This window comes from Mytilus californianus, unplaced genomic scaffold, assembly GCF_021869535.1.
Source record: "Mytilus californianus isolate M0D057914Y unplaced genomic scaffold, xbMytCali1.0.p SCAF_4, whole genome shotgun sequence".
Lineage (NCBI taxonomy): Eukaryota > Metazoa > Mollusca > Bivalvia > Mytilida > Mytilidae > Mytilus > Mytilus californianus.
This window is the reverse complement of record NW_026262690.1, coordinates 53,317,826-53,389,914: the sequence shown is the minus strand read 5'-3', so window position 1 is coordinate 53,389,914 and position 72,089 is coordinate 53,317,826. Positions and strand designations below refer to the sequence as shown.

The following is a 72,089-nucleotide window of genomic DNA, read 5'->3' as shown; positions in this document are numbered from 1 at the left end:
GGCGCCAATGTTGAATGTATGAAAAATCTAGAGAGAATCATTTCCCGCCAAATTTTCAATGGCCAATATCTCGAAAAGAAGCACTTGAACCCTTCATTTTTTTCAACTTTTTTCTTTCATTATTTATATACTATCAATTTATAACAGTTTTTCAATAAGCTTGTTATTTGGAAACAGAGTAGCGAACATCCTTAACTTTGAGTTGAAGTCATTTGACGGCTTTGAACTTTAAAGTCTGAACAACCAGTGTGCTAAATTTCAGTGTAATATGATGCTTATTTTTGAGTTCAAAAGGATGTTGAAAATCTGAAGTAAATTCTATTTCTTTTAAGATGTTGTGTTTCTTTTTTTTGGGAGAGTATATTTAATAAATGTTAGAAACAATTATCGTTGATTAAAGTAATTAAGATTTGTGGAATTTTGATTTTTCAAAACTTGAAAATTAGAAATTAAACAAAAGTTTACTAAATAATACATATCACAAGTATCATTTGTTATAATTTTTAAAATGAATATACAAGATTTCGCTTTGAAAAATTAAACTTTGCCTGCCTTTCCTAAAATGCAATTTGAAACTAAATATAATTTAGAAAAATAAGGTTAAATTCCTTGAAAGTTTGGATCATAATCGTTATTTTAGAATTAATTATAGTTTTTACGTGCGCGTGTAAATTAAATTCTCACATTATTCTTTACGTGTTTTAGGGAACGGAAGAACTACTCAAAAGAGATATAAAATTTATAAAATCACATGGTGTTGCTTTTTCCGCAAAACTTGTGAGAGGAGCTTATATGGATAAGGAAAGAATGCTCGCAAGAAAGCACGAATATCCCTGTCCAATAAATAACTGCTATGAAGACACGTCAGATACTTACCACAAGTCTCTTGAAATTCTATTTGACGAAACAAGGAGGAATACAAACAAATTTAAGACTGTAGTTGCCTCACATAATGAGAGTACTGTGCTCCATGCAGCAGATAGGTAATGTATTACTACAATCGTTCAACTCGTTCTATAATTTATGAATCTGATAAATTGATGAAATGATAACCACCTTCTCTTCCTCTTTTCCTCGATTGTGACATTACTGAATGAGATTTATCAACAAATAAAAACTTGCATGCGCAATACGAATGATGCAAAATGTGAGGCAAAAACTTTTCCGGAGCACCCGAGATCACCCCGGGGTTCGTAATAGTTAGGTTTTAGTTTTTATCTAGTGTCTTGTGGACTTGTTCGTCGTTTTTCGTTTTTTATTTTACATGGTATTGTCAGTATTTCTTCGACTAAGGAGTTTTGAATGTCCTCTTAGTTTTTAAATTGAACTCTGTACATTTACATGATTATTAACATACCTTATTTTCTACATAAGGAAATGCCTGTACCAAGTCAGGAATATGACAGTTGTTTTCCATTCGTTTGATGTGTTTGAGCTTTTGGTTTTGCCACTTCATAAGGGAATTCCGGTTTGAATTTTCCTTGGAGCTCGTTTTTTTTGTTATTCTAATTTTTACATTACAAAACACCTGACATAATAATCAATTATACAACAAGCAAACAAAATGTCTTTTAATTTTTTTAAAATTTTTAACAGCTTGTTGTCATTTTGATTTTGAGTTCGAACAGAAGAAAGACAACTTAGGAGCATCAACAGAAAATTTTTATTCAAATGGTTTGTTTTTAATCGAATACGATTTTAATGGATTGTTTACCTACATTAAAGGATAACTTGCATAATAAATGATAACCAAACCTCGTAATCTCATAATTTTTTTAATGTAACAATATTATACAAAGTGACATTTAAATCTCAATAGCAAATGTACACCATGAAAAGTAACAAAATAATGTTAGGTCGTGAGTTTATAATGTCATGAACTTTATAATAAGGTTTCTGAACACCTGCAGCCGATTGTACGAACGTGTCATTAGTCTAATGAGTCATTAAGTCTTCATTAGCCTAATGCATCATAAAGGCTTAATGAAGACTTAATGTCCCATTAGGCTAATGCCACTTTCGTACAACCGGCTGCTGACTTGGATTTTAAAGTCTTTTTGCGTATTTCGGGTACAACAAGCGGAGCAACAACTGCTTACCCATCTTGAACACCAAAGTTCCTCCCTGGTTTTTGCTTTGGTTCGTGTTGCTCAATCTTCAGTTTTCTTTGTAATATTTTGTTACTGTTGTTCGTCTTTTCGTCGTCCACGGAATATAACTTGTTTTACAGTGTTGTTGTCTTCCTTTCAACAGATATAATATACTCGATCGTGTTCATTAATAAGCCGTAGCATAGTCAGGTATAAATGGAAACGGATGCTCTCTACTACTTAGTATAAAAAATAGGCAAAAGGCCCGTTTAGTGTGAATATGGCGGGACTATTTTGATGCTGCAGTAAATGCAAGCCGTATAAGTGTAACAAACAAACGCCACTGAGAAGCTTGTCGATAAAATGATAAAATGCACAAAAAAACTCATTATATATATATTAGGATTTAAATTTTGTACGCCAGACGTGCGTTTCGTCTACAAAAGACTCATCAGTGACGCTCGAGTAGAAAATCCTTAGTATTTCGAAAAATTCAGACTTGTTGAATACGAAAAGTGCTTCGTCGATTGCGGTGTCTCATACATTTCATAATGTTTTTTTTTTTGTTATTCGCAGCTGGTTCTTGAATACAACACTACTTTGTTGGCTCTGTCACTCAACTTTTGTAGATACAATGAGCAATTGAAATAACAATGGTGTCATAAATTAAAGTTATTAACTGTTTTACAGTATTTAAATTAACTAATGAAGACATGTCTATCATATGTTCTGTTATTGATTTCGTAATAAAAAGATCGATAGAAATTTAAAAAAGCTCAGAAAAATCATATCCATGAAGTATCAAAAAAGATTCAGCTGAACTTACTGGTAATTATTTCAGGATGAAAGAATTCGACATTGACAAACAAGATGGATCAGTTGTATTTGGACAGGTTGATGGAATGGGTGATCAAGTTTCGTATGCTCTAGGTATCTCATTTATGTTTTGCCGATAGTTAACACTAATCAGAAACTTAATTTTATTTTATATTAATCATTTCGAGTTTGTTTTCCTATATTAACGTTCATCCAGAACACTCGGAATTAATTTTTTGATAGCTGAAGATGAGTAAATCTGTTTAATGATCATGTAGTTAAAAAATTTCAAAGTCTCTAAACAGTCAGATCATTTTCCCGCTCACAGCAAATAAAAAAGTGATATTGCTTATTGTAGTAATACAGACATTATAGAGGTAATTTCTTTTTTTCTTCGTTTTTGTTTAGAGTTCAATCATCTTTGTACATTTTGTTAGTTTAAAGTGGAGAATCGAGTACTAAAACATAGGTAAATGTGCTTTTCTCACTTATCAGTGGTGTATTTAGTTCGTTTGTCCTTTTATCAATTCGCTGTTGACGACATATCCGCAGTATACGCTGTTAGAAAAGGTGTTGTAGTTTTACATTTTTACATTGTATTGCCATGTTAGGCTTAAGTTTAGAATATGTTTAAGGAAGAGGGAAGATATTTAAAAAAACAATAAATAAAGATGACTTAGCTTGCATTGGAGAAAAGTGAGGCTTTATTTTATAAAACTGGTAAATTAATGTTAAAATAAGAAGATGTGATATGATTGCCAATGAGACAACTCTCCACTAGAGAGCAAATGACGTAGATGTTAACAACTATAGGTCACCGTGCGCTTCAACAATGAGAAAAAACCCATACCGCATAGTATGCTATAAAATGCCCCGAAATGACAAATGTAAAACAATTTAAACGAGAAAACTAACGGCCTGATTTATGTACAAAACAAAAAAACGAAAACCAAATATGATATACAGTAACAAACGACAACCACTGAATTACAGGCTCCTGATACGGGAAAAGCACATTCAGATTGTGACGGGGTTAATCATGTTTGTTGACGCCAAACCCTCCCCTAACCTGGGACAATGATGTAACAGTACAACATAAAAACAAACCATAATCATCATTTAAAAGGGCTCACTCATCAGACTGATACAAAGCACAAAAGCACAAAAGACCACAAAGTACAAATCTGCGAGTACACGCAGTTACTGAAAATTAGTTTGAAGCCATACAAATACCGTACAAATTGAGATATGCTTTTCCGTTCGTAATAAGTTTTCTACAGGTACAGCAAAACGTCAAAACCAAATATGTGTATTTATGAAAGGATTTAGTAAAGGTTTTAAGTAGTTTCTTGTAACGAAATCCTCGACTTAGTTATTTACCAGTAATACATAGATTACGTTCATTGAAATCCAAAACGTCACTACAGACACAGGGAAAGTGAACGAGTTGGGATATATAAACACATTAAGATGGTAGCAAAGGAACATCCCCGACCATCGTCCCTCTTGTCGTAAATTTTTGTGTAGAGTTTCACGTGTAAAACTGAAATATCTAGATCAAGGAAACTTTAGGACAGTTATTGTTGTTTATATATGATTTATTTAAAGGAAGTTCCTTTGAGTAAATATCGGCAGTATATATGTAGGACTCGGAGGTGCGATGGGGACGCTAAAGTGCGATGGTCTGCGCCGGATTTCGATGGTCTGCACCGGATTTCGATCGTCTTTTCGCTGATGTGCGATGGTTTATATGAGGCGTGCAGCTAGTTTAAATTCTACAAATGTACAATTATTATGAGAATTATATTTTTTAATTGGTTAGTATATAATTTGCATTCATTATTGCCCATAAAACGTTAATGGCATTTCGGTATCGATAATATGTATGTATATAGTTGAAAAAGATTGGTAACTTATTTTGTTTCGTTCTGCGGTTCAAACAACTACAACGATTTTCAGTCATTTAATTTAGTACTGGTTTAATGGAAAATACACTTTGTATGTAGCAACTATAATTATATAGTGGTAAGTTCATGAACAACTGTATGAACGTTGTTTTAATTTTGCCCAAGCCTTATTAAAAAGTAGACTACAACGTTACAGTTTTGACTGGAAATGCAATAAATATTTATCATGACTGTTTTAAATTAAACGGGTTATAATGTCGATGATAAACTTTTGAAAAAAAACCGAAAGGCTGCATCAAACAATTTTAAACAAATTTACTTCTTTATCCACATGTGTACATGAAAAATATTAAAACTAAATTTTACGTAACTTAAAGCACTTCGGTGTAGCTATCAACAAGATAGCGTCACAATGTCACCATCGCACTTCAGCGTGATCAAAAACACACTTCACCTTCAAATCATTGCATTGCACTTCAGTACAATCGCGGTTCAGAGTCCTACATATATAGACGGTTCAGAGTCCTACATATATAGAGAATTCTTGATTATTCAAAGAAACAATATCATCAAGATAACGATTAGTGTTGTTTATTACATCAATTAAATGGAAATAAGACGAGTCTTTACTTAGTTTGGTTATAAACGGTTATTCATAACAGTACAGGACATAATTTGCTATTAAAGAGGCACAATGGGTGCCCATATGAATACCTACAACCTGTCGATAAACTTTATTGCCGAAACGTACATAAATGTTCTCAACGAGAAAATTTACAGCTTTTATCATTTCATCACACCGCCGGTAAGTATATCTAGGGCTACATGCATTTAAATGATAATAAATTGCAACTACAAATTATTTTACAAAAGTTAATTTAGCAAATCAGCTATGCTAACAAATCATCTTATTTAAGTTCTTTTCTTTGTATTGTCTTTATGGTAATACTAAGATAGTGGCCTTAAGTTTCATTCGAGATTATCATTATGTTCGTGTATTTAGCATGAAAGAAGAAATTTCTTTGTCGTATGCTTCAGCCAGAGACATATATACACATATATGTCTCTGCTTCAGCGGAATTTAATTTTCTTGTTAACGTGTTCATTTAATTGATATTATTTGTGCATTATTCATGAAAAGGTTTGGAAAAGGCATTTGATAAATATAAAGTGGAGGTTTATTCAATGTAAATCTAATTTTGAATTTTTAAATATTGTTATATTAATACGATAGTTAGAAGTTGTTATCATTTGTCAAATCAAACTACATATGTAATGTCATTTAAAAAAATATAAATATTCATACTACAATGTATTACTAATATTTGGTGTTGTATACTTTTAAAAAATATTATATTTATTTATTTTTGACGCTTTGTAAGAATGATCGTTGACTTTTCAAGCAACCTACAACTGTTGATAAGATTGTAATAGTAGGGCGAGTAGTTATGTCACTCTCTTATGTAGTATACTTTGCTTATTTATAGGACGAGCTGGATACTTGGTTTACAAGTCAGTGCCATATGGAAGCATTGAAGACACTCTACCATATCTACTCAGACGGTTGTTAGAGAATAGATCGGTACTGAACGGTGTCCGGAGAGAACGAGAACTTTTAAGATCTGCACTGAAACACAGACTTAAACAAAAATGTTTTCCTGACTGACAATTAAATACTACCGTCTAGATAGTCCTTGGAAACGGTTTACTAACATTATAACTAAGTAACGTGCTGATCATTTCTATCCCTTATCTCATTATGATAATCATTGTATTATTGGATATCTCTAATGTATGCTTCCCAAAACGTCATGAATTCCTTTCAAATGACAACTACAAAATGGGTTTTGTGTAAATTTTATTCTATGCGTGACAAAGATGAAAGACGAATCATTAGCATTGTACTTTTTTAACTTTAAAGTTTCAGTGATAATCTTTATGTAACCACAAATTGGGAGTTGTAAAATAAATCCCAAAGTACTTTGAAAATTTAATGCATTATGGCGAAAACCCAACATTTTTAGTAGTCATCATATAGGAAAAAAAGTCTTGTGTTAGCTATGATTTTTTGTGATGTAAGTCAGTGTTGTTGATTATCACGTTTACAACTTCCTCAATCGGAACAACGTTTTGAAATGAACCAATATCTAGTGATTTACATGTGCAATGTAAAATTAATTGAGATCAAACAAAATACCTGAAAAGTGTTCGCTCTCAAGATTAAATAGAATAATATAAGATTTCTGCGCTATTATTAGTGCAGTAAAAATGTGTGAACAGATCTGTAGAGTGCGATACATATTCTACAACCGAGCATATTTAGCAGTACGGAAAAAATGGTAAAAATAACAAGACAGTCAAGTCTACCTATACAATCTTCATTTGAAGCGCAATTAGGGCGAACATTACGAAGTGACCCTTAAGCTTCTGCAATGTTTTTTTTTCTTAAAACAATATTCGTCAGTAGTCGTGCTATAATAACCTAAATATGCATATCAGCCATTATAATTATATTTAACTTAATGTAAAACAAATATTTCATTATCAGAAAAATGGGATAAGACTTGTCGTCATGTATATTTACAGTGTTATTTATATCATGTTTTTGATTTATATAAATAACTATATTTTGATTTAAACAGTACTAAAATAATCACATGCTTTGTAGAGCAATCTTTTATCAAAGTTTGTTTAAACCCAAATTAAAGATACTGATGCAACTACTTGTAAATTCAAAGTTTCATCCTTATATCTTCGTTCATATATTTGTTTTAGTCATAAAAATGTTACCATTATACAATTATTTTTTTTTTTTACTGTTTGTGCTTTCACAAATCATTATGAACACGAAAAGGTTATGTACCTCTGTTGTAGCACTTTTCTTGTACATACATATAAAATAAAAACTGATATTACTTAGATTTTTCCGTTGACACAATCTCTTTCCTGGAACTTAAGTTTGTAATGTATTCCATATCTGGTAAAGACGTTTTAAACAACGGCGCTACAATTTCTGGGGTAATGTCTTTTAAACACACCTTACTAACAGAAAGTTCTTGTCTACGCTTAGAATGTGGACTTTGCAATCTTAACATGCCTTTCAAATCAATTTTATTGCGTTCGGCAATAGCTTCAATAGCTTCCAAGTCTGTATGTGCTTGTTCTAACTCGGGGGGAATTATGGTAGGATCAGTTCGCCTCAACCCACTAGTTAAATCAACATGCAATAAACTCGGTTTAATGATGGGAGGAAGTTTCCTTGGAATCGAATGGGGAACAAGTTGTAATCGTCTATCTTGAATAGGTCTCGATGGAAACGGTTTTGGTCGAAATGTTATTACTGTCTGTTTCATTTTGTTCATTGTAGGATGTCGCCGATCTGAACGACGACCTTTCAAGTGTCGCTCTCGCTCAACAGAAACCATGAGAACATGTTCGTCTTTGTTCTGAATGCTTTGCCTCAAATTTTGTACTTTTGATAAGTATTCTTGTTGTTTTCGACTAACTTCCTGATACTGTTCTAACCACTCTGGCTTTTTGGTCCTCATTTTCTGAAAGAAAAATAAAACCGAAAATGATATGAATATAGATTTCAAAACACTATCTAATTGTCACAGAAGTTAGTGTGTAAAAGAAGGTGTCATAACCGATAATGCGTCGTCGTCTTATCAGCTCTGTATGCACATTTATCATGAAAAATATGTTTTAGTTTGAGATGAAATTTAAGTCTTTCAATTGGTTAGGTAAATAAATTGGTTAGTAAAATTACTTAAAGCAATCAAAAATATTATTGATACCCATTCGACCTTACTTCCTAAATAGAAAAAAATTAAAAAATGATTCTCTTCAGAAGCAAAAAAACTAATTTTGATTATTCACTTCACAAAACAAAACAAGAAAATCCTAAAGGAAAAGTTTCCCAGACTGAACAAAAAGAAAACAGTATTCCATAGGACTTACCCTTGTAAAAGATATATGGTGTACACCTGTTTATGTAGTGCTATTTGTGCAACAACAAATTCTTTATTGAATATAAATGCCGAGAATTACCTTGTTTAAACGAGTCTAATTTTACATTATTATGTACGCCGTATTTATGAATTTTAATGATAGGTATTGATGTTTTCTACAATTTCAGAATGGTAAATAATTACCGAGTTCATTTATAATTTCTATGTTAGGCTGTTATTTTTCTTTTGTTAATAACCAGTAAACAGATAAATAATTAAAGAAATTGTATGGTTAATTGTCAAACAAGCAAAATACCAAATTGCGTTTATACACATAATTTTAAGCGATCCCCAATGACGAACCACCGCAATTACTACTGGATTTGATAGGTTTTGTAAAAGTTTTCAGCTTCTATAATATAATGCGGTTATGTACTTTCATTAATATTCAATATATAAACAACTAGTCCAGTTGAGATTTATTCTGGATAACTGGTTTTGCATTTTCTCTTCTATTTGTTTCCTTTCGCTACTTATGCATTGTTTTTCTTCAAACGACGTTTGTTGCGTTTTAATAATTTCCCTTCCTCACTTATCTGATGTTTAACGTCTGTCCTCATATTTGATCCGTCAGTATAGATTTCTTGCTATACGAAGTCTTGATATTGTGACATTATTTTTCAGTTTTTATTTACACTTTAAAAATTGACAAAATAAAACGGAATTATGACACGAGTATTTATATAAACTAGGACAAACCTTGGGTTTTTATAATAAAGGGTATGTAATTTCAATTTCTTTATTATCAAGTCTATTATGATACTTATAAAATATTCAGTGAGGTATCTAATATCAAAATAATTTAAATGTTAAAAACCGGTTATAAATGAACTTATTGCTTGCAGCGAAATTTAAAATAATACTGCGTTATCATTTACGGTGAATGATTTGTATAAATATATTGCTTTGGTACAGTTTTGATCCAAAAACTGCTTGTTTGTTCTATAATCAATGAAACTTTTTAAAAAAAAGAGAAAGAAATGACCTATTGCAGAGACACTTGAACTTTTCCAAGCATTTATAGACGATTGTTTACACAAAGTTTTATATTTCATTTCTCTTTTAAATATAACTCTTTAACATTTCTTATTTTCATATACTTATCATTTTTTTTAATCAAAACAAACTTTGTTTGATAAATAAACGTTCCTCGAAATGTGTAACTGTATCTAATATATAATTCCCAATTCCTTATTTTCTTAATTAAAATTTTGTTTTACATATTAAAAGATTACTTGTACAAAGGCCTACTTAATTTTTCAATTATTTCTTTTTTTATATAAAATGAAGTACTGTATAATGATTATGAAGTACACTTGCTTTAAAGTGCTGTGTCAATATTGGTTACATCGAAGGTCAAGTTTATATGTAAGCTGAAAATTAAGTGCTTTCATAAAATATCTTTAATAATGTTTATATTATATTTTTAAGCTTGCAAATAACACAAAGTTATTATTAGCCTGGCATCCTGGTCCAACCTCCTCTTCGCTTCAGTAAGTCGAGCTGTGAGACTGGATCACAGGCTAAGTTCCTTGTATTAGAAATAACTGTCTTATCTTATCGGTAAACATTTGTGCGGAAATTCTAGCAAATTACACTTGAAACTGATTGTTTGCGATAAGCATTGAATTTGCATGCAGAACCTGTCCGATCTTTGAAAAAAGGTTTCAAAGTTCCATCTTTATAATAAAGGGTATAAAAGTCTCCTGTAGTTTTCAGAAGATAATAAAAATGTAACCAAAAGTTTACTCAGGTCAGAACTCGAAGAATTTACAAAAATATCAGGTCTATGTGTAATCCTTCTCGTCATCGATTGATGTTTACTGATGGAATTTAAATTATGTATTTAATCAATGACCCTTTTTAATTTGAAAAAAAAAAAAAAAAGTAATACAATTGAAAGATAGTTAGGTGAGCTTGTTCTTGGAATGTAAGCATTCCTGTCCTAAGTCAGGAATCTGATGTTCAGTAGTTGTCGTTTGTTGATGTGGTTCATGAGTGTTTCTCGTTTCTCGTTTTTTATTTAGATAAGACCGTTGGTTTTCCCGTTTGAATGGTTTTACACTAGTAATTTTTGGGCCCTTTATAGCTTGCTGTTCGGTGTGAGCCAAGGCTCCGTGTTGAAGACCGTACTTTGACCTATAATAGTTTACTTTTTTAAATTTTGGCTTGGATGGAGAGTTGTCTCATTGGCACTCATACCACATCTTCATATATATATTTGAAACAAATTTGGGAGGAGATAACATGCCTTCTGATTTTTCATATGAAATGCATCGGAAGATTGATTGATTGATTGATTGTTGTTTCCCTAACGTCCAGTGGCAAATATGTCCTGCATGGCGGTATATTGGATAGGGACAAACAATTTGCCTTGTAACAGGCCACCTACGGACCCCTCAAAGAGTTGTTACAATAGTACCTAACGCACAGAGAGCGTAGCACTCTCTCTATACGAGGCATCATATTTAACATCCACATTCGGACCGGACATGGATGCGTAGCTCCAGCGCAGCTAAACGGACGCCATACTTTGGCATTGGTTTAACTGCCAGTCGCAAGAAGACCAAGTGACCATACTTCTATCCCCCAGTCACCCTTGGGGATGTATTGGAAGACAAAATTGTTCAGCTATATGAAAAATGCGTTAGTACTAAACAGAAATTTACAAATATAACAAATGTAAGGTTTTAAAATACATTGATAAACAAAGATACAGTGAAGTCTGCTTCGTATCTTTGCTTCTTGAAAATCTAGAATTTGACAGAGAGGGTAGATTTACAAAATAGAAAATTTTAATCTTAACATTGTGAACAACGTTTCAGTAGCACCTATATATAGAAAAAAGTAAAATAACAAAAACACCGAACTCCAAGGAAAATTAGAATATATATCTCCTATAGTTCCAACGACAATCCCAGGCTCGATATTCGTATCATGGTATTTTGATAGAGCGTGGCTGTTTACAATGACTCTTTTAAAACAAGAATTCTTAATGATAAAGTTGGAGAAAGGTTGTTCTCATCCTTGAAGGCCGTACGGTGACCAATAATTGCTTATATCCACTTATTTGAACTCTGTTGGATAGTTGTCTCATTGGAAATCACACCACATCTCCTTATTTTTTATATTGAAGACATGTTTTCGAAAGTTAACGATCGACATCAACATTGGTTGATTTGTATGGAATATCTGTGACAAAGATGATAACGAAAATGTTCCAATTATCTAAGCCACAATTGTGTCCTCCTTTCGTCGTTTTTGACCACAGGAACAACGTTCTCCAATAAAACAGGAACTATTTACTCTCGGGGCACCTGAGTTTATCTGGTTTTTATATTTGGCGGGGTTCGTGTTGTTCGATCTTTATTTTATTATGTTGTGTTTTGTAGATGATTGTTTGTTTGTTAGTACAGTTTATATAAGTTATAATGCAGCTGTCTTTCTTTTTACGGAATTATTTTGAATTAACTGTTTTTAATTTTTTCATTCTTTTCATTTTGGGTGTGAGAAATGAGCGTTCCAGATGAAGGTCAATCCAGACGCACCAAATGTATAACGTATTTTTTTTTATTTAAGGTGTTTGATTGTCCACTTGGTACCTCCCTCTTTTTGATATCGAGAGAAGAAACATCCTTTTAGATGTTGTGCATTCCATTTGACCAGGGAAAATGCATGTAAGGTCAGAGATGTATATACTTGCACAATTCATTCGAAGTTGGTTTGTGTAAAAATGATTTATTCCAAGTAAGGAATAGGAATAAACAAATAGTTAGTTTACAAGAAGTCTATTAATTTCATGATTTCTGTTGTAAAAGTAAGAACACAAATTAAGTTGATACGCAACGGGCACTTTTCATTTACATATACTTTTATGAAGGCGATTGGATTGTTATTTCCTTTCCACTTTTTACTTCAACTTGGCCGGTAGAACTGTATATGTGCTGTCAGTCCCACAGTGCTCTATGCTCAAATTAACATGATAGCCATTACGTTTGTCAATATCTATTTACCGAACGTTTTCTATGCTCATTGTAAAAAAGGTAGGCAATCCAGAAAAGTGCTTCGAACGCACCAAACGTATAATGTATTTTTTTTTAATTTCAGTGTTTTGTCCTCTTGGTACCTCTATATACCTTTATACAAAGCGTTAGTTAGTATCATACATAAACCAAATGTAATGCATGTATATAGATATAAGAAGATATGGTATGAGTGCCAATGAGACAACTCTCCATCCAAGTCAAAATCTATAAAAGTAAACCATTATAGGTCAAAGTACGGTCTTCAACACGGAACCTTGGCTCACACCGAACAGCAAGCTATAAAGGGTCCCAAAAATTATGCATTTTTACAATCTTTGCAGTACAAACTTTCGCATGTGTATATGCTCTAACATTCTTACATCTAATAAGATGGAATCAGATTTGAAGTATTTAGATCTTCAGATGAATATCAATTGATTGATGAAAATAACACTTTATTAATTCCGTGCGTCCGAATCCCTTTCCTAGGTTTACTTTCATTAGGAGCACTCAAATCCATACATTAGAAACATATGTTGAACTATTATTTATCAGTAATATACTTACAATTTAGTTTAAAATGTATCAATATTAATTTATTTCATATTATAGAATTATTGAATTTGAGACTGAAATAAAATCTGCATTTGAAAATACATTAACTAATCTTTATGTTCAATGAGTCTTAAGTAAATGCATGCATTCTTATCGAAATATGTTTTCGATGATAAAATCTTTTAAATAAAGACTTACATTTGTAAAACAGACATAACACATTCAATTTATAATAAGGACTATGGTTCTTTCTTCTGGCCAGACATGAATCGAAATGCAGTTTTAAGACTTTAATGCAATCTGGATTTTTCGTCGATATTTGAATAACAGATTATTTGTAAAGGAAGTCTTAAAATTAAATTATTTATCTTTATATTATGGTATTTACATGTATGTTGTATAAAAACTCGTTTACTTTTGGAAATAATTGCCTGTCTGATCTGAAAATATTACATTAATTGAGACCAAGTTAGGCCATAACCATACAGTGATGCAGCTCAGTTTAAAATTATATGCTTCATTTCTGCCTTATTATTTCTATGAATAAAAGGAGAGGTTGGATATACGTCAATAAGACCCCGTTCACACTAGCTTTTTTTTTATCGATCTAATTTGAATCGATCTAAATAAAACCAGTTAGCGTTCACATTATCGAGGGTGGTAAAGGGTTATTTTCGTGCAACGTTTTCGGCCTTTTTATTTCACGTGTTTTCGTGTTTTGACGTTTTATTTCTCGTTTTCTCGTGTTTGGTTCGATGTGCGTGCTTCGTGTTTCCCCTTATTTATTTTCCGTGTTTCGTGTCGGTACTCTTAATTTCTCGTGCTTTTCCCGCATTTGACTAAACAGTAAAACTTGTGTAATCTAATAGAACTTGATGTACATTGTTACCATTCTACTTTTGCAATTCTATTGTATATGTATGGTATGTAATAAAGTCCATCAAATTACTATGAATATTTTTTTTCAACTCAAATTCAACTAGCGGACGCTATTTATTCATGTCCATTAATAATGACTGCATGATCTCTAAGAACGGCTGAGTAATAACTTCTAGTAAATAAAATTGAGAATGGAAATGGGGAATGTGTCAAAGAGACAACAACCCGACCATAGAGCAGACAACAGCCGAAGGCCACCAATGGGTCTTCAATGCAGCGAGAAACTCCCGCACCCGGAAGCGTCCTTCAGCTGGCCCCTAAACAAATAAGTATACTAGTTCAGTGATAATGGACGTCATACTAAACTCCAAATTATACACAGGAAACTAAAATTAAAAATGATACAAGACTAACAACGGCCAGAGGTTTCTGACTTGGGACAGGCGCAAAAATGCGGCGGGGTTAAACATGTTTTTTGAGATCTCAACCCTCCCCTATACCTCTAGCCAATGTAGAAAAAACAAACGCACAACAGTACGCACAGTAAAACTCAGTATAAGAGAAGTCCGAGTCAGATGTCAGAATAGGAAACAAAAGAAAATAAACAAAATGACAATAATACATAAATAACAACAGACTACTAGCAGTTACTGACATGCCAGCTCCAGACCTCAATTAAACTGATTGAAAGATTATGTCTTCATCATATGAATATCAGGCACAATCCCTCCTGTTAGGGGTTTAGTATTATACCGTCATAAAATATATGAGAAGAACATAACCCGTGTCATGCCAACAACTGGTTTTAGAATAAATGTGTTAATTCCGATGCAAAGACCCTATAAGTGAATCAATATTAAAGCCAAAATATGCAATCTTTAATGACCTGACAACAGTATCGTAACTATATCCCTTCTCAATAAGTCTGTTTAAAGGTTTTGTTAGCTTTTGAGGTGAATACTGACATTTTTGTGCTTTGTAAAGAATATTACCATAAAAGATTGGATGTGAAATACCCGAACGTATAAGATGTCTGCATGTTGAGTTATGTTTACGAATGATGTCCTTATACCGATGATAAAATTTAGTAAATGTTTTGACTAGTTTATGATATCGAAAACCCTGGTGTAATAATTTTTCAGTAATACATAAATTTCTCTCCCTAAAATCTAATACGCTGTTACATACACGAGCGAATCGTAAAAGTTGAGATATATAAACACCATAAGATGGTGACAAGGGAACGTCACCATCTAAAAATGGATAATTAACGATAGGAAATGAAAAATTATCTCTTTTATCATAAATTTTTGTATTAGGCTTCCCGTTAATGATATAGATATCAAGATCGAGGAAAGGACAGTGTTCATTGTGAGTATTAGTTTTATTTAAAGTAAGTTCAACAGGATAAATTTCTTTAGTATACACACTGAAGTCGTCATTATTGAGAGCCAATATATCGTCCAAATATCTAAAAGTATTGTTAAATTTTTGTATAAGATGTTGTTTCGATGGGTCTTTGCTGATTCTAGTCATAAATTGTAACTCATAACAATACAAAAATAGGTCCGCAATAACTGGTGCACAGTTAGTCCCCATTGGAATTCCGATAACTTGACGATAAATGGAATCTCCAAAGCGAACAAAAATGTTATCAAGTAAAAATTCAACGGCAGATATAGTATCAAAGCATGTCCAATTGACATAGTTCTTTTGTTTGTTGCTACTAAAAAATGACCTAAAAGAGTTTGAACATATGTATTCGCATTCCGACTTTTTAAATGCCCATTTAATTAGGTGTGTGATTTTTTTCTTAATAAGAATATGAGGCAATGTGGTATATAGGGTAGAAAAATCAAAACTTTGAACAGATTCAAAATCACCAATATATGCATGCAATTTATCAAGTACTTCCAACGAGTTTTTGACACTCCAAAAGTAATTAATTCCACTATTTTCAAAGGCCTTATTTGAACAATTTATTATCAGGTTTTTGATTGTACCAAGTGTACTAGTAAGTAGAATAGACAATTTAGTAGTGGAACAATGACTTGAAGACGAAATAAATCTATATTTGTAAGGTTATTTGTGTAGCTTCGGAAGCCAGTACATAGTTGGGACTTTCATTGTATTTGGTTCTGCTTGTAAAGAAGTAGCTTATAGTTTATGTTTGTTACAGATATCGTTTTCTGAAAATGAAGTCAGTTGGAATGTTGGTGAATTGGTGATTTCCTTTTGCAGAACCTCAATGTAAAATTTACGTCTAGTACCTTTTTTCTTAATATTTACGATTTAATTTCTCGTGCTTCGTTTTTCCCGATTTTTATTTTCCGTGCAACGTTTTTGAGATTTTTATTTCACGTGTTTCCGTGTTCAGACCCCCCCCCCCCCCTTTACCACCCTCATTATCTTTAACCATACAATCTGTATCGGTTCACACTACAATTAAAAATGCAATCGATCTGGCCTTATTACCCGTAAAACTGTAAACATTGTGTATAAATAGAAATAATTAATCAAATTTATGTGTTTGTACACTGAAACACACTCTTAAAAAAAATGGATGAAGTTATTGTTTCTCTTGAATCACAAGTTCAAATTTTGATACTGGTGTTCTTGTAGTTTTCATTAATTTTGAAACAAAAAACTGTAGCAAGGAAGAAATGCTCCGGTTCTAAAAAAAAAACCAACAAAAACAACAGAAGAAAGGAATTAAGACACACAAATTTATGGTACGGCGAAGACAACTTTTTTTCCGTTTGTTTTTACTTGCATGTACACAAAGGTCTGTTTTTAAACAGAAATATTGGTTAAACAACGAACCACCGATATATACTGGAATGTTATGTTATTGCACTTGTAGTTTTGTCGCTATATACATGCGCATAGATTATTTTCGATTCAATCGTACTAGTTTAAACCGATCTTTGCGTTCACATTTAAAGTTAGATCGGTTCACTTTAGATCGATTCAAAAAAAACTACCTCTTTTGGTGTTTTAGTTTAGACCGATTGAAGATCGATTCAAAGCGTTCACATTAGCCCTTAAACCGATCTAAATCGATATAAATGTCCTATTGTGAACGGGGTCTAAGACAGCAACCCAATTACAACATTACCAAAAGACATCTAGAAGGCAAGACACTGTCTCCAACAATAAACAGGTGTCTATAAAAGATGTTAGGCTCTAAATTGTCCCGAGTTTGTGCAAATTGTGAATAAATTTAACTTTAAACATTATATTTAACTGTTATTATAGATGTTGACGAAATGATCCAATATTAGGCGGCTTCCTGGGTTAATTCACTCGTTCATCACGGAGTAAATGAGAGCGACACGGGTTTAATTCTTGTAGCATCTTGGGTCACAACTCGACAATTTAGTCTGCCCTTGAAGACCAATACTGAATGTCCGTATTTTATTTCTTTTCACGTAAAGTGAAAATGTGTTCTGCTCGAAAAAATGTTTTGCACAAATTAAACGAAACCCAAAATATGAACTGTGATAGTTTAAAACACAAATGCATATACCTTAAGCGTTTTCTGTAAATAAGTAAATTTATTTTTAAAGCATCAAACAGTATTAAAGATGGCTGAACACATAGAAGGGTTTTTAAACCCCAATACTCTTTTCATATTTCATAATCATCTTAATGTTATTAATTTGTTACTACTTCAATTAGTGTTATGAGAGAATGGTATGAAGTATATACATGTATGCATCAACAATGTGGTGGGCAAAAAAAATAAGCCGACACTTTACACATGATCTACATTCGTAAGTATTCATTATATGATCAACTGTAGCTTAATTTTTTATAAATTGTTTCTGTGTCCAAATTAGTTAATCAGCCTGAATACCTTCCATACAGGAAGTATTTGTTTTGGAGTTTTATTTTATTTTTAACACCAAAACAAAAGGAAACGCCGAGAGGGTAGAGGTATATTGATACACTGATTAAACAAAGAAAAAAAAAGAAAAACTGAATGGAACGAACAAACAAAAACAAATAATATATGCATATGTTTATCTAAGCACCAGGGTCAAAATAAGTTTAACTGTCACCTATTTTCTGAATAATGTCGTAGAAAAACATTTACAAATATTTGAAAATTGGAAAATATATTAAAAAAAAAAACAAATAAAATAAAAACGTGATAAGATTGAAACTAATAATCTAACCTCTTTCCGAGGAATATCTTCTGCTTTTGACATCTTGCAATCAGTGAAATTTTCTATTTCAGATATGTAAATTATTCTAGCCTTTCGAATATAAGTTTTAGGTCAAACCATGACGAATACAAGGATTATATGAAAAGATTAGCACAGGCAATAATTTGTTGAATTTAATATCATTCTTTAACCTTATTGAAATAATCTCTTTAATTTATCCGTCTTTTGTCTAGACTGTAGATATGAACTCAATATAATCTCAATTTCATTTATATCTACTTTCATAATAAACAAAAAATGACATTCAATTTTCTATGATAATTATACATACACTGTACTTGATAGGATATGTAGCATTTCAATACTTGCAATTATGAAAAATATATAAAGCATAATTTTCCGTACAGAACATAAAAACAACCTTTCAATACGCCTTTGTAACACAGTTCACTCAGCAAACTAGAAATATTTACAACAGGTACACCAACAGAGTTCTCAATGATATTTTATTTATTCTTATGTTTTGTACATGCAGTAAAACAGATAGTACCCTTAGATAGATTTTATGCATATTTTGGATGATCACGGTTTAATGATACATGGATATATCCTGCTTCTTACTAGATCGACACGCTGATTTGGAATTATGGGGTGCCGAACTGACGTTGCTGTCGTTACCTAATAACGTGTGCTCGGCAGAGAAGCACAACTACCAATAATCAAGTCCTCTTTAACAAAGGAAGCTAAAGAATAAACATTTGCACATAGCAGAAAAATAGGTATTTTCTTCTATGGAAAGAAAAAAATGTGTATATGCCGGCCTATAGTTTAATTTTCATGGTAGAAAATATTTTATGAAGAGAGAGGACAACACTTTGTTGTCTTCTGAAAGATACTAAGTATGATGGTATGATGCCTTTACCAAAGTGTTGTCTGATAATCAGTTGGAAAGATCGGTTTTTCATTTCTTAGCTAGCTTAATATACCGACTATTAACGTCTGCCTGTACACTTTACCTTGGAAAAATGAAATTTAACATTTTGCTAGTAAATGTTCAGTTCATTTATAATTAAATTTTAACACTAAGGTTGCAACTCCTTAGGGTAAAAAATGAGCCTAGATGATTTTGACTGTTTTATTTAGGCTAATTTGGTTTAAGCACTTTCAAACGTATCATATTTTTGGTGATCATAACTTTGGTCTGGAGAATACCAGAACGTGACGTGTACACAAAAATCTGCATCATCGATCTGATGAGTTAAGCTCTTTTCAACTGATTTTTGTATAGTTTGTTCTTATGTTGAACTGTTACAAACATGTTAACGTCCGCAACTTTTTGTGTGTGCCTGTTCCAAAAGTTTTCATTTACTGTTTTGTACATTATTTGGCCGTTAGTTTTCTCGTGTTAATTGGTTTACATTTGTCATTTCGGGGTCATTATGGGTTTTGCTCATTGTTGAAAGTCGAACGGTGACCGATAATTGTTATCATCTACGTCATTTGGTCTCTGGTGGAGAGTTGTCTAATTGGCAATCATGTATTTTGTACCACACGTCTTCATTTTTATATCATGGGTTTTCTACACCAACAGTTTGGATGGTTAACAAAAACGGAATGTTCGGACCATTAAGAATTAGAATTTATGCCCCAATGATTTGATTCTTAATGATCATAGTTAAATTGCTAATTATATATATGTACGGTAATTAAAAACATATGCTTATTTTATACGATGCGTGACATAAAAATCACAAAAACTGGATAGTACCAGACTTCATTCACCACCAACATCCGACTCCTCCCAAAAAATAACAGACACACTAGCAAAGACAGACAACAACGAACCACACATGGTCCAGACAGTCGGACTTGGTTCACACACAAAATGTGGGGTTAAACCAATTGTACGTACACACTAAACTCCCTCTTTTCCTATCTGTTAGTGATTAAACTCTAACCAATGGCCAGTATTTAACTTGCATGTTCAATCGGAGGATTAAATTTACAACCACTCCTCTGTCATCAACATTTTGAATTCGTTTAGTTATAGTATCCCTTATTTTCAATGAAATATAATTTTTAACACTTACCAATGGTTTAACGACATATCCTGTGTATGCATGTTATATATGTAATTGCTCAATATACGAATTTTCATAAGTAAAAATTCATGACTTCACTACCGTTACTTCAATTTATCTGAGTTATGCCAATGTTTGTATAAGTTGTTAGCTCATAATCAATTTAAAATTGATAGAATATAAATTAAGACTTCTTTTAAATCCTCTGTAATCTTTCACACTACCAACGTTAGATTAAGCTCTATATAAATAACATTGAATTATACAGTTGTTAAAATATACCGTAGTTAATTCGACAAGTCTTTTTTCTTCAAAATATGACTCTATTTACTTGTAATGCCTATTGACTAAAATGAAATGCAGAGAATGTTAAATAAATTTTGTACAAAACATCTACGCATTTATTTAAATTTGCATGTTCTGGTAAATCATTGATGGACCAGAACTATTATAACAAAATAATTATAACATGAAAACATGTTTTCATTCTAAAAGAAAAAAGTTATTTGAATAGTTTAATAAAGTGTCAATGCACTCCTGGAGTTTATTATCCTTAATAGGATTTTGATAATATGTATATTGACGATATTTGTGTGACACCGACTTTAATTCTGCTTACGATTTTGTATGTACTAATAGAATATACAATGAGGTATTGATAAAAGACCCAACTATGAATGTATATTGATTATATATTGTAAAAAACATTATTTCTTAAAGGCTTACATATTTTGTTGAAAGCTATTAATCGGTATCGCTCAAATGATTTTATGTTCGAATTGCACTTAACCCTTATAAAGGTGCATGGATTTTATTTTCCAAGATGTAACTAAATCCCACACTTACAAGGCTGCAGTAGCTGAAAGTAAACATTCATATATTCGAATTTTTAAAAAAGTTAATATTTCTTATCTTTACTATTTATTTCATCAAAACTCATCAAAAAGACAAAAAGCACAATGTACAAATCTAAGACTCCTTGCAGTTACTGAGAGCTAGTTTAAAGCAAATTCCAACTAATAAAAAACCATGTTTTCCGAAACAAACATTTCAATCAGTACACATCTGCTGGACTAAGTGCAGAGACGTCATCAACAGAAAACAGAAAAGCATGGTCAAAATATAAGTACGGGCAGGATGTCGCACCAATGGTGTTCATAACTGTATAGCTATATATATGTATTTATCTTTATTTAATTAATAAAAAAAAAGTAAAAAATAATACCGATGAAGACAATATTCAAAGAAATTACTACAGTGTTAAATCGATATCTTTTCAGAATAAAATGATTCAAGGTTCAATAAGTTTTCATGGATCATATCTAACTTTACGGGCTCTATGCAACATCACCATAAAAAATAGGATGTGATATCCCGTTTGTATTAATGTTTCTACAGTTACAGACGTACTTCGAGAAACTCGTATCTATGAAAGAATTTAGAAAAGGTTTTAATTAATTAGTGGTAAAGAAATCCCTGATTATTTTTTACCAGTTATACGAAGATTGCGTTCATTGAAATCGTTAACGTCACTATGGACACGGCGATATATTCCACTGGTTCCGCTGATATCTTATTGACTTGTGCTTAAAGGTCACTAAACTGCATTACAAAACACTTCTTAACATCTCTTTAACATAGGTTTGTACTGATTGTACCCATATCAGTGAATAGATGTTTAAAATATCTCTATGAGACCGAAGACATACAATAAATGAATATTTTTAAAACAAATATAGAGATTGTTTAATAATTCGGTTTACAGGATGAGCATGTATGGCCCTTAAACTAATAAATTTGTTATACTAATCACTATGTGAACGTCACGTCTTGTACTGCTTGTACAACATACTTTATCTAATGTTTATGAAACTTTGTACACTATACGATCCTAACACGAAGATGTGTATAGTTTGAGGTAATCTGTTTGTCCGCTTACAGATCACAGAGACATCATGATGCTGTTTTTGACGCTCTTACGATATATACATGTTTCATAAGATCTTCATTAAAATGTGTACATTGTAAGATCTGAACATGAAGATGCACTTTCAAGTAGGTCAGTTTGGTCTTTTGAAATATTCCAGAGTAATGCCCCTTTGAGCGAAGACGTTTTTTATTACAATTTAATATTTAGAAATAGATTAGAGTGCACCTTGTCGTTATTTGATCGCCATTACTGGACATCACATAGGTTCCCGTAAAATTTTGGCGTCGCAAAGGAAAATTGATGTGTATTGGCCTGACCATTAAGTATAACCACGATTGGGCTCAAGCAATAAGACTATCAGGTGCTGATAATTTATTCCAAAACCAATCTAACAAATGGTAAAAAGCTGAAAATACAAAATAAACTACAATTTTACAATGTGTTCAATTAATGTTATAATGTATGAATGTCAAGTGTAGACAACAGCAAGGTCCATAGAACGCGAAATAAGGCTGCAGTTATTAAAGGTGAAGTTTCCAGTATGTCACGGATAAAGAGTTCAATTATGTGAAGAACGATTTGAAGGCATCAAATACAAAGTTATAAATGTAACTCACTCTGTGATTAGCCACGAATTGTGTCCTAGATGACGTTTGTACTTCTCCAGTTCTGGAATGACCTTGCAATTTTCAGTTCGAGATACGTGTAAGAAAGGGAAAGGTAACGATGATACGATGTTTAAAGTTCTTACATGCTCTTATAAGGTTAAATATGAATAATCCTTCTAAACTGGAACACATAAACAGATTAAGAATATAATCAAACGAACTATATAAATTGAGGAAAGGCGTAACATAATACTCCCCGTCTGATGTCTATCTGGTATCACTATTCCATAAATTAATCGCATATGAATATAAGATAAATAAATAAATCCCAACATAAATTGAATATGTACAGGTGAAATGTCCACTATTGGTCGTGTGAGAAATATCAGGTCTCAACTTACGACTTTTCACTATAACGTTTCCTGAATAAATTCATTCCACGTGAAACTGGGTTTGGCACAGTTTCGTGTCCTTTAGAAGAAGGATGTCTCGAATGAGATTGTTGTGTTCTGTAGAATGTTCCATTACTGCTGTATCGATAATAGGAACTGTGTTCTCCAACGTTGTAAGACGGCGATATCCTCCGGTAAGTATGAAGGGAGTTAGTACTTGGTCCTCGTCCGATTTGGCGAAATGTCACATCTTTGTGAGTCTCAGACGAAATTAATCGTCTCGTCTTAACGTTCCATCCTGCGGATCTAGTCGCTCTATCTGTAAAGTGGCGTCCTCGATGTTTGATTTTGTGGTTGTAATGTCCAACAAAAGGTGTTACTTTGTGATGATGTCCAGATAAGACCACCGGTTCCTTTTCACTAATATTCAAGTCAGACTTGACGATACTGCTTCCTACTCGGAGTAGAAGTTGATTGTTCAAAGGCAGATTGAGATTGGCAATCGGTCTTTCTTTCGGAATAGGTTTGTGAATGCGACTGATTTCCTCTCCATGAACTTCATGTCTTGTTGATTTCGGAATGACATTTTCTTTATCCATAGAATTTTCTATAGAAGTCACAGATTTTGCTTTTAGTGACACGAGTGCTGTCCCTTTAGAGAAATTCGTGAGTTAACCAGATTTGGCACTAGATCCAGTACACTCAAGGAATTGTATGGAGTGCATGTTTGCAACCTTCACATCTGAATTTAAGTTTTGGTAGTTTTCTTCACCAACGATTGGATTTTCGTCCTTGACGGGATATTTCCGGTCTTGAGGCGTTGAGAAGTTGTTCTGGTTTCGTGATTGAAACGTATAGTTATCTTTGTGTTGACTTCAAGCGTAACAGTTTGCTTGTCAATGTATGTATTTCCAATTATGACCCAACCAAGTTTCAATTTTTGGGCAAATGGAGTTCTGGATGGTCCTAGGCGTTGTTCAAGGACGTGATGTGCCTCTATAAGGTCTCTTCCAATTAAGAGTAGAATTTGGCAACGTTCCTCTATCGGTGGAATGCTTCCTATGAGTTCTTTTAGATGAGGATGATACATTGCGACTTCAGGAGTAGGAATTTCGTCTCGATTATTGGAAATATTATTACATTCAATTAATGTAGGACGTCACCATGAACAGATTTTAAGACGAAATTTTTTCCTCTTTTCCCAGAAGAAACTACTCTGCCGGAGCATGTTGTAAGATAGTAGTTTTCAGGTTTTTCCCGAACGTTGAACAGATTGAAGAATTCAGGCGAGGCTAGAGACCGGTTGCTTTTGTTGTCAATGATGGCGTACATCCGGATAATTTTGTCTGTCCTGTCTTTGTGGTACACATCCACAGGTAATATCTTGGCACAAGATTTTTCACTTTTAGAATCTCTGTGCAGGTTGAACTCACAGATGTTAATTTGATTTCAGCCGATTCTGTTGGCTCCCCGTAGTAGGCTTGTCTGGACGAGCTAGACTGAGAATTTGCAGGTTGCTGTGGTCTAGTGATGTGAAGTGCAGTGGTATGTCGTTCACTTCCACACTAATTACAACTGATACTTGCGTTGCAGTCCCGACTTCTGTGTGTGGTTGACTCACAGCACTTGCAGCACATATTGTTCTGTCTTAACAGTTCCTTGCGTTCCTCGATCGATTTGGCTCGGAACGCTCGGCATTCGTTCAAGGTATGCTTTGTCTTGTGTAGGATACACAGATCTTGTTGTTGAGAGCTGTCTTCAGGTTGCTGTTCAACAGCCGTCTTATGGACGTTGACTTAAGAGTACGTCTGAGGTGTGAACCTTGGAGTAGCGCCTTTTGTATTTGGTGTGACTTTTGAGCTAAAGATGAAACCAGGATCGTTCTTAATTTTACTTATTTCCCTGATGAAGGCAGAGAATTCTGTATAGGAGTGAGTTGTCTTTATTTGTCAGTGTTGGAAAGTTGGCAAGTTTGTTGACGAGAGACGCCTCCAACATTATTGGAGCACCATATCGGTCGTCCAGTCTCTCCCATAGTCTGTGTAGGCCCATTGTTGGGTTGTTGGCATTTGATGCCCTTATACTCATGGCATGTTTGGCAGACTCTGGTCCAAGCCATTTAATAAGTAGGTCTACCTGTTCCGAGTCTGAAACTTTTAATTCATCTATGACGTTTTTAAAACTGGCTTTCCATGTATGAAAGGATTCTGCCTGGTCGTTAAAGCTTGTTAGCCGGGAGAACAGCAGGTCCTTGCGTAGGAGAAATCTGGTTATCTCTAACGTAGGATTGATTTGTTGCAGGTGTGCTGAAGGGGTCTCTTCTATAACGCCTTGTTTTTTGTGTGAGACAGGGATCTCTTCTATAACGCCTTGTTTTTGTTGTGAGACAGGGATCTTTGCTGAAACGCCCTGTTTTCCTATGCCAGTTACTGTTCCCAGATCTGGGAATACATTAACTTCTGCTGACTTAGCATGTGCAGGTAAGACAGCAGGTGTCTGTGACGGCAAGTTCAATGCCACGGATGGTACGAACTCAGGTGCTTCATGACTTAACTTTACAGGAGTTTATTTTTTCTTTAGAGAGCCTGTCCCTTCCTGTTTGGCGGTTGGTACAGGATGTTTGTTTATGAAATCTTGCACCCGTTCAAACGGGTCTTCTGGCTCATTAGAAAGATCTTCCAACGCTTAACTGTCATCGTATTCCAGGATACGAGCCTCGGCTTCTGCGGCTGCAGCTTCTTTCTGTGCTTCAAGAATGTTAAATTTGGCCTTCAGCTCGGCCTTTTCCCGGCTTACTCGTGCGGCCTCTTGTTGCATTTGAGCCTTCCTGCGTATGGCCTCTTGTTCTAGTTGCACTTTTCTGTGAATGGCCTCTTGCTCTGCCTCATGTTCCATTTCAGCCTTTGTACGCGCGGCTTCTTGTTCCATTTCAGCCTTTTTACGTGTGGCTTCCTGCAATGTTTCTAGAGCTAGGTCCACTTTGGACAGACGAATATCCAATGTAAGATTACATGCGTCTATGTCTTTTTGACTGTCCAATGTTCTGGTCCTTTTCAGAAAGTCCAGGTACTCATCTGTGAGGATTTTACAAGGTTGTCCTGGTCTGTCAAGAGTGGCTGGAGCTTGTTAGGAGGCGTGGTGACTTCCAATAACTGGGATTCTACATCTGACCAGAGGGACTCTAGTTCCTGACAGAACTTGTCACGTTTTTCTGTGAAAGCTCCTTTACCCTTTTCCGTAAGGTCACGTACTCGCCTAGTCTCGGGATTTTCATCTACATGTGTGGTATTAGACGGATTTTCTACTGGTTCATCAGGGACATCTCCCTCCGGGGGTTGAACCTCGTCTTGCTGATCCGTGTGACTGGGATCCATGATGGCTCAACGTTGTTGGTTTGCTGCCAAAACACAAGCTGTGTTGCGTAGTGTCAAGGTAACAGCTACGAACGATTTTCCGTTGTATTTCCTGGTCAGGATATGTGTAGACAAGTTGTTGTCAATTTAATATACGCCAAGGGATGACGCGTTCTTGCAGGTCTCAACAGGCAGGTTGTAGCTGTAGAACTGACGTGGAGTGGCGTTAGACTTTTTACTGTATTGGCCTGACCATTAAGTATAACCACGATTGGGCTCAAGCAATAAGACTATCAGGTGCTGATAATTTATTCCAAAACCAATCTAACAAATGGTAAAAAACTGAAAATACAAAATAAAATACAATTTTACAATGTGTTCAATTAATGTTATAATGTATGAATGTCAAGTGTTACAGTAGACAATAGCAAGGGCCATAGAACGCAAAATAAGGCTGCAGTTATTAAAGGTGAAGTTTCCAGTATGTCACGGATAAAGAGTTCAATTATGTGAAGAACGATTTGAAGGCATCAAATACAAAGTTATAAATGTAATTCACTCTGTGATTAGCCACTTCTCCAGTTCTGGAATGACCTTGCGATATTCAGTTCGAGATACGTGAAAGAAAGGGAAAGGTAACGATGATGCAATGTTTAAAGTTCTTACATGCTCTTATAAGGTTAAAGATGAATAATCCTTCTAAACTGGAACACATAAACATATTAAGAATATAAACAAACGAACTATATAAATTGGGGAAACTTTAAGGCGTAACAGAATATGATGAATTGTTGTTGTTGCATAACATCGATAGTTCTTCATGTGGCGCTGATTCTCAGGTCAAGAGTAGCAGATTCCCAAATAGCGAAAAGGTCTATAGAAATCTACAAAAAGATGACTGTCATTATTGTAATAATAGATCTGATAAAGTAGACATCTGTGGCTAAAGTGGAAACGGCGGGTATGTGTCATGCTCTGAAGACAGTTTTGGTTTATGTTGCATTTTTCGTCTTTTTCTTCGGCAATGGTGGTGTTATATTTTCATTTTTTTTTTTACTTGTTGTTACCCCTTAGGATCGTCTTGCTTTTTTTTTTTATCTCTTCTCTCGACGCTGACATTGGATAATTTGACAGATTTGAAATGAGTGTGGAATGATATACATTTAAAACGATCAATATTTATATCTTATACGTTCAGAATTATACATAATACTTCATTAAAATGAAAAAAAATAACATTATTTTCAACATAAATAAATGCGTTGAGTTACGAAATTTAAAGGATCCAAATGCACAACCGTACACAATTATAAATAAAAATTAAGAAAAAGAAAGGAAAAATCTCTCATAAGATACATAGTGCAAATCCTTGCTTTATATGTATATATATATATATGTCATTTATTTGGAAAAAGAGAAATAACTCCTGTTATCAAGCGAAACAAGGCACAGTAACAGGAATTCGCATTTGTATCGACAAGAGTAATATATAATATTTTAAACACCCTCTGTCCATGAACTCAATTTTATTCTTTTAAATCTCATTTGAATTTTTTTTATATTTCTTTTTTTTTCAAAAAGTAGCACACATTATTTCTTATGCTCATCTGAATTCCTTAGTCGTTTAAAAAATGTTTGCCTTATTTACCAATTATTTTTTTGAGATATTTAGAAAAGGAATTTTAAAAATTTGACTTGTATTGTCAAATTACAGAAAACACATAGCTAATCCCTATGCTAATGTGACTTCTATAAAAGACAGGCAAAAGATACCAAAGGGACATTCAAACTCATAAGTCGAAAATAAACTGACAACGCCATGGCTAAAAGAGAATAAGACCAACAGACAAACAAGAGTACACAAAACACAACAAAAAAAACTAAAGAATGAGCAACACGAATCCCACCAAAAACTGGGGGAGATTCAGGTGCTTCGGAATGGTAAGCAGATCCTGCTCCACATGTGACACCGTTGTCTTGCCCATGTTGGTACAAACCCGGTAAAAAGCCTAATTCGGTAGGTCACATTCGGGGAAAAGGAGACGGGATTGTAGTTACTACAATTGAAACATATTTGCTATTATCTGTGAAACGGATATTCCATAACGGTCAAACAACTCATGATGACGTCCGGAAATTTACGAAGGGATGGTTTCAACTTCACCACTTGGAACTCTTGGTTTAATAGCTTCCTTGTGAGCAGCAACCCTCTATCAAGGAAATCATGATAGGAAAAACAGCCCTGGAATATCGCATCAACTGGGAGGTATATACTCCATATGCAGGCGCTGCTGAAATGTTGCCACATATAAATGGAAAGTTCAATGTGAAGCTGAAATCATCTCTTTTGTCGTAAAGTTTTGTTTTCAACCAACTCTCATTGTCAATTTCTAGATGTAAGTCAAGATATGAGACAGACTTAACTGTTTCTGTTGTATCCTTTATCTTAAGTTATGAAGGGAAAGTAAGGAATGAAAAGGTGGAGACATTATTCTAGCGGATGATCGAGGCGAATATCTTCATCAGTTTATTACTGTATCAGAAAATTATGACTTGAGAATACAAAAATAAGGATTATGTTTTTACACAAATTACCAAAAAAAGACTACATAGCTAATGAAAGCAATAAACAGCCTCAGACAATTAGCAAGATCTTAATCATCTCAAAATTTTGTTAATTATACATTTAACATAAACTATCATAGATTTCTCATCAACACGAAATTCCCCAAATAATATAAAACATATGCATTAATAAAATATTAAACGCAGACGAGGTTCTTGATAGGTACTTGCATATATGACAAGTTACTTGTTCTTCCTACTTTAATCCTCGATCAGTGATATGACAAGTTACTTGTTCTTCCTACTTTAATCCTCGACAGTGATATGACAAGTTACTTGTTCTTCCTACTTTAATCATCGACCAGTGATATGACAAGTTACTTGTTCTTCCTACTTTAATCATCGACCAGTGATATGACAAATTACTTGTTCTTCCTACTTTAATCCTCGACAGTGATATTACAAGTTACTTGTTCTTCCTACTTTAATCCTCGATCAGTGATATGACAAGTTACTTGTTCTTCCTACTTTAATCCTCGACAGTGATATGACAAGTTACTTGTTCTTCCTACTTTAATCATCGACCAGTGATATGACAAGTTACTTGTTCTTCCTACTTTAATCCTCAATCAGTGATATGACAAGTTACTTGTTCTTCCTACTTTAACCATCGATCAGTGAACAAACAGAAAGTACATGAAAAAACATAATCAAACCGGTTCAGATAACAGGTACCCCCCTAAAAAAATGATACCGTATTAAAGAATGCCTGTGGTAAGTGCAAGCTCGAAGTACTTAACCAGTTGATACTTAAGTATGCCGGCTTACACTACAGGGTCTGTTGCAGTACTTTATAAAAGATTGTGTACAACAATGTCATAAACCGTACAAAAAAGACTTTGGCGATTCCTACAGCAAACTGTACAGAATTAAAATGTGGAAAAATATTTTTTTAAAGAAGCTAAGGAAATGGTATAGTATACACTAGCTTTAAGATAGGGTATATAGTACCAATATTCGAATCAAGATAAAATGTTATTCTTTTGATAATATCGATATTCAAATTTAGTTTTATTGGTAAATTATTTTATCAGTACTTACCCATACTCCGGGGGACCGGAAGACATTTATAATAACAAGGTTATTTTTATAGTTTGTTCTTATTTTGTGCTGTAACACCACTGTCCCAGGTTAGTGAGAGGGTTGAGCACTCACAAACATGTTTAACCCCGCCACATTATCTATGTGCCGATCCCAAGTCAGGAGCTAGTAGTTCAGTGGTTGTCTGTCATTGATTTTAGTCAAAATACAAAAGCAAAAAATATGGCCCTGAATTTCAACTTTTTCATAAAATTTTAAAATGGCCATAATTTGGTTCTTGAATGGATCTATTTCAAATGCATTACCTCTTTGTTAAAATGAATCTCTTCGCAATAGTACATTCTTATCAAAATCAGCACATTTTTGATTTATTGTCATAGGATCATAATGTTCTGTAACCAAAATTATGATATAAAATCCCTAGACACAAAACCTTTCTGGATCATGGGTGGCGGCCAAAGTAAATTATTCCAACAACTTTTAAGAATTATTTCTATATAATAGGACAAATACGGCAATTTTTTTTTGGATCGAAGCGCTCTAAGTGAAGGCAAACATTTGCCGTTCCCGTAAATAAACACACTATTAATATTGACATAAAAGAACGGAGAAAACTGAACTAATGACATGCTTAAACTATTTACAATAACGTACTTAGATAGGTTTGGATGAATTTAAATAATAATCTTACTTATATGGAAAAAAAATGGCTGTTAACAAATTCTATCATCGTTTGTTTATGTTTTCTTGTTTTGATGACTTTCAATTTCACAACCGTGCATTTCCCGTAACATGCTTATATTCTTACGTCATTGTTCAATGGCGTCATTTTCACCGATTGACGTCGGGTAGCTCATTCATAAAAAAAACATATGACGTGGGAGTATGATCGGAACAGCCCAAACAAATCATGACGTTGCCAATCAACTGACATACAACATATTCATATTTTGTCACGGGTGTGTGATCAAAGCGTTTAAAGAACGTCACATAAGAATGAAAATTTGACCAAAACTGACGTTTCAGCACAAATAATGTATACTTCAGTAGTCAATACTTCGTCATTTTAATGTAATGTACCAAAATGAAGTTATTTTGTCTTGATAGTAATATCACAACTATTTCTATGTGGAATTGGTAGTATTTTGACCTGATTAAAAGAATCAAAATCTTAAGGCCGATTTAAACCCTTCGTGAGCTTACTCTTTTGACAGGGACGACAATTGGGAATGATGTTGAGGTAGAGACTACTTCTTTGCCGACATTAAACAGACCTCCGGTAAAGAAACGAAGGAGTACTAGGACACAACCATAACGAGATGATTGTCCGGACCATATTTCTATGAGTTCCGCAAACAATAGACTTCAAACCAGTCCAACCGCCAATGACATTGATGAAGCATTGTTTGTAAAGTTGCACAATTCTGGCATTCAATTAGTAAAGGACGATTGTGTGATGCCGACTAGCGAGATTTCAAACATACTGCAACCATCTGCCTAATCTGGTCATGGAAGCACAGTACAGTCGATGCAGATTCAGTTAATACAAATATTCCACCGTTAGCAACTGTAAAACAGGATAACAGTGTTGATCATGTTGTAAATACCAGCTACACATCATTAGCTATACTTTAGTCACCTTTATCTTCTATTCCGGATGTATCAGCTGGTGAACAGTTCCATTAAAACTCTGCTAATGTAGACACTCCCTATGCATGTCATATGTTAAAAAGCATTTCATATTCTAGATTTTCATGTCAGCAATAAGAGATAATGTTTGGACAGATAATTATGTGAATATTTTTTGTTTGCTGCCGTCTAATATTAAGGTAGATTCCTCAACGTTGTTTGAACATTTTAATATCACTATTTTAAATAGGAAAAGCAAATGGAGCTCCTACCAATTCATCAGTGAATGAACGCCTTTAATATATTTATGTACACTTATTTACAAAAGTTTTTTTTAATTCTCCATTGGCCTAGTAATACTAATCGTGATTTATGTTAGACTTAAGGGTTCCATGCAGCTAAAACATAAGAAGAGAAATTCAGGAGGGTTAGAAAATTCTAAATTTGAGATTGAATACCATAAATGACAAGTTATGGAGGTCTGTTTCTCTGACTGAACGGTTAAACAGTTCCACTTCTCAGGATAGGAGCTCCTTAATGAAAACCTCAAAAACTACATTTCCAAGAAGAGTCCAACAACCGTTTAAGTTCCCCATCGGATATTGTTGTAAATTCAAAGCATCAGTGTGTCCTGTGTAGCAAAACAATTGTACCCTCACTTGTACAGAGGGCCAAATTAAATGAGCAACCTCTCCAAACCTTCCATCTCTGGCAAAAGTTCATGAATTAAAATATTATTGATCGGGTTACAATCAACAGTTGAAAGAAAAATTGATTAGTTGTTTTGCACTTGGATTTTCAATAAATTTTTCCTTTTCAAGATCTGATTTGAATTTTCCTCGAAATCTTAGAAGTGCCAGAGAAAATCCAGTAATTATACGAGCTAACATTGAAAAGGAATTATAGATGAAACGTATTAAAGGTCCCTTTAAAAATGCACCTTCCCCTTATGTTGTTTCTCCCTCTTTGGGGTTGATTTTAAAGCAAGAGCTGAATTTTTTTTTTATCAACTCATGATGTATCCTACCCTAATAAGTCAATTCAGGTACTTCTCCAGAATTGTCAGCAGTTTAATACAAAAATATTGAGACAGCTAAAGAACAGTCCAGGTGTATGGTTTACGGTGTTTGATGGGTAAAAGTGACACCAAGGACGCGTTTCGTATAATACCTATTTCAGAAAGAGAGCATCATTTATTAGGGGTTCAGTGGGATAGTAAATCTTATTACCAATTAGGGTATCCTCGTCCTGTCAGTTATTTGAAGCTTTTTTCACAGCACTTCAATGGATTTTAAATGAGAAATTTCACATTCATTGGGTATCTCACTTGCTTGATGATACTTTTTTTTCTAGAAAAAGCTGGTATTAATAATTGTTTGACAGCATTGCACACTTGTATGTGCTTGCAGAGAAAATGAGAGTTCACATAAAAAATGAAAAAAACACAACTCCCTACAACCTGTCTTGTAATATATGGAATTGAAATTGATTCCGTATAGATGATTGCTCGTTTACTATTACACTATTACTCAGTAAATACACATGTAAACGTAATGTAACTCTAAGGATCATTTTTGATCTTTTGAATTTTGCCTAAGGGGTTATTGTTCCAGGTAGAGCTATTTTGCGCAGATCATTTGATTTGACTATACGTCTTACATCTCCACATTATAGAATAAAGTTAAATTTTGAAGTAAAATTTGATCTCAAGTTTTGGGATATTTTTTATTAAGGAATTTAATGGTAAATCATGTTTTTATATAACGAATGGGTTTCCTCAGATGTTTTTAAACTTGAGATAATAGATTTGCACATAACAATAAAAGAGTTTTTCCTGATTGTTTTGGCCATTGATGTTTGAGGTTCTTTAGTAGCCAACCATAATGTTTTGTTTTTAACCAATAATGCAGCGGTTGCTACAATTATAGATAAAGCCTCTTCAAAAGAAACGAATATTATGAAATTGACCCGTAGATTGGTGCTAGCTGCTTAAAATACAATAATTATTTTAGAGCTTAACATATTCCTTGAAAGACCAACGTTATTTTTGACCTGTTGTCTCGTTTTTCTTTTCAGAAAATTTATCGGATAACTCCATGGCTAAATCCTACTCCTGTGTACATCCCACCTCAATATTTAAAACTGTAACTGATCAACTCATTACTGCATCATTATCTTCAAATATAGTTTCATCATATAACATGATGTTAAATGTGTATCCAGAATTTTGTACAAAGTTCCTGGTAGTCAATAATTTTCCATCTACTCATGTGATGATTTCTCATATCATTTCGTTTCTTTTGATTGGAAATTATCAACCCTCTACGATAGCTTCATAAACTTCTGCTATGTTTTACACAAAATAATATTTCTACAAGACCCTACAGATACATATTTTGTCAAAAAGATGTCAAAAGGTTCCAAACACTAACGAAGTTCAGTTCTTACAAGGTTACCTATAACCTACGATTGTTTTAAGAAATCAATTAAATCTGTTAAAAATGATAGTTCGATATTATAACCAATTTCTCTCGAAAGCTATGGTGTCATTGGCATATTTCCGCTTCTTAAGGATTGCTGAAATAGCTATCAAAAGTGATAAGTAATTGTTTAAAGTCATTCAGAGATCAGATGTGAGTTTTGAACAAGTGGACAATAATACAAGTCATGTGACAGTTGTTTTAAAACATTACAAACACAGGTGTATGCAACAAAAGACTTTATCAATTCCTATGGTTAAAGGAAATATATATTGTCCTGTCACTGATCTATTGGATTATTTAAGGTTGTCAAATCATAAACTAGGTGTTCTATTCAAATTTCAGCGTGGGAAGCCTGTTTTATCATTTTACTTAAATTCCGCTTTGAAAAGTTTATTATTGTTTTCTGGTTTGGATGCAAATCTTTAAAAGGGTCACAGTTTAAGAATTGTGGCCAACTTCGGCAGCTGCCAGAGGAGTGCCCTTAGCTATGATTTTGGAACATGGGTAGATGGAAGTCTAATGCCTTTCAGCATACTATAAGACTTGATGATTTTTGTATGTTATTAAAAAACATATTGTGTTCATGGTAGTAAATACTTGTTTTATGTAGTTGACCATTCTAGACTAACAGGTAGAGGTCAACATGGTTTGCTCTACAGTTTTTCTTACATCAAAGTATATGTGCGTAGAGGTCAGTATGGCTTATTTTGCATTTGTTTTTCATTCAAGGTGTCTAATACATATGTGTTTTGTCAACGCTTGTTTTTTGTTTGTTTTCCTTTTCATATTTCTGAATTTTTAAGAGAACATTTTCACATGACTATTATTATATATTTGTTTTATTTTCACATGTGTTTTCGTCCATATGGAATGTAGAGGTTGACATGGCTAGCTTTACATTAACTTATTTTGTTATAATGTAGAGTTCAACAGAGAGTGGTTGCCAGAAATTGCTATCATTATCCCATGCGTTATATACTGTGTGGTTCCGAACAAGCCGTATTTGTCTTCCCTATTTCTTGACAGGGAGTCCTCGGGTGGGGATTCCTTTTGGGTATTTGTGGCATTTTCTAATCCCTGAAATTGCTTTTTAATGTCATTGTCATATTGTTGATATGACTTATTTGTCATTCTTAATTACTGAGAACTTTTGAGTGAATGACATTTCCGCTCAGCCTCCCTATATGTTTGTTGAACATCATCTTGAGGAACCTTGACAGTCAAAACAATGTTATCCTTTTGATAATAACAGTAGTCCAATAATTAGTTTTATTGGTAAATTATTTTCTCTAATTCTTACCCGATTTATCCTCTTCCTGACCTGTTGATAATTTGTAATTAATCAACGTGAGGTTCGTTTGATCTCAGTTCTTCATTGGTCAAAACTCGACTTCAAATATTCTTGCTTTCTTTTGAATTTTCTATTGTCACGTTATGAAAAAAAGCGACCATGCCTGAAGACGTCACATAGAAAAAAACACATCTTTTTGCAGATCATACGATAAGAAGGATTAAGATTGTCTGTAAATGGTATAAAATTATCAGAGAAACAGATTCTACCACCAAATCTCGTGCAATACGATATTTATCCATTCTCGGCAGTTAAATTTCAAATATTCAAGACGCTCGGCGAGCCTCTCGTTTTAAATTTGAAGATTTAACTGTCTCGAGAAGATAAACATCGTATCTCACTTGATGCAGTGGTAGAATCTATATTTTTTTTTCAGTTTTTAGCCATACTATAGTATTAGACTTGATAAATTGCATTGATAAGTCTAATTTTATTTTTGAATCATAGTTCGTTTTTTTCCGAAAAACACTAAAACTGTTGACAGCATGTTTATTTCTCTTATGTATCTAAGAAATTGTTTTCTAACTCGAAAGGAGTATGTTTGGTAAGGGCCATATATAGCCCCAAATATTAAGTCCAGTGTTTTAAGATAAATCCAATTAATGAAAATATCCCTTAGAATGTGAAATAGAATTATTTTTGTACAGCTTTTCTGATAAAGCATTAAAATTTATAACCCAAATAGGCTATACGTAGAGATTTTAGTGAAATTTCACAAAAATAATCTTGATTTCAACCACATTTAGGCCTTGGAAACATAGAGCGCAGGCTTTGGCAAACTATATTTCATATCTTTTTTTTATGTCGGAGCCTTTTATAGCCGACTATACGGCATGGGTTTTCTCATTGTGGTAGGCCTTACGGTTGCTATAATTGCTTACATCCACTTCATTTGAACTTGGGTGGATAGTTGTCTCATTGGCAACCTTACCACATCGCCTTATTCTTTATATATATTCAAGTAAGATATGTACAATGTTAAATATAACAAACATTATGTAAAAGATTTTTTGTCATGGCATGCACTCTATGTTTCCAGTCCAAAAAAAAAAAATATAAAAACCTACCTGTTTTCATTGAATTTTCGAGGAAAAAGATCAAAATGTGTGCTATTTGTGACGTCGTGAAAAGAACGATCATAGCGACTATGTAAATTCAACAAAAAAAAAACATATTTCCTTATGAGTAATTGTTTAAGGCATGATTCATTGTAATGTTGGTCAATCAATCCTTACTTGAAATTTTAGCTAGAAATAGGGGCCATTGTAGGGCCTTATCGAACCTACTCCTTTAACATTGTAAACCCAAAATAGTCATTGTATTCGAATTCGAAAAACATCTCGAACTATAATTAAAACTCAATGAAATCTCAGCGGCTTGTTTAGGGTTTAGACTCAAAGGGGTTCTACCATAATTTGAGATCTTTCATCCAATTTTATATGATTTTATAGAAATGTGCATATATTTTGAATTCTATTTTCATATAATGATATCAAAACAGTGCTATTGGGATGCCAATTATTTTGTTCCTTTTCGAAATGTATAATTTTTCAATTAGCAGACTTAATTTATTGCCTTTCATCCCGGACAAACAATTTTTCAGAACCTACATTTTGTTTTTTTTGTTTATTGTTATTTTGTTCTCTATCTCAATATGCATAAAATATTTTCCACTAAAATCAATCAATCTCACGCATGCATCAAGGTATATGCAGTTCATAGGAATCCTATTCAAATAATAATTCTAAGAAAAAGCAACTTGAGAATGTTTCAATTTTCAAGACATTTTTGTTTAATTGTCCATTGAAAATACTGTCAATTTATCCTAAATAGTAGGATGGTTCAACTATGAAAGTTGAAGTAAATAATGATTATTTCATACATGGCGAGGTACATGTACCTTGTACTCTTAATCAACAGGTGTATTCCTAAGTGACGTATTGAAGTTTCTTTTTAAAACACCTAACTATTATTGGTGTTAAAATAACATCGTAAAGTAGCGTTTTTTGCCATGCCTCACAATTTATCTTACATAAACAATCACACATAACGTTTTAAAACTAATACTAACAGAATTTTTTAATTGAAAAAGAATTGTTGGTGCTTCAATTTTTTACATCTCTCTGGTATTAATGACAAATGCTGGGACTCTTATGATTTATCAATAACACACCCGTGAATAAATGAAATTGCTCTGACACATTACGACTGCACTTTTAAAATCCTGCTTGAAATTTCCAATTCATCTATTGAATGATTATTGAATTAAAAAATCTGTATTAATAAGCTACTGACAAAGAGTGTTGCATAAGTTTGATGGAAGGCCTTTGCACCTAAGTGGGTTTTATTCCCTCTCCCTGCAATTATATTTTCCAAAATAGTAGCTGACAGAATCAAATAACTTGTTAGTCTTCGCATTGTATGTCTCATGAGACAACGCTGAATCAACATCTTCTCAAATTCTGCAAAACAATACAGATATCTTGCAAATAATACATTAAATTTTAGACAAGGTTAATTGCATTTGTATTACGAGTAATGAAATACGCCATCATGTCTGTCATAGGCAAACACTACTGTTCATTGGGATGTTATTTTATCATATAATTGCGATAACAATGTTCTTGCAAGATAAACCATTTCTAAATTTGGTACGGTAGTTCTCTCCGGGCACTTTGGGTTTCTCCCATCATCAAAACTGGCCGCCATTTAAGAGCCAATAGTACTGAAAGTGGCGCTAAATACCAAAAATCAATCAATAACAAATGCAATGTTTTCAAGAAAATATTACCAAAATAAGACACAAAGCGTTTTATATTGTTATTATTATAATAATAGAAAATAGACAAACGACATTACAACACGTAAAACTATAAAAAAAAAAAAAAAATTAAAAAAAATACATAAACATGTATATTACGACAAAAGTGACGATTTTTCGGTTCCTATAGTTTAAAAATTTCCCTTTTTTGTTCGCTGTTGTCCATTTGGTCCCGTCTTATGGTGTATATTCCCAAACTTGTTCATGTTACTGTCCCCGTGCCTTAAATAACGTTTATGATTTCAATGAAAGTAATTTCTGTATAACTGATAAATTACTAATTCAGGGATTTCGTTACCACAAAATACTAAAAAATCCTTTTACTAAATTCAATCGTAGATACAACGGTTTGGTTTGAAAGTTTTGATAGACATGTAGAAACTGGTCTTTTGGTTAGAAGAGTTCATGAATATTGTACTTATCTTGACACTTTTTCTTTACACCCGTCCTTTCCTGTGAATTGCCAGAAATACGGTACGTTTAATAATTCAATTAAAGCATATATATTTGGTGCTTTAGTGATGTTATAACGTTCATTTCCCTCGAAGACGGATACAATTATTTATAAGATTTGTTTACTTGTAAAAGAGAGGCAAAATATACCAAAGGATAAACTCATTAACCGAAAACAAACTGACAATGCCATGGCAAAAAAAAAAAAAAAAAAAAAACGAAAAATGACTAAAAGACAAACAACGATATACAAAACACAACATAGAAAATTAAAGACTGAGCAACACGAACCCCACACAAATCGGGGGTGATCTCGGATGCTTCAGAAAGGAAAGCAGATCCTGCTCCAGGTTTGACATTCTCATTTTTATACTGTTATATATATAACCAAACAAGTAAATATATAATACAATAAGCAGTTTGTATAAAAGAAATCGATTCCTGTCGACCGATAATGTTCAAGTTGTTGTTAGTGGTATCTGCTTGCAGTAGTGGCGACAGAAGATATCTCTGACTTATTACGGGAATGCAGGACTTATGCAGGATTATTTCTATACTATTTCGTAAAAGTTATAAAGTAAAACTCAGTTCCCCTAACGTTTATATTATAAATATTTTATTTTCGTGTTTCTGATGAAATAAGCAAAACAAATTTTCTTAAAAAAAAGAAAAAAAAACATCAATTTCTAGACCAGGCTACAATCTTCATTTCATTGAGCCGAATTAGACCATTCAACACAGAAACAAATCTTCAACTAAACAACTGGAAAATAAACAATGTATTCCAATTATAATTATCAACATTAATCAAAGAAAAAATACGGTTTTGTAATTATGATAAATATATCAAACTTCATCGCCTATAGAAAAACCAAATACTTTTATTACAATAGAAAACATCACAAGCTAATCAGTTTACGGGCACACGAATGTTTGAATTGCACATTTTTTGGTTTAAATTTACTTTGTCATTTTGTTGAAATTGCCCATATTTCAAATTTAATTTGCTTCATCATTTTGATGCGCTATTGCATAATAAATTATCTAACGGGAGGGAAATAATCAATGGAAAAAGGAATCGGAGATCATATTGATGGCAGATGATATCTAAATAAAAAATTAAATGATATTTCATAAATTAAAAGTTTTTTGTGTTGTTTCTTATTGACTGTTACGTAACAAAGTAGAATTGCACTTCCTCTTTATAGTGTCATTACATGAGAGAAAATATATTTTTTCCAATGGAGTCGACGCCAACCTTTCTTTCGTAAATAAATTTCTGATATTGAGACAAAGTATACGTAACTAAGCGATATTTCGGATTTTTATGAAATTTTGTATGATGGTAGTACTTTGCATTTTTTGATATAGAAGAAAATGTTATTCCAAAGATACAATCGATAAAACATTAGTCTATAAATGTAAAGACTGTCCAATAAGAAACGAAAAATATGCATTTTTTCATTTTTAATTGTGTTGTTTTATCTCGTGAAAATACGTCCACAGAATTTTGATTATATTTTATTGCTGTAAATATTTCCGCTTAAATGGTATGAAAATATTCGGGAGTAAACGGATTTGTTTTCTCAATATATAGAGGTGAAATCGTATTTTTTCATATACCACTTACAGCTTAGATAGCAAACCCTATAATCCGGAGACCCCCTTATATTTTTATATCGTTAAAATGGAAATGTTTACAACAATATAATATCATATTCAAGACATACATGTATTATGTATTAATTGTTTGTATTATTTGTTATTATGTTATGCTGTTGCACCAATGTCCCAGGTTAGGGAAGAGGGGAAAAAGGGCGCCCCCAAAAATGTTAAACCCTACCACATTCGTTATGTGCCTGTCCCGAGGCATGAGCCTGTAATTCAGAGGAAGTCGTTTGTTGCTGTATATCATACTTGTTTTTCGGTTTTTTTTTTAATAGTCTGTTCTTGTGTTGTACTGTTGCACCACTGTCGAAGGTAAGAAGAAGGTTGGTTCCTACAAACATGTTTAACCTAGCCACATTCTGTATGTGCCTGTCCCTGAGCTTGTAATTCAGTGGTTGTCGTTTGTTGCTGTATATCATATTTGTTTTAGTGTATCTTTTTGTGCATAATTTAGGCCGTTACTTTTCTCCTCATGTCGGGGCTTTTTATGATTTGCTTTGCGGTATAAGTTTTGCTCATTGTTGAAGACCAGAAGGATAACAAATGGTTGCTTACTTCAACGTCCTTTGGTCTTTGGTGGGGAGTTGTCTTATTGGCAATCATACCACATCTTCTCATTTTTATATATTTGTGCTTATTAAGCTCTAGAAAGGTTATAATTTGAATAAAAATATATAGATATATATGAAAACAAAATGTTTGATATCGATTTCATTGCGCACGAAGTGGTTCTTAGATGAAAGTTCATGAAATTAAAATTTACAATAAAATCAATTAAATCTTATCAACTACTTCTACTAGGGAGAAGATCTAAAACTGAACACCTTGTGCACTTTGCGTATATGGGAATTCAGATGTGGATGTTCGGAAATGGGCGATCTAACACATTTTTATGACTTGCATGCATGCAACTAAAGTACAATAAAAGTGCGTCAGTTGGACCCTGTTCAATAACTGTCTCATTGTTAAAAAATTATACCAATCTCCTTTTTATATATACATTGTGTAATGTAGAATTTTAAAGTCACATGCTTGTATTAGAAAAGTTATCTTTCCCTGTACAATTCAATAATGGATGAAATAGCCGTTCATATAAATCTAACATTTGAGTCATTGATTTTCTCCTTTTTTACATTTCATTATAACATCATTACGTTTGTGTTCCCTCAAACATACTTTAACATAATATTAATAAGTAGATGAGGTATGCATGCCTATAGGACAACTTTCCATAGCAGACATAAGAGCGTGAATGTAAGCTCCGTACGGCTTTTGATGATGAGCCATAAAAGGCCCTGACGTGACAAAATGTGAAACAATTCAAACGAGAAAAAAAAAACAAAGGCTTGGTCTATGGTAAACAAAACAACAAACATTGCAGACAGCAACCAATTACTACCACTGAATTACTGGGACACGACTCAGAGCAGACTCATAAAGCATTTGGATTGATATAACATGTGTGTGAGTGCCCAACCCTCCCTCAACCCTTAGACAGTGCTGTAGCACAAGATTCATCAAATCGATACGAGACAAAACAAAATACACAAACAGAAAAGGGACACAAAGTATCAATCAAAGAGTACAAGTGTATTACTGTAAGTTCGCTCAAAGCCAACTAATAAATACATGTTTTCCTAGACAGAAATGCACGGTTAGCATTTATATGATGTATTTTATTTTTTTGGACAATATCTTTATTCTTATAACCATTGCAGATACATCGGTACAGAGAGAGTGCAAAATATGTACAGGAATATGCATCTAAATTACAAACATTTATATACAATACAGTGGTTTCAAAATAATATACATTTTAGCCATGAAGACCCACATGTTTGTTTACACACTTTATCTTTTCAGCTCTGAGTTTTTATTTAATTGGCTCATGAGGTTTTTAAACTTTGATATATTTACACGAGCCAAGTAGTATTTTTCGAGGTATAAATTCCTACTGCCGTTAAAAATGGACATTCTAGCAAATAATGAAATTCGTCTCCAATGTTACCAAATTATACAAAAATGACATTTTCTATCATTTCTATTTATGTTATTCCAACTCCTTGTTTCTGTTGGGAGTCTGTGGTTTGTGGTTCTATATAAACATAGAATAATTAACATAATAATTAACATAATACTTTCGTATTGAAGTAAGGGGTTACGGTATCTTTTAGTTGATAACAGTTAAATAAAAATGAAGGGACGTAATATGTATTTGTAAATGATAATATCACCAACATGAACACCTGATGCTATAAAGTCCCTTTGCTTGATGAATAATGAATTACTCATAGCAACTATTGTTTAAATATTGATGACAGGCCATTTTATTACCACTAATTACAGTTTTCCGTGTCTTCGTTTCCGTAAACATTGTTATCGTTACTTAAAGTACAAGGTTAATTTGTCGATATACAATGCAAATCCATAGTTCAGGTTGTGATCTTGCCAATCTAATATGGTCTGTTCTATGGAAAGACTAACCAGTAGAGGATACATCATTTGAAGTCAAGGAAGATGGACCTTTTTTATACCGTGGAATTCGGTTTTTTTTTAAACTGCATTAACCAAATTTTACTTCCTCGTTAAACGATGGGAGCACCTCTAAATCCGCAACTAATAAGAAAACAATATCTGAATCTGATGGAAAAAAATTGTATGCTATAAAGTCTTCACGGCAAACAAGTGTCGGTTACCTAAAAATTGGCCAATGAAGATAAATATTATGATATTTTTTAGAAGTTTGATATTTGCAAAGCAAAAGTGAAAATATAAACTATTCATTATTATAGCGTGGTGTAAATATAATCATGGCGACGACACTTAAGTGTACTAGATCGTTTGAACATGACAGTCATTATATAGGAATATGAAACAACACGGGTACACATCATCAAAGAATTTTTTATGTTTCAATCACTATATATACATATAGTTGCTGGTTTTGAAGAGGAATTCTTCAAAGAATCTCCCTTACATTGTAGGTGGTTTCGTGTTTTTACTGATGAATAATGACTTGGCTTGATTTTGCATGTTTGTAAATTGGCTTTTTTTTTAAAACATTTATTAAGGAAATCTTTATTCGATAACAATGTTTCTGGTACTTACGCATGTGTTATGACAATAAAATGTATCTCAGGCGAGTTGGAATATAAGGAATTAATGTTTTAATACAAGTCAATAAAATAAGTTTCTCTTTGTTTCCTACTTTTTATTTAACCCACATTACATGTTGATACTAATACGTAGATGACAACACTTAATATGACATTATTTACAAGATAAATGATAAGTCCTTCGCATATGGTCATTCGTTGCATGGATCAGAATAAAGTCATCCAACATTTCATGACAATTGTTGATTAACCTAGTAATCCGTCTTATCTAGCAGGTTTCATCATTCTTATAAACTCTGAAAAAAAAATTATAGTGAATTTTAATTGTCATTACTTGAAAGAACCTTGGATTGATACATGTATATTCCAAAAATTGTAATTTTTGTGCGTTCATTTTTTTTATCAGTAATGTTACTCGATGTCCAATGGTAAGCGTTACAATGTTATTGTTCTTTTGCCATATTCTATTTGCTAAAGCATGTTGGAGATGTTTTGGGTGATACACTTAATTATAAATTAAGTCAATTTTGGTATTGACAGCAATGATTTTGTCATATGTTCTTAATTTTATCTTTGGACAGCTGCAATGACATGTAAATTCTGCGTGGTTACCTTTCCATACATGAACATATTTTGATAGATTGCTAACCTCGTCACTACATGCATTTAATCATATATTTGAAATAGTTTAGTTTGTTACATCGAAAAATTTTCTGGTCTGCTTATTAAATTTTCAGGAAGTTGTGAAAAAGTAATGAAAATTAGTATATTCATATGCCTTTTGTAAAATGAGTAGCGGGATATAAAATGTAAGAGTATATAATTTAGGTCACTAGACAATTTTACAAGTAAATAAATTCAAAGATATCATTTTAAATATAAAAGCACTGTAACTAATCATACACTGTGTACCTGACTGAAGCGTTCGGAGAAGCGACATAAATTACTCTTACATGTACTTAAGTAATCTTCTTATCTGACATCCGTAAAATGCATTTGTTAAGGAAAATGTTTTGCATGTAAGTTATATTTACTGGAGCCTTTCTGCTAAACGGAATATATCTAAAGTGTAAAACATGTGCCATCGTGTATTACAAATGCTTTATATGCATGCCATATAAGCAACGTCTGGTCTGTGTTTTTGTTACTTGTTTTTGTTACTTGTTTTTCTGATCTGATGTGTTAAGCCTTTTTTCTATTTTTTTTTATATGTTGTACTGTTACACCACAGTCCCAGATTATGGGGGAGGTTTGGACAACCGCTAACATGTTTAACCCCTCCACCTTCTGTAAGTTTCCTCTTTTGAATTGTTTTACATTTGTCATTTCGGGGCCTTTTATAGCTGACTATGCGGTATGGATATTGCTCATTGTTGAAGGCCGTAGTACGGTGACCTATAGTTGTTAACTTCTATGTCATTTGATCTCTGGTGGAGAGTTGTCTCATTGGCAATTTTACCACATCTTCTTACTTTTATACCTATAAGTTCGATATTTTCGTTAGGTATAACTAATGGCTTTTGATTGCACCCTTGATATCTTTTCTTCTTGAATAATGTTTAACTTGGGCCGTTTCTCTACCAGAAGAATGGCCCTTCTTCTTATGTATCTTTATATTTTCACTTTTGCTTTTGCTTTTGTAAAAATCATGTATTCGTAAATCCTTTCTGCCTTCACAATTTACAATGACATTAAATATTAAATTTTCAAGAAGTTGTAAAAAATTAATGAAAATAAGTATGCCTTTTGTAAAATGGGTATAGCGGGATATATTTTTTATTGTAAGAGTATATAATTTACGTCATAAGACAATTTTACAGGCTTAGAGATTCAAAGATTTCATTTTAAATCTTAAAGCACTGTAACTTTTTATATAATTTCTGAAATCGTCAATCAATCCAAAGGTATGTCAATGCATGTATAATGTTTAGATTAATTTGTCATATAAATTATACACATGCCTATATTTTTAAACTATATACAAGCCAGAACAAATGAAATAAAACATTAACAATGAAAAAGAAAGCAACAAAGCAACGAGCTTCATTTGAAAATATAAATGAAGGCACTCAAAATTCATACCGTGTATTTCCAAATAAAAGTTAAAAGAATAACATGTGAGTGTGTTTTGGCTGCAATATTAGCTGCGTCTGATATTATTTTGTTTAGCTTGTTCTAACATATCTCAGTGAACGTATTCTTTAAAATAGAAAAAAAACAGTGTTCTTTAAATTGCAGTTTCTCCGCAATCATTTTGACCTAATTGTCAGATAATCAATCCATCACAACCTATCGAACTTGCCATATACCGAGTGATTCTTGGTTGGTCATTTAGATTACAATACATGACACAGAGGTTTGCTTGATTAATTCGAACTTTTCATCTTATGAAAAATCAACGCACTGTATCATTTGATTATAAGTGATGGATCACCCATCAAACCTCAATACAAATATTTTAACCTATGAACCTTTATATATCACCAAAGATTAATTAAACAATTGATTTTCTAAGATTAGTACGCTTAACGTCCTATAGTTTTTATATTGCGTCCCATTTAGACATATTTTCACACGGTAAAAGTCAACTTTAAAGTATTTTACCAAAACATAAAGACATGGATATCATTCATTGATTAAGCCGTGCAAATGAAATCTTGAAAGAAAGAACATTTTCAAATGAAATATTAATCGTCTTCTATACATTGTATTGTTCCATTTATTCTTGCATAGAAATAAAATATTGATTTCTAGTACTGTGTTAATATAATTCCATTACTGCATAGTATGTCTATTGCCTTGACTTTTTTAAACCAAAATATTTATTTTATGAACATGACATATCTTGTTTGTCGTCCATATTATCATTCCTTCATAATTGCGCTTTTCATAGATGCATTTACAAGTTTCTAAAAATGATCTTTCATCTACATACAAATACAATTTAAGATCGATAAACAAGACGTCAAGATATTAAGATTTATCGTTCGTCCCTCTCTCTGTATGACCCCGCTCAGTCGATCCGTTATTCAGGAGATGACTGTATAGTATTTGAAGCTTAGCCTTCGTAAAACGTAGATTTTACTGTCGCATATAGAGTTTACCTGGCGACGCGTAGCGGAGAAATCAAGTTTTACGTAGTCCAAGCTAGAAATAGATCAGTTATCTCCATTCTAATGCCACATATTAAAATAAATTCCCTTTTAGTTAATATTATGGTTTAAAATGCCATCAATGAAAAAGTCCGCGAAACTGTTACATCGTTTTTGGCATCTAAACAATGTAAAGTTAAAGGTACACTCCCGAGGTCAAACATAAACATAAGACGTATTCATACTTTTTGTACGCTTCTGAATGGTTTAAATATTGACAAAAAGATTTTGAGCACAAAATGTGACTTTTTCGTTATTTTTTTAGAAATAACATACCAAAAAATTTCGGAATAAAAAATGGTGGCCTTACTTAGTTACGGACTGGTACAATGTGAAATCTTCTGACCAGTAAAAATATTTGTCAACGTCCAATGAAAATTATCGTTCTAAATGATTTGCATTAGAATATCGTATTACGACCTTGAGACGTGAGCACAACTTATCAACGACGTCACAATGTGTGAGGCGACGTCAGAAGCTTACTTTCTACAAGCGTTAAACTGTTTTAAGGAGGAGAAAATACCAATAAATAGCACGATCAACAGATAACCAGGTTTTTCTGCGATTCGATACAGTAAAATATAAGCCGCTCGACACAAGGAGAAGCTTTTTTAATCGCTCGCTTGCCAAAAAAAGGTTTACAATGTGGCTGGCGGCTTATATATTTACGATATCAATGCGTAGAAAACCCGATAATCTATACTTATCGGTGTCCCCACTCTCTGTATCACTCTGCTCAGATCTTCATAAAATTGCATATCACGGCTTTGTGACGTCAAAGACGTTAACCCGGCCTAAATAACTTTGACCCGGACATATCATCGATGTCATAATGAATAAACCGACGTTTGACCCCAACTTATCAAGTCATCTTCCGGTTTGCTGGTAAATCGAAGAAAACACTTGTTTCTATCTTGCAAGATACACAAATAAAATCCGATTATCAGGTTGTCTGCATATTGATATTGTAAAATATTAGCTGCTCGACACAATATGGAGTCTTTTTTGAACTCGTTCGCAACGCTCACTCGACAAAAAGCTTCATATTGTGACTCGCAAATGATATTTAACAATATCAATATGCAGACAACTTGATAATCGGTACATGTTGTGTATGTGTATATAAATATTCTCATATGACCGTGAAGTGAAAAAATGGAATAAATACGAGAAGATAGCCTTTATCGAATACTTCAAGAAAGTAAAAGAAAAAAATGAGGTCAACGTACCTATTCTTTCTAAATAACAAAAAAAAAGATTAATTTTATTGAAAAATTATCATTAAACATAATTATCTGAGTTAACTCCCGTACCAGTCGGGGGGGGGGGGGGGGGGGGGGGCCTCGGTGGCCTAGTGGTCTAAATAGTCGCACAACTGTATCACTAGCCTGCCAACACTGAGGTTGTGAGTTCGAATCTCGTGGCAGGTGAGCTCAACTCCTATCTTAACTGACTAAGATTGTCAGTGTTCCTACGTAAGGTCAGTGGTTCTCTCCGAGCACTACGGCTTCCTACACCAATAAAAACTGTAAATAGCACAATAGTGCTGAAAGTGGCGCTAAACACCAATCGATCAATCCCGTACCAATCAAAGTCTTTCAACCAATCAAAAGTTGTCCTTACTAATTTAACAGTGATTTACCTTTAGACATATATTTCCTATTTTCAGTGTCCTGTAATTATCTCATTGAGATCCCGCATAGATGACCATCGCTACTACCATCACGCTATGATATCGTTAGTACGGATAAAAAACCAACAATGTGTGTACAAGGGAGATGAAACCAAGTATTACTGTTTCAGATAAAGCTCGCTTTCGGAGTTATTGATTGCGAGCTTTTAGAACTAAATATGTGTGTTTAAGTGTGTGAATAACATGCAGCTGTTCTTCATAAAGAAAAAAAAAAAACAAAAGAAAGTCCCAATGTACATTATATACGGAGAGATTGAATACATCTAGTTTTTAATGGCACATTTTAAATTAAGGCATAGTTTATTTTGTATATAAGAAGACCGAACATGATTTCCATTCATTTTGATTTTGCCATATGATAAGGGACTTTCCGATTTGAATTTTCCTTGGAGTTCGGTATTTTTATTATTTTACTTTTTACGTAAAATTACCCAAGAACTAACAATTATCATACTTGATTGCTTTATTAACATAAAAGCTTGGTGTGAAATAGCACTTATTAAACTTAGATTCCTGTAAGTGAGAAAAGACTCCGCACACTATTTGTGTTTAAATTAACCACATCTTAAAAAGTTTATTATCATTTGCTCCAGACTTGATACTAAATCATGATTTTTATTTTAAAATTTTGTTTATATGCTTTTTGGTTTCATGATATGCCACATTTCACACAAAACTTATCAAACATTTATGTGTAGATCAAATGATTAGTCGTATTTATTATTTAAATGCTGTAGTCGTCCATATCGCGTTAATGCTTCTGATTTCATTAATAAATGTTAATGATTTGAATTGAGTAATAGACGTTGAAATAGAATAACTCTACGTGAATCATGTAAAATAATGATAAAAGAAACTAGAGGCTCTGTTCCTTTGGGTCAGATGAGATAAAAAGTCATCATAAACATGCCTTTTTATCCTTTATTTGTTTAAGCTACATGTATTATTGTTAATGCGTTGAATCTTACAATGTAACATTAAGCACCAAGTAATCTAAAACAAGCATAATTCTTAAATGAATTATATAAATATATATTATGCTATAACGGCTATATGTTACAAAGTATAAGAATCGATGCCTTATGTACTGCATAATCGCGAACAATTCAGTTTTGTTTATAGAGATTAGTCTTGATAAGTTGAGGATAAGGCTAGTTTATAAAATAACCTTTCATCTTTAGGAAAATAATATTTCTGCAGAAAACGCTTTTCCCTGATTATTTAAGGGTTCTTGTGATATATACTAAAAGTAAGCTAAGAAAACTCTAGTAAAAAGGAAATTAAAGATAGCACAAATGATATCAACAAAAAAAAAACCCAACCTTTTAAATGCAAGAAAATACAAGTATGAAAAACAACGACTAAGCATAATTATACATGCAACACCGTTTTGGCTATTACTATGACAATCTGTATGGTAACTATATATATACAAACCAGCATAATTAATTTGACCATCTCCGTCCATGTCCGCTTCTTTAATCATACTATCAACATCTTTGTCACTTAATTTCTGTCCCATGTTTGTCATCACTTGACGTAACTCGGCAGCACTTATCACGCCGTCGCCATTCCGATCAAACATTTTGAAAGCATCCGTGATTTCCTTCATTTCTCTTATTTCAGAATACTTTCTTGCCATCATAATTAAGAACTCGTTAAACTCGATTGCTCCACTTCCTGTATAGAAGAGATATTTACATTAAGGATTAAAAAAAAAATGTCTGTCCTTTCTTTCTCTGAAATATTTCAGTTCTTCATCAAAATAACTTTTCGGTTGAAAGGTAGCATAGATTCATACTAAAGATATAAACAGTAGAGCTGAGGTCGAAAAAGAAAAGGGAAGTGACATAAGTGTGCATTGTTTGTCTCTCTTAAATATAACGTTTAGTGTGAAGTTGATTTTCAAGTTTGCAGAGATTTATTAATTAGAATGTTAATCTCTTTACACTATTTATTTTTGAAAATTTCTACAAGTGTAAAATCATATTCGAGGACGTGAATAATTTTAATAGCATTCATCATAAAAATTTATATTACCATCAGTATCAACGTCATGGATAATTTGCCTAAGTTCTTTAGGAGTAGGGTTTTCTCCCATGGATTTCATCACACTCTCTAATTCATTGGCTGTAATGCGTCCATCTCCGTCCTTGTCAAATAGTGCAAAGGCCTCTTTCAGTTCTGAAAAGGAAAGCAGAAATTAATATATAATACACATTTTAAAAGACTTTGCAACAATTTTTTTGTTTCCAAACTAATCATTAAAATAATCTAAATTTAATGAATCCTCATACAGATACAAATAAATTCTACCATAGAAATAGAAATTTTTTATATGTTGGGCAGACTTTACTTTGGAATTCCAAATAGGCACAATAAAAAATTCCGTTGTTTTCCAAATAATCACTATACCAAGCACACCGAAGAAGTTTGGCAGTGAAGATTTCTACGGATATATGGTGGAACAGCAGAAAGAAAGAACAATAGCAGCAACTTAGTCACTTTCGGGAATGGCTCGAATAGGACTAATCACTCTTGAAGATAAAACATGCATCTAAATATATGAAATATTTTTTGACATCGTAAAATCTAAGTGAGAAAGATAGATTATCCACTTGGTTACAGTTCTTGGTATTGATGTGTTTAATGATTCCTTCGTAAGGTGTCTGTTTAGTTCGTTCGATAAAGTAATGTACTATGAAAATAAAACTTTCTGACCATCGTTGATATATATAGTTCAGGTTATTAAATGATTTTCGCGATTTTTGTCGTTTATTAAACTCCTCACATTACTACTGGCATAACATAAGATTAGAGTAACCGTTTACAATACAGTTACAATTTTTGGTCAAATAAAAATAACACTTTATATATTTTTGGTGCGTTCGAAGAGCTATGCGGGATTTTCCTTCATTAGGAACACTCAATCCTACCATTTTCTTCGGAAAATGTCTGAACCAAGTCAGGAATGTAACAATTGGTTTCCACTCGTTTTGTTGGTTGATAACGTTTGATTTTATCAGGTTTTGTTTACCTCCCCTTTTTGAATTTACCTTGGAGTTTTTTTGTTATACTTTTCTACACATTTGAAGCGTGGAATGTATAGATGTTTAGACACTTTAGGAGCTATATGACCAAAAGGAACCTACAAATAATAGCCAAACTCGTCAATGGTCAAATTTGTCTGAGGGAGTTGGCCACAGTAGATTTAATATCATGTACATTTGTACAGACAGTTTTCTATTGTTGAAAGTCGTATATTGACTTCATTTTCTTTGTTCTTTGTGTCATAGGCTTGTTGTCTCATTGATGTCTAACCATAATCTCCCTGTGGACCAAATACATTCTTTATTAACGGTCTTTTCCCAGAAAATGCCATAACAATTGTCATTTATAAAGGATGTGGATTTTTTAAAAGCATTTTATTTAAATTGAATATCATTTCTCATGGAGAACGTTATATATACAGAATGGTTCGATAAGGCCACACTATGGCTTTTGTTTTTAGCTTAAACCGGTAATTCGGATTTAATTACCATTACCACAATGTACCATAGTTAAACAATGATAGCATAAGAAAAGGGCCTGTTTTAAAATCTGCGTAACACTATGAAAACAAGAAGATGTGGTAGGGTTTCCAATAAGACTACTCTCCACTAGAGACAAAATGACGTGGAAGTAAGGAACTATAAGACACCGTGCGGCCTTTCACAATGGGCAAATTTTTTGACGTCGAAAAAGCATGAATTTTGATTGTGTACCAAATTCAATGGGAGAAGGTCTGTTCTCACAGGAGCATACAACAGATGCGTCGACAAAAATACCAGAAACCGTTGTATTCGTTATAACAAAATATCAACTATAAGTTTGTCGAACCCTGCGCTCTATGTTTCCTGTCCTTAATGAGTTGAAATCAACAAAATATCATTTTTTTTCGGTATTAATGTAAAAATACTACATTTTTTTAAATATGCATGCATCAACTTGAAACACTTTATCTAGGACTTTATAAATTTGGACCAAAGGGTCCCTTTTACAACATATAATTCCTTTATTTGCATTGCCTTATATATTCTTATATGACAACCTCATTATTTTTTAACTAATTTCCTCCTTTAAAATGCATTAATGCATTTGTACGTTCTGACCATGCAGCATGACAGTTATATTGTATAAGCTTATATATTATTTAAAATATAACTTTGAAATAATGAGAGAACAATTAAGTACAAAACATGAGTCGGCTAACATTATCTAGAAAAATCCATTATCTTCATCGGTAATCCATTTTAAGTAGGGATTATTTAATGGTTATAATGTACAGGTTATTACGTCCTAGATAATTAAGACCGCTCATCATATATCATTTTATCTCACGACATAGCTGTATCCGACCTATTCTTGCTACAGGAGCGCAATAATTTTGCAATAAAGAACTTGGTATTTAGAAAATGTCGTTCTGAATTCTCATAGTTCTATTACATTGATGTAATCTGGTTGTGAAGTTTTCGCCAGTATTTCTATTTTAGGTGACACACTGTATACATTTTTGATGAATAACAGATGGCATTTACTTTATAATGCAATTGCAACTGTTAAACTATTAGTCTTTTATAATGTTTGACTTTGTTGTAGATGATCATTTTCAGACATAATACAATTAACTCCAATTGAATAGTCATGTCAACATACTGGAGATTACTGATATCTCACTTTAGTTATAACTGAATGAGGTGATCATTTAGTAACATACTCTTGAGAAGAGATAAATATTTTAGTTCGCTGTCCAATTTTTTATTTAAATGTTTGTTTAGCAGAACAATTAATTTGGTTGATATAAAAACGAAAATATATCGGATTGTACACCCAGTGATAAAAATAGATGCAGTCTAACATATACATTTTATCTCGTGTATTGCATATAAAAGAGATGTGGAAAATACCAAAAGGGATGTTCAAACTCATAAAATGTAGACAAACTAACAACTGTATGGCGAAAAACGACCTAAAAACAAACAACAGTTCACAAAACCCAGCATAGAAAAATATAGACTGAGCAACACGAACTCCACCCAAACCCTGGGGTAATCTCAGACGCCCCGGAACATTCCACATTCAACAAACATTCTCTATCGCCCTGTCTGTAGCCGACATTTTGAATTCCGGAATGTATTGACATGTAATTTCTCCAATAATAAGAAAAAAATCTCACATTTTGCACATAGAAATCTTCTTTTATCAAATTTTGTTACATTCTGAGGCGAACAAGAAGCCAGTGTACATGATTTATAACAAACCTTTCTTAAATTTTCCCTTAACAATGAAAACATTATTAAGAAACTAAGGTTCCAACTCCATCAGGTAAAGTTGACCTTATATAAACTCTTTGTTCAGGTCCTTTTTTTGTCATATAGCTCTTCAACCTGTTAAGGTATTGAACATCTTTGGCTTTCAAATGTTTGTGTTTGAACGTTCCCGAGGAAGGTTAATCTGGACAAAGGCTTTGTTCGCACTCAATTAATATAGTGTTATTCTTATTGTCAATATATTATTGGCTGAATTAGGATCAAATGTATCCCTCTCCGAAGAAAACTTTTATTGGATTATCACTCAAGATATTTATGCAAAATAAAAAACTATTTAGTTGCTGCAAAACTGTAAGCTACCATTAGATAATACTTACTTGTAGTTATCATATTGTAAAAGTATATCAGGAAACACATTTTTTTGTATCATTCCTTAATTTCAAATGATTTCATAAATTTTGAATCAAACAGTATTTACCAAATGGTCCTTGTTTTCTGCAATTCATGAATATGTATGTTATATTGGCGTTGTCGGTTTATTTTCGACTTATGAGTTTGAAAGTTCCTTTGGTATCTTTCGCCTCTCTTATCTAACTTAAATGGTGTTTTCGTAACGTATAATTAGTTAAGCTCACCATCTTTTTTTCATATCGCGGATTTGTATTTACTGTGTGATATGCATGAGTGCGTCCCTTCATTTTTGAACATTCAAAATTAGACCAATGCAAAAGCACAAATCATGAAATAATTTCAAAACAAATAACATCAGTCAAATGATTAATCAAATAAATTTTTTTTTTATAAAATCTGACGTCTCTATGGTCTTTTCTGTCGCATAAATCATGTTCTGGTTTTTTATCTTAAAATTATCATTTTATAGATTAAAGCGAGTTATTTCCAGTACCAATTTTCTGCAAAATATTTTAACTATTCAGCAAACATGCTTAAAAGCAAACATGAAAGAAACAGCAGTATATTGTAATTGGATTGATGGGAAGAGGAAGCTATCTTAAATATATAGTAACTAAAAGTAGACACACGTACCTGCAATTTTTTCTTTTGATAGACGTTCCTGAAACAAAAATATAAATAGTTATCAAGGAAATATTATACAGTTATATAACTTAAAGGATTGTTTTTTTTTATAAAACTTTTAAATTTAGTGGTACTTGGTAGTAGATTTAGGCAACAGTAGTATACCGATGTTCAAATATCATCATCTAGGAAGACAAATCAAGGTAAGAAATAAAAACTGAGGACCTCGCATGAATTCCTTAATACGCGATACCGGGTGCTTCGTGAGGGTACGCGACACCTTCTGTGTATAAATTAACCATGGCCACCATGCGAATATAGTATCTAAAGATCTAAGACTGTGAAAAATTCAAAATAATTTTCTTTTAAATAGTCTAACTAGTTCTTTTTTTATTCTTACGTGTACATCCATGGTTCTACAATCTGTCGATACCTGTATCTTGGCTTTCATGTTTTTCTCTGACTGTTAATGATGTCTTTACGCTAAATCCATTGGATGTTGGATGTGAACTGACTGATATTTTAGTCTTAGATGCATGATTTTTTTATTAGTTGTTATTGACTTTAAACTAGCTGGCAGTAACTGCGAGTACTCTCAGATCTGTACTTAGTGTCTTTTTTGTGGTGGGGATGTATAAGTACCCTTCCACGTCCGGTCTGTGAATGGGTTAGATGTATTTCTGCTTTGTATCGATCTGATGAGTTAAGCCCTTTTCAACTGATTTTCATAGTTTGTTCTTATGTTGTACTGTTACACCACTGTCCAAGGTTACAGGTAGGGTTGGCGCCTTCAAACTAGTTTAACCCCGCCACATTCTGTATGTTCCTGTCCCAAATCAGGAGCCTGTAATTCAGTGGTTGTCGTTTGTTGCTGTATATCATATTTGTTTTTCGTTCATTATTTTGTACATAAATCAGGCCTTTAGTTTTCTCTTTTGAATTGTTTTACATCTGTCATTTCGTTGCCTTTTATAGCTGACTATGCGGTATTGATTTACTCATTGTTGAAGGCCGTACGGTGACCTATAGTTGTTAACTTCTTTGTCATTTGGTCTCTGGTTGAGAGTTGTCTCATTGGCAATCATACCACATCTTTTTATTTTTATAGTTACAGATTGTGATTTATCTACCATACACTTTTTTGTAGCTGTCTCCAACAACTAACCCTACTATGCATTGCTTCCTAAATTACACGAACCTTTAACATATTTAAATATCGAATGTATGAATAACTATGTTTACATTAGAAATGTTTTTATTCCAATATTTATATTTTTTGTTTTATCAAAACGACCGTTATTAGTTCAGAAGTCCACAGTTTTGTGTTTGAATGAAAATCAATAATACGTTCATTATCTGTAAACTAAATGAGTGTGTATAAAAAGCTGAATTATTCGAAAAACTAAGGTTTTTTTTTATCTCCAGGCATAGATAGCATTAGCCGTATTTGATCTTAACTTTGTATTTTATTTAGCCTTCCAACTGTTTTGATTCTAGAGCCACTAGTGAGTCTTTAATGTTGGCATAAACAATCAATTTACACGTTAATTTTATGTAAATTTACTTTGTATTGAATTATTGAAAAACTAAGGTTTTTCTGCCCCTGGCGAGGATAACCCAAGGCGTCTTTGGTGTGGTTTTCATACAAACTTTTCTTACTAATATTAAAAGTATAATGTTGTTGTATTGTACGTTCAGATGCTGTACATTTAAATTGCTTCAAATAAGAGCGAGTACTTTTTATGTAATATTTTTTCCCTGATGATTATCTTAACTCTTCAACAAAGATGTATTACTAGTTTAAATGTCGGCAAACTACTACTATACACATCAGTTGCCTCGTTTTGGTCTTGATTGTCATTGTTTTATCTGTACAATTTCTATTTAGGTTGATGCTTAAAATATTAATTGGGATGTCTCAAATCAGTAGTTCGATTGGAAGATGTTCTATATTTGTATTTGAATATAAAATTGTAAGCTTTTGTGTCTTTGTCGGGTTCATTAACAACCGTATAAAACTCAGAGAAGATACACGTACTTGTAGTACTTGACATATGATTTAAGCTAACTAACAAAGAAAAAGATTTTTTTAAAGAAACTATGCATTACTTTATATTAAATACATATATTTTGTTTTTATATGTTATATGGGTTTTTAGAATATTTATATCTCTTAAGTCAGTTTTTGCTGGATACCAATATTCTAAATTTGATCAGAATTTATTTTTCATTTGCGTTTTTTGTCATGTAGATAGTGTACCACTATAACTGTAACTATTGTGTTTGTCTGTATATCAATTCAACATTCTTCAAATGTACCTAAAAATTTGATTAAATATTCTGATGATAAATGTTATGATTAAGCACAATTTATGGTACTAAACCTTCACCTTACATGACATGAATCAAATTTTCAAAATACTTGTATAAATTGACCTCGAGAAACTGGCGTATTGCGATACATCAGACGTATTTGATTCGTACGATGGTTACTGAAAATACACGAAAACATGAAGCATATCTGCCTCTTAGCAACATTATAACCATTATGGGAGATATTTAAGATATAATTCCCGCTTCCCTAATAGTTTCGTTGCTCATTTATGGGTTTTTAAGTATGTTCAAAGGTGATAATTTCTTGACATAAAATGAATTATTAATTTTTTTAACTTACACAAGCAAACAAAAGTCGTAAAAAGTATTTCGTTGTACTTTATCTATCTCCAATAGTATATCTCTAAGGAACGTTCGTTCTCGTAAGTTAACCTTTGTTTGATAAAAAAATAAACCATACATTAAAATGAAACAGATTCTATTTAAGGAAGAACGCAAATTAAGAAAGCTTTTAAAACATTGCAATCGTACAAAGCCCAGCTGCGTTTTTATTGTGTAATTTCTTATTCCAAATGAATTAAACCATGATTTTAGTTTCAGACGGTATTGTTATAATGAGGACATGATTAAAAAAAACATTAGTCAGTGACAAAAACACATGTTGACTGTCAATAAAATGTTTTAAATCCGAGTGCTGCAGCTTTTTTTTTAAAGAAGGAACCAAACTTTCTTTTCTATTAGAAAGTAACTGTTTGAAATACTAACGGTTTTACTTTTCCTTTTCAGAACCATTTAAATAAGAAACTTGTCATTGTTTTCCTGACGCAGCTGTTGGCTTATGTCGTAAACCCAACGTAACGAAAACTGCAGATCATCTTTGTTTTCAAAAAGATCGATTTTCTGTGTTTTTTTCTATTTTTGTTTTTTACCTTGATTTGTATCTTCCAAATGGATTTATTAGATTAGAACATCGACACACTACTGTTACATCTAATTTAAAAGTGATTGTAGATTTAAAGCATTAATTTGGTATAAAAGAAAAATGTTATTGCTAAAAAAATATTTTTACAAATCCCTTAATTATTATGGACCTTACATGTTTTCGGTTGTATTGTGTATTTGACTGGTCCTGTTGCTTTGAAATGATCAGACATGCTTAATATGTTTAATTACTATACATTTTTTTTCAAGCGTACCGAGAGCAGTTTATTCCATGGTCACGTGTTGTGCCCACATAAATCATATCATACTTGTAAATAAACAACTACAAACGCTCTTCATCAGTTAATTTATCTCTTCTACTTACAAACGTATTTTATTTGGTTTTTCTAATTAGTATTCCTTGAATCGTTATGTTATACTATCAAGATTATCTCAGAGAAACAGAATGTATAATTGTTTGATTTTTGACACTTATTGTTACATTCTACGGTTATATTTTTTTAAAAATTTATTATCCGTTACAGCAGAGAAATTATCAGTCAATGTAACATCAAATTATGCTGTCAAACAAATTAGGTGCAAGCCAATTATTATAACATGAAATATCGAAAAAGAATAATAAACACAATCTCATTACCTATTTTTCAGGATGCATTGTTCTCATTTCAAATGGCTGTCAAATGTAATTGCAAGATAATAAATTAATTTGATGCATTGTAAAAAAAGTTCATGGTTGACTGAGCTGTCAGTTAGAATAAAACAGAATTCTGAAGTTAACAGTGAATAGTCAAGAGTTTATTCTTCAAAACTCAATTATCTATCCCTGACTCTATTTTATATTGGTCATAGTCTCCGGATCTTTTTGGTTTACATAGGACTGTCGATTTTTGTTTGCAAAACAAGTCCAATAAATGATTTTGTCTATCCACAAATCAAGCATCTTATTGGTGTCAGAATCTGAGAGCCTTCTATCAAAAGCAGATCTTTTTATTCCCCGTTCGACAGATTCAGGGGTATTGAGAATCCCAGTGTCCGTCCGTCCCTTTGTCCGTTCATTACATTTTTGGGTTCCAAATGATAACTAGAGAGCCGCTATTTGAAATTCATTGAAATCTAAACGGAATATTTTGGACCACAAATGACAGATTAAATTTGATTTTCGTCGTTTTCTCTTTTACCGTTCCAGAGTTAAGATACTTGGTTGTAGGAAAAAATCAAAATTCAGTGGTTTCCAAATAATGAAAAGAGAACCCCTTTTGAAATTGAACGATATTTTTATGGAACGTCTTGGACCATTAAACAAAATTATGTTCTCAGTTGCTGCTAGCAGGTGTATCTCTGATCACTAGACCATCTCTCTGCTTTGTTTTGTTTTGGTTTTTATTCTTATCAATATGTTTAAAAAAACAATTTGTCTCATCTCGAGACAAGGTATATAGAATGTGTAGTATTACAAACAAACAAAATTGAGAACTTTTCATGAGGTTGGGCGGATAATGTTGACTATGCGATATGGGTTTTACTTATTGATGAAGGCCGTACGGTTACCTATAATTGTTAATTTCTGTGTCATTTTGTCTCTTGTGGAGAGTTGTCTCATTGGCAACCATACCACATCTTCTTATTTTTATATTTCTTATATTGGTTGCGAGTGTGGCAATGAGTTGCAGGCCAGCTATCTTTGTTGAATATTGACCCATATTGAAACACGTAAAAAGATTTACTAAAGTTAAATATGTATTTGTTTCAGTATATGTAACCCCTATTGTTGCATAAATGGCATAAATTATGATTGTTTTGTTTATCATTTTCGCCAAAAGTAGACCTTTTCTAACTTACTCAGAACCAATGAACTGTGATGAGATGATAACAACTGTTTATTTCTCCCTAAACAACATTCAGATCTTATAACGTCTAGGCAATACAGATATTCACAGGTATGTATTTTATTTATCGCTAGGGACACCGATTTAGTTTATAATAGCAGAATTGTTCCTGTATTGTTAAGGGATTCAGAGATTGTTGATAAACTAATTAAAGACCCGTCTAAACTGCATTTAGTAGAAAAATTCAACAAAGATACCTTAATGATATTTTTGCTTTACATAATCATGAATTCTTTAAATATACAGCAACAAGTTGCCCCACCTAGGTTAAAATTCTTAATAAAACTATGAGACAGCAATATTTGTCTTTATTGTTTTAGACATTTCTGTATCACAAGAATACAGTGTATCTACGTTTACAGTTTTTTAATGAACCACCATTGGATTAATTTAAGTTCAAAACGATGAATGCTTGTGTAAAGTCAAGGTGTTGAGTGTGTTGATACTATTGCACGTGGAAAGGGATATAGAATGTATGTACTCTAACTATTATTTCTGTTATTAACCGACTATCTTGACCACTCCCTATGTTTCAGCTTATTTACTCATTCCATGCGTTTGAACGTTCCTGTTGAGGATATTACTAAATCCAGAAAAGCGCTACGGACCCCCGAACTTAATCAAGTGTTTATTTTATCTATTTCATTTTGTAACACCAAAGTCTTTAGTTATATACACCTTCACAACTCTGAAGACCTAGTTTTGCTGATACACTATTTTTTTGTTTGATAAGATGCTTTATGGAGAACATGGCAGACACAACAATGGCGTTTTTGGGGTATCGAGTTGAATGAAAGAAAACCCTATAAAATCATAGGAGTGTTTTACATTCGTATGAATTTCGAAATGAATAAAAAAACCACTAATAATTCTACAGGATTTCCTCTTAAGAAAGTATAACTAAAAGGAGTTGTAGGGTACACTAAAGTGTCGTTTGAGTGTATTTTGAGTTAACATTTTAACTAATGCTTTCTTGGTTGTAGTAGCAGTTGTAAAACAGGCGGAAAACAAATTATAGACAAAAGGTATACTGGGGAAAAATAACCTCGACATTATTGTCTCATTAACTTGACAAACGTCTGCATGCTAAAATTGATTTTTATCGAGCATACTGAAATGATATTCCATGCTGAATTACATTTAGGCATAAACCCCAAAACCATATTAACCCCAAATCCGATGTATGTTCATTGATTCAATAAAAAGACCGAAATACAATTTTTTTTTAAACAATAACCATGTTCCCCAATAATTACTTTTTGTTCGTCACGATACAATCTATAAACTAGCAATTTGTTATTACATTTATTGGATGCCTTAGGACAAATAAATAGACCTTAATAAAGAACTGTGAAAAAAAACGTGTTCGCGTTTCCTGATTTTTCTGCACTTATTCTGTCTAATGAACTTTGAAAAGGATGAAGAAAAGATGCGACATTACAAATTGTCGGTTAACTACACATTGTCCTTTTTAGCGTTAGATTATAGTTCAAACGTTTAAAAGAAACGGTATTCTGATTCCTACAAGTGCAGAACATTATATGCCCAGGAATTCATGAAATAAAAAGATTCTTTTTATATTATATCTGATAACAAATACTAGTAGAAGAAATACATATCTAACAAATTTAGCAATAAAGGGATTCGAAGTGAATTTGCAACATACTACATATACTAAGCAACACTTTAGACTTGTGGCTTATGATTTCAGTACCAACACATTTATTATCATAGAATAAAGATGGAGACCAAATGTTTCAGTTTCATGAATGACAAACATCCGGTATTTTGATAACAGAAAAACGATACAAATATATTGGTTTTATATCATATAGAAAATATCGTACAATTGCTTTATTTTTTTGTAATTTTTGCTTATCAAGCCGCACACAATTCAAAATTTAACTAATTGTGTGGAGAAATATCGTATTATACTCGATGCATGGTAGAAACAATCTGTACTCAATGGAAACAATGATAAAAAAAAAAGGTAAAAGTAAAATTCACTTTTAAATTAGGCCGTTGGTTTTCTCGTTTAGATTGTTTCAGATGTTTTCATGCCAGGGCCTTTTAGAGCTCACTTTATGATACTGGGTTTTTTCTACTTGTTAATTGATTTTTTTGTAGATTGCCTAACACCCGTGTCAAAAATTTTAGTTTGAACGTCGTTCATATGTGTCAATATTGAGGAAAAAGTAATATATGAAACAGACCTTCCAGTTTTGGTAGTAGCCTTAATCTCTATTAGATTAGATTGAGTCACTGGACATCATCTATATAAAATACAATATGACAGTAAAACAAAGAAGAAATTTGCAAGATTGGTTTCTTTCTCTTTGTCTTTGAGAATGTTTTTTTTATGAATTCAGCTTCATATGAGAACACAGACAAGTTGGCCAGTCGGGGTTGCACAATTATTACCTATTATAATACCAACTGTTTGTTAAAATATCAATTCATCCTTTGAATAAACAAAGTCAAGCCTACTAATGATATAATATGCGGTTTGTTTGTTTTTGGAATCAGAGCAGTTCTTCACAAAGTAAGATTTTTCATAACCTAGAACAAGAAATTTCTATCTACGATTCCAAATTTTGCATAAAAAGCTCACTTAAGGGGACGATGAATACCATGGAAATAGTAGTGAAAAGCGTAGAAAATCTAACATTATTTCAAAAGTGTATAGATTAAGAGTGAACATTATATAGTAGATCTTTAGAATTTTTAAGAATCAACATCTGATTGACACCGCTGATTGAAATAGTATAATATGTCTAAAGGCCGAAGAAAGAATGATTGTAAGAACCTTTGAAAGATGTTTAGTCGAACAAATAAGCGACTCGGATATATTTCGCTCTATATAAGGATCGTTATGAAGTTCATATATCTGTATAAAGACGGGAGATTTTCGTCACCCTTCTGTTTTTTACAACCAAAGGAGAGAAAGACAAATTTGTGATTTTTTTTTAAATCTCTTCTTTGGTGAATGATGATGGAACAAAACATATTTGTCGTGAACAGAGGATAACTTATTAACACAACATAGAAAACTAAAGACTGAGAAACACGACCCCACCAAAAACTGGGGGTGATCTCAGGTGCTCCGTAAGGGTAAGCAGATCCTGCTCCACATGTGGCACCAGTCGTGTTTCTCATGTAAGTACAAACCCGGTATTAAGTCTTATTCGGTAGGTCACATTCGGGAAAAGGGGACGGGATTGTAGTTAAGACATTAGGAATATATCCGCTATCATCTGTGAAACCGATATTCCATAATGGTCAACCAACTCGTGATAGCGTCCGTAAAAATTACGAAGGGATGATTTCAACTTAATCACTTGGAACTCTTGGTCTAATAGCTTCCTTGTCAGCAATCATCTCTTTTGTCGTAAAGGTTTGTTTTCAACCGACCCTCATTGTCAATTTCTAGATGTAAGTCAAGATATGAGGCAGACTTAACTGTATCTGTTGTATCCTTTATCTCAATTTCGATTGGATAGATGCGTTCAACATAGTCACCAAATTTTGAATTATTTAGTGAGAGAACATCATCTATATCGGAAAGCAAAGTTAAAGGATACTGCTAATTTCTTTTCATTCTTCCTAAGAAGTTCCTGTATGAAGTCAGTCTCATATGAATAAAGGAACAAGTCGCCAAGAAGAGGGGCACAGTTTGTTCCCATGGGAATGCCGATTGTTTGTTGAAAACCACGTCCTCCAACCCTAACAAATATGTTGTCAATCAAGAAATCAAGCCTTTTGATAATGTCAGTTTCAGAGAATTTTTTTGGTTAAAATCAGAGTGATTTTTTACAAAGTAGGAGTTATCCCTCCCTAAGACTAAGACAAAATACTTGTATCTACGTTGGCCATTCTTTTTTTATAAAACAAAGCAGGACCAACTCTTTCAATTTGTCTTTTAGTTTGGAATGGGGAATACTTGTGTAAAGTGTAGAAAAGTCAATTGTTTTAATACTATTGCAAGATGAAAGAGTCTTAGATTGTATGTACTCTAAAAGATCTTTGGATTTTTTTAGTATCCACATCTGATTCACGTCACCTCTAGAATAGGTAGTTTCACAATAAGTTTGAAGCCCGTCTTTGATTGCTGATAAAACTGATGTTAATAAATTAGAAAGAGGGTTCCTGGAGCACTTGCAAGACCCAGCAATATACCATTGTTTGTAAGGACACTTATGTAGTTTAGGTATCCATTACAGTGATGGAAGTTCCAGTTCTTCATCTTTGGTTGAAATTCCAAAGGAACACTGAACAGACCTATGATTATCCAGGATTTCCTCTTTAGTAAGTGTCGTGATGGTATATGTTGAGTTTCCAAGTGAATTGCTAGTACCTTATTCATTTATCAAGCATGTTATGTAATGTGATTTACACACACACACGATGTTGTTTGGGGCTTTATCTGCGGGGACAAATACATTTTTGTCATGGAGGTAGGACAAGTGTTTTGCAACATTTTGGTTTTTAAAGATTGATGTGGATATTAGTAGACCCATTCACTTTCTTAATTCTGATTTGTATCAACGACCTCACAGCCTGAATCCATTCGGAAAGAGTATCTATGTCTTCTTTCTCGCGTTTAACCCATTGCCTGGCATAATCCTAGACTGAATCCATCAGTATTTTAAAGTTTGCAATTGATGAATTTAGGCTCATGATATTTCGGACCTTTGGATAACATATTTCGCAGAGAAGTGTTGTTGACAATGTTTAGGTCAGCGGTAATAACGTGGCCAGCCGAATTATATATGAATGGGAAACTAGCACAGGTGCAATCAGGAGGTTTAGACTTGAAGTCGTCAATATTGAGATCCTGCAACACGTGTTTGTATTTGAAAATTTTAGTTGCAATTGGTTTAGTATATGCATAATAAATGATAGATACAGACTGATCTTTAAAATAGGAAGTTATTTTCGAGTGAACTGATTTATGATGAAGAATATTGCCCAAGTTGGTGGCACCTAGACCTTTGTTGGCAAAGGAAAGTTTAAGAAAGGATCTTTTCTCCTTTTCATCTTTTCCAATGCAAACTGGTTTGAAAAGTCTGTGACTTGCAATATCCGAAATGATAGCTGTAAGTTTGTATTGGTTTGAATGAGGGTTAGTAACAGTGGTTTCCAAACATAAGTTGTACAGAGAATGAAGTTTTGAAATGGGTAATGAATAAAACTTCGTGCGAATGTGATGAATACCTAACGGCTGACATCATGGAGAGTAGGTGATGTATAATGACGACCACCATGACTGCGTCTACGTTGAGGAGTAGAGTTGAAAATGTTCATCACATTCACCGAGCTACAGGAAGAACTATATAGAATACCTATACCATCAATTTTGTCATTGCAACCATATGGTGTCGCAGTTCCCCATTGTAGAATCCAGTAGTCTTCTTTTTATCTACGGAGAGGTGTTGCAAGATGAGGATTGTTAGTCCTGTGGTATATTTTTTCGATGATGCGAACTTGCATAGAAAGGATTGAATGATCTGGCTTGTTAAAACGCTGGTAAACGATGTCACTTGCACTGTGGTTGATGTCTGATCTATGGCCGCACATACGTTTATTTAGCCTTCCTTTCGATTCACCAACGTATACAAATCCGCAAAGGTTACACTCTAATCCGCAGACGACATTTACAATCTAGATCTAAAGATTTGGATTTTATATTCTTGTGGGTAAAGGTCTCCTATAACATCTTGTGGTTGAAAATCCTAGGTTCAATTCATTCAGTGAAGGTATATGAAATGACAGGTGTTCTTTGTCTTTGAAGTAATCAGGTATTGCTTTCTGCATAGGTTTTTGGTGGAAAAATTAGAGCCACAAAGTAAGATTTAATAAATTATAAATGAAAAAATAAAATGCACACGATTTGAATAGGAAGCAGATATTTGTTATATAATGAATATAGATTGTGAAGTTTGAAAACAAATGATTGTTCATGAATTTTCTGTGGAATTTTGTACGGCCAATATTTTTTTTTTTTGGGGGGGGGGGAGATGATTGAAAGGGGTCGTCATTAATTTACATAATAGCCATGCTTCATGTGATTCGTTAATCAATCCTCTGACACTGATTCTTATATATTGAGCTGTTAAAGGACGATATCTGATTCTATATAACTTATACATTTTTGCAAGTGATTGTGAAATATTCTTTATCAATCCTCTCTACTTCTTAACTGTTAAATGTGTTTTCGTTCTAAATATAGTTGTTATATGTATGCCTCATGTTGTTTAAGAAAAAACCGAATATTTTTCATTCGGTGTATAGGCACTATTTACTTTATTAGATTATACTGTATTGCAATTCTTAATATAATACATAATAGATGATCTCTAATTGGTATTATCCTTTTGCCACCTGTAGTAACCCCTAAGAGATATTAATTTGGAAATATATTTTATACATTCAGATTATAATTTTTGAATACTGTATAAGACAATTAGTAATGTCGTTATTACACAAAAATGTAATCTGCTGAGTTTAAAATACGCTTACGGCTGATAGATTGTATAGTTCAGTAAGATGTAAATAGATTTATAAACACAACTATTTGTCCAAAATCAATCCAGGGCAATTAATAATTAACAAATATACACACTTAATGCCGTTATAAGACTCTTGCTATTGAAATCGATGGAAATTTTGTCGATTGTGCTATGGCAAAGTATTTGTAACTTGTAAAGAAGATGCAATGGAGAATTATCTTTACTTTTTTGTGTACATATGTCAAAAAAGCTGCTAGGGAGTTTATACCAAAATAAGAGGAAATGATGATACAATATGCTTGTTAAACAAACGATACAGTACCCCATCTTTCACTGACTACAAGATCTTAGAACAGTACATTAGAAAACACATTTTTTAGGTTGTAAAGAAAATTGGTTTGAAGTAAAAAAAGGTTCATTTATATTAGATATATATTTCATATAGTAATTGAAAAGCTTGTTTGCACGATCAGTAATAAAATTTATATTAATGAATTACAACTATAAATTCCTAGTATACAGACCAAAATAAATTAATACAGACCCAAAGAATATTGGTTTACAGAATAAGGCATTAATAAAATGTAATAAATGAATGGAATTATAATATTTGTAAAACTGACACATTTTCTTTTTGCACTTCTTAATTAACGTCATTTCAGAATAGAAAAAGAATGGCAACGGGGAATATGTCAAAGAGACAACAACCCGACCAAAGAGCAGAAAACAGCCCAAGGCCACCAATGGATCTTCAACGCAGATATAAAAAAAATCCCGCACCCAGAGGCGAGTTTCAGCTGGCCCCTACACAATTGTGTATACTAGTTCAGCGCAATGGACGTCCTACTAAACTCCTGAACATAAAAATGAACAAAACTTTTTTAAAAAACACACATAAGACTAACATGTATTTTGTGCAGCAGCATCGACGGATTATTCTATATTAAATAACCGAAGAGGGAAATTTGAAATTCAATATATAAAGATAATATTCGAGATTTAAAATTCAAAACCTTAAGAGACCAATAAGAAAATGATTACAACAAGAGCGTCAATAACAGCAAAATTATCAAGATAAAGCTACTAAGCCAAATAAAGAAACTAAAACAAAACATAGATAAGAATAATTCTCTAGTTCACTGGTTTATTATTCTTATTTCATATTTCCGATGCATTACCTATTTTTTACTAGTCAGGATCAAAACAACAGGTGAACTTGAAAGGTTGGATCCGCTTTCTCTTCCAGTAACCTCAAATGATCGTTATATGTTTTCGTAGTGTGCACACGAAAGCTTTTTTTCATTCATGTACATTATATGCTTTATCGATCCATTTACTGAATTTTCCTGTAGTGTGTTCTGAGAAAATGCCTTACCAATGTGTAAAATACGGCAAAAAAACGTTTTAAAGTCAACATTGATTTTTCTATAACAATCAAATGACCAATATATAGTAGGGTTTTCAAAAAAACTTCAAAAATAATCTGTATCAACTAATTCAGAAATACACAAAAAAGATTTTTATTACATATTATTGGTAGACAAATGTTTTCTATAGGCGTTAATGTAAAATAGCATCCCAATTGGTGGCCATAAGCGTCGCTAATTAGGAAAAAAGTTAAATAATTTGTAAGCTTCTCATTTTTTTACAATTGTACTGACTTAAACTCATTGGTTTCTCGATTATCTAGTACTTGATTTCCGTACATATAATCGAAATATGAAATAAGAATAATAAACCAGTAAATAAGTTTCCAAATAACGATTATATTGGTTAGCTTATCAGTACCAAAATAATAACTGTTTTAGATAACTTACAAAGAAACTTTCGGTTTTATTTGGCTTTGAACAGTCGTTCAACTTTATACTTCCCTACAAATCTAATATAGAGACCGATTTAATAAATTTTATGCAGTTTGCATCAATACTACATGAATTATTGACAACAACAAAATAAAACTCCATATTTACCACGAAATCAAGCTGTAGTTTTAACTGATTATAATTGAACTCGCTTTCTGATGACCAACTTTGAAGATCCTACTACTTGATGTGTTGTTCAACTTTTTCTCACCATGAATATGCTTGAGTATGTGCAAAAACATCAATCAATCAACCTAAGTAATATATTTTGTTTTGTGGTGTTGTTTCACTGTCTCATTGAAGTGGATTCAAAATATCCTTTGTATAGAACGCTTGAGACTTTCCATTGCAGGAAAATTTGATCTGTTCAGTATATTTCAGAGAATCAAGTGGTTGATTAATTATAGTCATAAGTTTAAAAACCGATATTAAAAAAGTATCAACGTTTTGACTATTTATAATATCGTTCAGAGAGTACAAATTTATGCAATCATCAAATTGAGAAGTTGTACGCGTTTGATCTCATGAGTTTTAGAAATGCACGCAAAATGTTTGTCTGGCGAACAAACTTTTAAGCCTGGTATTTTTCATGAGTTTACTTACATGTTTACGAAGGACAACGGGCAAACACAAACAAGCGAATACAGTTTTATATTCGTTTTTGTTCTTGATATATTTTAAGGATTACATGCTTTAATATGATATATTTTTAGTTTCTGAAGTTTTTTCTTGTGATAAAATTCATTTATAAGCAAACAGCAACTACCACATTATTTAAACAGAAACATTAGTAACACAATATTAAACATACGAAAACACGTCTTATGTAAGTTTATCTTTTTCATTTATATTTTTATTTTCGGGAATACATGTGGGTGAATCTAATAAGACCGAAAAACCATTAGTTTGCCTTTGAATGACGAAAAGCCCCAACAAGGAATAAAATGTGTCATTGTTGGGCATCTAGGATCGCGCGTCTGGCATACACAATTCTAAATCTGGTATCTATGATGAGTTTATTTTAAACCACTCGGTGCCACTGCTTGTGGGCGTTTCCTCTCCGAGGGTATCAGCAACCGAGTAGTCAACACTTCTGTGTTGACATGGGTTATCATTGATATGGTCATAATTTTTAATTAACTGATTACAAATATTTGAAATTTTTGAAATTCTTAGAATTTGCTATCCCAGGAATAGATAACCTTAGATGCATTTGACAAAACCTTTTTGAATTTTGGGTCATCAATGCTCTTCAACTTCGTACTTTATTTTATCCTTTTATCCTTTTTGATTCGAGTGTCACTGGTTAGTCTTTTGATAACGAAACGCGCGTCTTGCGTACAATATTTTAATCCTGGTATCTATGATGAGTTTATTCATAGTTAAACAATTCATTTGAATATAATTTCTATTTCAGTAATTATTCCTATGACCTTTGAATGCTTTTACGTATTTCGTATCATACTTGATCAATTTGTTTGCAGAACATTTAAAGTCCGTAGTCTCGGTTTTAATCCAAGATGCAAATAAATCATAGGTAACATGTTTAATCTTTGATAGCGAATTCAATTCCTAGAAAATAAATTCCAGAACCTGTAATGTCAATTTTTTCAATATTCAATAGATGGTTTCAAATTTTGGAAATGTTTCTCTCGAATTATGTGATTGCTTATGAATACGAATGAACATCTCTCATATGAATAGCAAAAATGGTATTCGATAAAAAAAAATCTTGGTTGGTCATACACGGACTGTCGTAGAAATTAACGTTACCATCAAAGAGTTCATTGATTTTTAAACAGAAGAAAAAAATCCCTTTGTTTACCAATAAACGACAAAAACTAAAACTAAATTCGATATTAATTATAATATTTATAAATCATCTTTCATTCATCATTTATAGTGATGAGTCGAAAACAGATATGTTTACCTGTTTTTGTTAAAAGATCATGCATAGTGAATGGTTTCGCATTCGAGGCCTTACTAGTCATTTCAAATATACTATAACTCTGATCGTTAACTATTTAAAAACAACTAGTATATTTGAAGTTATGAATCGATATGAATAATTCTTACCTAAAACGTTTCATCTTTCAAAACCTGTAATAGCGGGGTATTTTTGTATATGAGGTAAAATAATAAGTTCAATTGAAATAAAATATTCGTTAAATATAAAAATTGAACTTACCATAGTAGTTAATATTATCTCTTTTGTCTTTTCAATTTCCACACTTCTTTGGACTTAAATATTTTCTGGAATATCACGTGATGTGGTGAAATCTTCCTGATTGCTTAATTTAGCATTTAGTGTTAACGACGTCAAACTTCTCAACAAACATCCAAGCTATATGGTTTTTGTTGTATCTAATTCCATCAATATATGACTTAACTTATAATGATACATCTCAGAAGATTGCCAATCAATGCATGTAAAAGACGTCGTAAGTGTTAGATGAACTATGTAAATATTTAATAATTAATTAATACCAAACATAGTCATAATATAGTATAATTCACAGATAATGTTTTCGTTACAGTTACATATTATAGTTTTGCTCTTAACAGACTAGTACTAAATACTATATTGTAAAGCTACCTGTAATTGTATTTTAGTAAATGAAAACCAGGAATAGAAGTAATTGATAAATCATATCCATAGATGCATATTATTTACTTTTACAGAAGGGTTATGGTTTTAAAAAAATATGTCAACAGTATTCATCCCATTTGCATTGAAAAATAATAATAGTTATAAGTTTTTTGTGAGTATATCTGATTATGTTCGTCCTCCGCAATCGGGTCTGGAACCTGTACTTGTTTCCTCCAACTTTTATGGCAACGCCGCCTATCTCTATCTATAGCTAACTATATACCAGCTTTCGTTTCGGGAGGTGTTACTTTCTTGTATGTATTGAACAGTGACGACTAATCATAAAACACGACGTATTTCCAAGTGTACAGGGATACGCATCTACTCGTCTCATTATTATATATGCAGGATTCTATTTTTAGCATACGATCACTACGAATTTATATTAAGATGTAATGACAACTGCAAATTATACCTTAATCATTGGGTTTCCTGTGACTATTTCCTTGATGTGAAAATCGAATTTGCTTCCCCAATCCATATATTTTGATTTTAACAGGTCTATAACACAGGTACCGAACGCTCTTGTGATGCAAGTAAACATATCTTAATTGATAGTATTCATAGGGTCTGAACAGTGAGTAATTTACCAAACTGATGAAGATAAACTTTTCTAACACTGCACATGACTTAAATTCTCATTGCTTAAATCTTTATGATTGGTTAAGATCAAAATATATTACTAATGTTTGACAGCTTTAAGTTGTAATAA

General features: G+C 32.7%; 2 protein-coding genes across 2 annotated transcripts in view; one reads left to right on the top strand and one right to left on the bottom strand.

Annotated features, from left to right (window-relative positions):
- The window catches only part of LOC127738257 (hydroxyproline dehydrogenase-like), an 18,095-nt gene extending 10,361 nt beyond the window's left edge, over positions 1–7,734 (top strand). The window contains exons 7-9 of the mRNA XM_052249439.1: positions 706–983; positions 2,932–3,020; positions 6,301–7,734. Coding sequence (XP_052105399.1) covers positions 706–983; positions 2,932–3,020; positions 6,301–6,479 — 546 coding nt within the window. The 3' untranslated portion in view covers positions 6,480–7,734. The remainder of the gene's footprint in view (positions 1–705; positions 984–2,931; positions 3,021–6,300) is intronic.
- A 34,891-nt stretch (positions 7,735–42,625) lies between these two features.
- Positions 42,626–71,156, bottom strand: LOC127738251 (calmodulin-A-like). The gene is made up of 5 exons (XM_052249434.1): positions 70,916–71,156; positions 55,204–55,231; positions 50,891–51,034; positions 50,288–50,530; positions 42,626–44,301 (listed from the first exon to the last, which is right to left on the bottom strand). Exons 1-5 carry the CDS (start codon positions 70,916–70,918, stop codon positions 44,270–44,272), a joined length of 450 nt encoding a protein of 149 aa, XP_052105394.1. The 5' UTR covers positions 70,919–71,156; the 3' UTR covers positions 42,626–44,269.
- Between the last annotated feature and the right edge of the window lie 933 nt (positions 71,157–72,089).

Bases quoted from the DNA above. Each gene is read 5' to 3' on its own strand.
- LOC127738251 (XM_052249434.1), bottom strand. The intron at 51,035-55,203 runs GTACGTGTGTCT...TTTCCTTTTCAG, and splicing joins ATCAAAAGAAAAAATTGCAG to AACTGAAAGAGGCCTTTGCA. The intron at 50,531-50,890 runs GTAATATAAATT...TCTTCTATACAG, and splicing joins CCATGACGTTGATACTGATG to GAAGTGGAGCAATCGAGTTT.